The sequence below is a fragment of the Taurulus bubalis genome (assembly GCF_910589615.1).
Source record: "Taurulus bubalis genome assembly, chromosome: 4".
Taxonomy (NCBI): Eukaryota; Metazoa; Chordata; class Actinopteri; order Perciformes; family Cottidae; genus Taurulus; species Taurulus bubalis.
In genome coordinates, this window is record NC_136592.1 from 29227740 (window position 1) to 29298955 (window position 71216).

Genomic DNA, 71216 nt, shown 5'->3' on the forward strand with positions numbered 1-71216 from the left:
GGAAGACATTGAGAAGAGGCATGCATGTATAAAACATCACCATAATCAATCACTGACATAAAAGTAGCAGCAACAAGTCTCTTTTTAACATCAAAGGAAAAGCAAGACTTATTTCTGAAATAGAAACCCAGACTCACCTTCAACTTCTTCACAAGTTGCTGAATGGTTTAAAAGAGAGAGAATCATCAATTAAGAATCCCATGTATTTATATGGCGATACAGACTCAATCACATTGCCCTGAAATGTAATTATAGCTGGAAGGTTCAGTGGCTTTTTCTTTGAGTTTGAAAACATCATCATTATTAGTCATTATCTCTGTGACTTTTGTTTGAAGAGATACTATGCCAACAATAATGTTGTATATATGTTTTTATGGAGCATAATAAATCCTGCTGTTTGGATCTGTTCAGAGTTTGGATCTGAAGCGCTCAGCTTTCCTGGTGATATCCCAGAGCCTTTTCCCCCCGCATGGTTATAATTAACAGCTTGGCTGTAAATAACAGGAACCAAATCATGTTTAAAATGGCCACGGAAAGTCCATAGTGCAAACAGCAAAGTCATCCAACCCCAGTGGGAAAAACAGTCAAGTCCAGCTTATTGTCCATGACCTAGACCAGTGGTTCTCAACCTTTTTTTAGTGGCGTACCCCCTTTCACAGGGGAGACGCCCCCCATTTGAGAACCACTGACTTAAACTATGCTCTACCAGTTACCTCCATCAATCAATTCCATCACATTGCTAAATTGCTATATTTTTCAACATGAACAACTTTATATAATATATTTTGTAACAAATACCTGTCAGGCCACATATAGGTAAAGTGTCATGATAATTTATATGTACTTCATTGGCAATACAGCTGTAAATCTGTATTACAGTCTATTAGTTAGCTGCTCTCCTTTTCTAGCCAAATTGGGAATAGGACTAAGATTTGCAGGCTGTGTTCAAAGTAGGAGGGGAGAGATAATAAAAAAACGGAGTCGCTGACCACTCCCACCATGGAGATACATATAAAAAAGTGTTATGGCTTGAACCTGATCAAGCCCTTCTCACTCGCTTCTGAGGCAGATGGGTGAGCGCTGCTTGGAGGAATTTTATCTCGGCTTTTTTGTCAATCCGTTTATAATATAGGTGGATAAAACATTAAGAATTTGCGTATTTAAGACTGCACAAAGAGGGACACCCTGGAAATGATTTTCCATTTTGAGTAAAAAAAAAAAAAAAACTGCTGTTTTGTTTGACAGAGCAGATTATTAAAATACAGGACAAAACAATGGCTCAAATGGACACAGAGTTTGGTGTGAAGGGCAGCAGCATCATCAGGGAATGGAGTGGACAGGTCCAGCCTGCTCTGGTCGCCACCTTGGTTTTCCTCTTCTGCCTGGAAGCCTGTCTGTGGGTCAGAAACCTCAGGCTGAAGAAAAGACTGCCGGGACCCTTCGCCTGGCCAGTGGTGGGCAACGCCATGCAGCTGGGCCAGATGCCTCACATCACCTTCGCCAAGCTGGCCAAAAAATACGGCAACGTGTACCAGATACGTCTGGGCTGCAGCGACATCGTGGTTCTGAATGGAGACAGGGCGATACGGGAGGCGCTCATACAGCACAGCACTGAGTTTGCAGGCAGACCAAACTTTGTCTCTTTTCAGGCTGTCTCAGGGGGGAAAAGTATGACTTTCAGCAATTACAGCAAACAGTGGAAGATGCACAGGAAAATTGCTCAATCAACGATCAGAGCATTCTCCTCGGCCAACAGCCAGACCAAAAAGGCCTTTGAGCAGCAAATTGTTGCTGAAGCCACAGAGCTAGTTGAGATTTTCCTTAAACTCAGTGCTCACGGACAGTATTTCAACCCGGCTCATGAGCTGACAGTAGCTGCAGCTAACGTGATTTGTGCCTTGTGCTTTGGAAAGCGTTATGGACATGAGGATGTTGAGTTTAGAGCCTTGCTAGAGAGGGTAGATAAGTTTGGAGAGACAGTAGGCGCTGGCAGCTTGGTAGACGTGATGCCATGGCTTCAGTCTTTCCCGAATCCAGTCCGCAGAATGTTCAAGAACTTCAAAGACCTGAATCAAGAGTTCTTTGGGTTTGTCCAGAACAAGGTGGACGAGCACAGAGAGACATTTGATCCAGAGGTAACGAGGGATATGAGCGATGCCATTATTGGCGTGATTGACAATGCTGATAGTGGCAACGGGCTCACCAAAGGCCACACAGAGGGGACGGTGTCCGATCTGATTGGTGCAGGTCTGGATACCGTCTCCACCGCTCTTCACTGGATTATTCTTCTGCTGGCTAAACACCCTGAAATACAAATCAAACTCCATGGGCTCGTTGATAAAGTGGTGGGACGAAACAGGCTACCATCTGTCGAGGACAGAAGCAGCCTGGCACACCTGGACGCCTTCATCTACGAGACCATGCGCTTCACCAGCTTCGTCCCCGTCACCATCCCCCACTCCACCACCTCAGACGTCACCATCGAGGGTCTCCACATCCTCAAAGACACGGTGGTCTTCATCAATCAGTGGTCCGCCAATCACGACCCCTTGAAGTGGAAGGACCCTCATATCTTTGACCCCTCGCGCTTCCTGGATGAAGAGGGCTCCCTAGATAAGGACCTCACCAACTATGTTATGATCTTTTCAGCAGGGAAGAGAAGATGTATCGGGGAACAGATTGCCAAAGTCGAGATATTTTTGTTCTTTGCAATTCTACTCCACCAGTGCAGCTTTGAGAAATGTGCCAATGAGGACCTGTCTTTGAACTGCTCCTATGGTTTAACACTGAAGCCTTTACATTACAAGATTACTGCCAAACTCAGGGAAGAACTACTGGAAGGCGAATAGAACTGTTGTAAAACTGGTTTTCCAATTAAAGAACAGCAATGCAATATAAGGTATGTGTTCTAAAATAAACATCTATGCCGTGAATTAACCTAAAACATGCTAAAGATAAGCTTTCTTACTTGCCAGCATTAAAAATTGTGACGCAGGGACAATATATTTCACTCTGTTTCAAACTTTCTGCCAGTAAATGTATAAAAAGCCAGCACCTTGTAAATGGTATTGGGAAGCCTGTGTGTCATATCTTGACGCAATAGAAATGTTACTCCTCAATTCTGAAAAACTGTGATTTGACTGAAAACCTAAATATATCTGCAATGACTTTTCCACATCACGTACAGAAAAACAGAACAAAATGTAATGAAGTCTTTGCCCTGAACCACAATTCATAATAAACTTTAAGAATGTATTGTTATTTATATGAGGGTATTTAGTGGAGTCGCCCTAAATTGCAATAAACTGGTGGTGCTGAATCAGTTTCACTTCAAGCATTTAGTTTTTCTCGCTGATGGGGAGAAATCATGTGCCAGCTGTGTGGTCTCAGCTAAGCAGTTATTCAGCCAGACACTAATTTATCTTCCTATGTATTGAAGCTTTTTCAGATTTGAATACAAATATAGCATGCAAGCCATCTATATTCATTTTAAATCATGCATAATACTATTGAAATACTCTGAAAGTAACTCATGTCACATATAACATACTGTATGTCAGAAAGCCTCTAATCTAATTGCCGGCTATACTGTCTCCTTCCTTTACTGCATAATGCATCACTGTTCCAGATGATTTATTTGGCATAGCACATTGAATGAATACTACGCTGTGTAGAATCGCTAAATGAGGTTTTCATAATGAACCCAGTGTAATGCAATCTGTATAATGCGCAATAAACATGTTGTACTGATCTCTTACTGAATTGGTCAGATTTCTTTGACACAGAACTACAGCGAGGTCAAAGAGATAATAATAGACCCAGATGTCTGGTCTCAGTGTTGTTGTGAAAGATTAATATGGGAATAGGCCCTGCATGCTCTTGTTCTCCTGGCTGTGACTCAGTGTATCAGTACAGGCAACAGTCAGAAGCCCTAAGGTTCACTCGTCAATATTTAACTGTACTTTTGACTGCTGTCCTTTTGACTGCTGTCCTTTCCCCCCTCTGAACAAACACATTCAGTTCAAGCCAGCAGTGTTATTTCCCATGTATCAATGAACTGAACAGTTTTTAGTTGTCCTTTAGTTTAACTGACATCATAAGCAATAAAAAGTGGGAAATAATTAAGACTAGAGATATAAAACACGGCAATCTTGGCATTAGGGAGCAGGCAAATTAAGTAAGCACTTTGAGTTAACTAAATCAACATAACAACTTATAACACTTGACTTTAAGTGTTTTCTGCTGATGCTACTTGATGAGATGTTATGGAGTATTATTACATTGTTGTATTTCTGCTTTTACTTAAGTAAGATCTGAGCACTTCTTCCACCAATCTTAGCTGTCACACACAAACTCACAAAGCAATGATGACTATTTGTTGTCAATTATGTCATTTTTCATGGCTTCCAAATGCTGCTTGCCAGCCTTCAACCTGACATGACCCCACCTATGTCTGCCATGGTGATTATTACACTTCCCATATATCACCTTCAGGATTTACAATGGCAATCATATGACATCCATCTACACGCCAACACAGTCGACAACCTTCCGAAAATTCTTCCTCCTGACTCACTTTCTTTATTTTGGGGAAACCAAAACCACCCAATTGCTAGTCTACCTGCGTATTTGCAGAAGCAGCTGTGGCTGAGCTCTGAGGGAGGCTTGTTTTCACTGAGGTTAGCACCGAGCCGGCTGAAGACATTCTGTACTGCAACAGGCTCTTTCTCCCTCTCCTTGCTCTGACACAGCGAGGACCCTAGAGGGGAGGAACGGGCCGCCGAAACTCCCCCATTTCCATCACTGCTTCCCAAAACATCCTTGAAATGTGTCCAGTTGAAAGACTCCCTTTCACCACGAGTCACCATCTCTCCGCTCCACGTACCGCCGCAGCCTTCGACCTTCCCGAGTTTCACTCCGTAAAGGAAAACAGAAAAGTGTACAGGCTGAGCTTATTCACGTTCTGCACGTATACGGCGCCACAGAGAGAACTCCCACAAGGTTCTCTCCGCTACCACCAGGCACAGCTCAGCACTTTCTAAAAAGCCCCTTTCTTCTGCTCGAGGTTTCACATGCAAACTGCAGTCACTGTTTGGGAGATGACACAACGTGAGGTAGAATTACTTGGAAGCGGACAAATGCAAATCTCCAGAAAATCTCCTCCCCTTCCATCATCTGCTGCAACACAACAGGACATTGTGTCTGAGCGAGAAGCGGCCTCGTGCTCGTATTCAGCCGGTATTTCCTTTAACGCCGCCCTCAACCCCAACACGCTGACCACAGCTACGTTTCAAATCCAAAATGTTGCAGACAAATAATATGACTGTACATCTGTGTACTCTCAGTTCTGACCCATAGCATCACACATCAAAGCAGCTCATGAATCATTCTACTGCAAAAGAAATTATGGAAGTATCCCAGTAAACATTTTTCTTTCAATAGCCAGAATCAACAGCCTTTGTGAGGGGAGAAGAAGCCAAGGCTTCGTAACTTTTTCCCAGAGAACACATTAGACGGACAAAGGTGACATTTCCAACAAGTCGAATAACCGTCTCTCTTTTGCCCCAGTTTAAAGAAACACCACGAGGGAAATGTCATCTTTTGCCTGACTCTTTAGGCATCCCATCCCTTCCTAACTGAGGCTGCATGTTTAAAGTCATCCTGTCATCAGAGCGCACTGCAATGTGCAAAGAACTCCATTGTATCCAACACACAATGGAAATAACTGTAATTTGCATGCTGATTCAATGTAATATATTCCACAGTAGATGTGTGATGTTCCATTTCATAGCTCAAAAAAATGTTTCCCCTCTTTTGAACCCCCGTGTGGAATTATGTCATCGACATAAACACTGAGCAGGGATTATAATAATGTTCCTGTTGACATTATAATCAACTCATGCCACCTTTAAGTTTGGTATCCTGCTATATACTCTGTGTTTTAGCACATCACTGACATGGAGTGCAACGATTAGTGATCCTTCACTTTGAGTTTTGGAAAAACTCAACCATAATAAATACATGTGAAGTGATCCTTTTCAATACACAATTACCCCACTCATTATTATAGGGCGGGACTGTGAGATGCTTGCTGTTTTGTCCGTGTTTTGGAGCAGTGGCAAGGAGAGGACCTTTGATATAAAACAACACAATGTGCGGTTCCATTCGCCGTATTTCTTTCCATATAACAAACAATTATTTTCAGGAAGCGCAGGAGGAAGTGATCCGTGATGGTCAGCATGCGTACACGGCTAGCATGTGTTTTTGTTCATGATTGGGAGTGTTCATCACGATCTGACACAGTCACTCATATTCACTTTGTTTAAGTGGCCATTTTTGGTTGGTATGGAAACTGAGCAACCCTGTCCGCTATGATTAATGTTAAATGTCAACGTGACTGCCAGCGCAGGAAGCGCTGCAGTGTGATGTACGTAGCGTGTAGCGAGAGAAAAAGGCTACGCCGTTTGTGTCCCTTCTCCACTGAGACATGATGATATGGCGGCTGAGGTCGAGTAATGTTTTCCCATGTTTCCTGTGTGCACTAGACTGCATTAGCACCATTCAGATTCTTCACTGTCTAGACAGCTGCACTTCCTTACTTTATAATCAAGAACAATTTAGCAAATTAGACTCCTGTACTATGTATCCTACAAATAGCTCATGATGTCATTCATCTCATGATACAAATCAGTTGTGGTGGACCTTCAGAGTGGGTATCTGGTAAGCCCCTGTAGGTTCAGCACCTTCAGGAGGCCATTAATCTTGTGCAGTGTCAGAGATAATCTTGTGCAGTGTCAGAGATAGCCGTGTGCGCTCAGACGATAACAAACCACTGGCACCACTCTTGTGTAATCCAGACTGGAAGATCTTTGAGAGACTCATACGTACATGTATCTCTGGGAAGCAGACTTTGTTTTGAAAAGGGAGGAAATAAATCAGATTATTGCTCTGTGTATTTTTTCAAGTAACATGAGAACGTTGGAAACACTCAACAGAGTGATATCCCATGCATGAGTGGGAGAGAGACTTACGATAACAAGAAGACGTGCAGATCAGTGCGACTTTTAGCTTCTTTTTTTTTTTAAAGTAATGATATTGATGCATTTTTTTGTTCAGAACAAAAAAGATTAATAAGAAAATAATCTTGGAAAAGTTGAACTAAAACTTCAAACATTCTCTCTTTCTACAGTGCACTTTCTCACACACAAGCATAAAAAAGGGAATAAAACCATTTAATTCACAAGGTTGTTGACCCTGGGATCAGATGATGTTTCACAGTCACCAATTCACTTCTCTGGTTGTAGGATGAAAACATATTTTCTATGAGAGTAAATGTTGTAAACTTGAGTTTATGGTCTCAATCACTAGTTTCAACTCTTCTTCATGCAGATTTAAGCTCATTTGGTAAATTATCGTCCCATTAAGAGTAAAACAAGACAATAAAGCAAGCTATGCTTCAGGGTGGAGCTACCTTGTGATTGACAGGTCGGTTCAACGTCGCTGTCCGGTCTGCGAGTTGTCTGCGTTTTTGTTTTACAACTTCCACAATGTGTTTTCAGTTCATGAAAGTTAATTGTAACATTTTGGTTGGCAAACCAAATGCCTCATTCAACGTTCAGTTGAACTGAGCTACACCTCCTCGTGTCACATGCAGATAGAACTAGATGGCAACAGCCAAAATGCAGAATTACAACAGACAATAAGTGGTTGATTATAGTCTGAACATCCTGAGTCAATACCAATCCACCAGTCTGTGTCTGTGGTCTGAAACAGTGGCCTTGGCACAATGCAGAGGGTAATCTTCTGAATCCACAATGAATATGGAATATGTTATAATCACTGGTAAGAATAAAAGAAAAACATATTGCCACCATTGACATCGAGGCTAATCGAGATGCGGTGTTTCAGAGACTGAGGAGTCTGGCAGAACGGTCTTTGTGTAATCATCATACGGTGAATGAAGGAAGAGTAATGATGACTCCGTTTTGTACAGTGTTTGTTTGTGAAATTCTAGCTGCCGTATTGGGATATGAAATATCTTGTAACCATCTCCCTGACAAAAAAAAGCCACATGCTCCTATGTCAAACAAGCTACCCATAATTCAACGCTCCACTGCGGCAGAGCTCTTGTCCTTCTATCTTTCTCTTTCACGCCATCCCACTTCAAGCCCTCTTCTTGGCAATGCTTTACGCCAAACCAAAACAATTTAGCAATAAGCTATTTGCGTTCGTAGGGATTCATTTTCATTTGTTTTTACATTTTCCTTTTGTAGTGGGCTCCGATTGCCTGTCAGAGTTTCCCCACTCACAGAGAAGAACGATTTGCTGGAGCTGACCACTCTGCTGAAAATACTTTGCCCTGCTAAGACTTGGATGCTTGAATTATGTTGGCTTATTGTCTGTGTGGGATGTTACATTCCAGTTCCTGTTATCCTAAATGACCATTTCACAGTCTACATTGTGAAAGTCTTTGTTATGTAATAGACACATAACAAAGACTGAGAATTCCCTTTTTTTTTTAAATGACTATGAGGACTCCACATTTCAACTTTTTAGGAATAATTCCGAACCATTTTAGTTTATATGTTTATGCATATGTTTTTGGTTTATATATATATATATATATATATATATATATATATATATATATAGTTTTTTTTACAATGGTCTGATATCTATATATATATATATATACATATATATTTCAGTCAGTCTGTGTGTCTTGTCCAGCTCAGTGAATCTGTTAATCATGTGTATTGATGGGCCAAATAAAGGCTGCAACAACTAATCAATTAAACCGATAATAATCAATTAAAAGAGATTATAACTATTGACCGTCTTGCAATGAGATCACACCAGTTGTGATGCCAAATCGGGCCATAAATGGGGCGTAAGGACAGGGTGGGCAATGGCCCTTTCCCCACTTCCTACCCCCCTGACTTCCGGCACTCTTGCTCAAACCTACCCATCTTCAAACTCTGCCTTCATTTTGATCTCAACTACACACCTTTGAAGTTTCAAGACTGCACGGTTGTGCTGCTATCGCTTTGACAAAATCTGTGCACAGGCACAAAAAAACCTGGCAAAGTACTCAGAACAGCTTCTGTGGTAATTCCCACTAAAGCAGCAAGGTTGCCAAACTCACACACATCTGGCGTGACATACACATTTTCAAGCTCTGTCTCACACTCTCACTATGTCGAGGCAAATCTCACGACAAATCACGCAGTGTCCAGGGATGCGAGCCGGCGGATGAAGTCATCTAGTGTCAAGCGTGTTCCGGATTTCCCAAATATGCTTAAAACTAATTTCCGACTAATTCCTGCAGCATTCTAGAGCAGTGATTCTCAACTAGTGGGACCCGTTTTCAGTGGGTGGTGGGCCTTTGCCTGTGGTTTTATTTTGAAGGGATTTTTTTATGCAGCGGAGTGTCATTATTTTGCCAGCTCTGGTTTCAACTTGTTTTTTTCACTTGTCCATCCATGTTTTCAGCAGCCAGGTTGGGTCAAACCATCCTGATATGGGGGAGATTCTGGGTTTTTAGGATAATTTAATTAAACAGCCTACTGAATATAACATTTACCTACTGATGAGGTAATCACAAGAAAAGTTAATTTTGTATATATGAATCCTTTTGAATTTATTTTGAATTAGTGGAAAAGCTGCTCCTCAGCAAGGTGTTTGTCATAGATTCAGTGAGTGTGTATTCTCAGTTAAAGTTAGGTCATTTCAGTCTTTTTGAAACTACTTCTAGTTGTTGGACTCTTTTGTTTGTGCATGAAAGCTGTTGAGTCAGTTTAAAAATGGCTGAAGATCCTGAATTGCTATGTATGTTGTAATACCTCGTGTCCTGAAGATGCACTTTTGGGTGTTTAATTAAAATGCAGCTAATTGAGAGTAAAAGAGAATAGTTCTCTAGCATCGACACCAGCTGCTGGTTTTGGTTTATCATTGAACTTGTTTTTGTGTTGGCATACATATTCTGTACTATCTCAGGTTCAAACACACCATCTTTTCATAAAATAAATTTGAGAAGTTGAGAATGTTCCTCGATTTGGGTCGCGGCTCGTCATTCAGGGGTCATGGTGGGTCACGGAGCCAGACCACTGTTCTAGAGAGCATGAAAAATAGGCTGTATTTCTGTAAAAAACAGAGCCAAAAACCTTTTCCTCAGCACCTATAACTATGTGTATATATATATAGTTATAGGTGCTGAGAAAAAGGTATATATATATATATATATATATATATATACATATATATATATATATATATATATATATATATATATACTGTATATAATTTGTGATGGAACTCAATTTTACCCGTATGTGTCTACTACAAACCGCAATATTTCAAACATTCAACTATATCAAATAATTAATACATTTATGTAAAATAAAGGAGTTCCATTGTAACAATAAGAATAAAGACTTTAATGCGATGAGAGAACAACACAATTTCGCCAAGTGTTCCGCAAAGACCAAGAAGAACTCACCACTGACTTTTTGGCTGGTAAATAAAGGCTAGATGGCAAGGAATGTCGTCATAAAGTGGAGGCAGTAAGCACAGACAGAAATGCCTACCGTCTGTTTTTTCTCTGTTTTGTGGTGGATCATCTTTGCTATTCTAAAGCCAATACTTGATCAAGTTTGCATGTTAAAACGGACACAAAGCTTCCGAAGAGTGCAGATATATTAACACTAATTGGCTGAAATTAGAGAGGAAAGAACATTTTGCATAACGAAATAATAACACTTTTCTTGTTTCTTTTTGGGACACGCAGGCACAGCTAATACTCGGTTAGACAAGCATCCAACATTTCCTCGAAAACAGATGTCGACAGGATGTCAAATGTGTGGATGAGGGTGAGTCTCCTAGTTTCATCACACTGGCTACAGGCTGCAAACAGGCATCTGATTGGGTGCAGGGGGCCACTCAGGACAGAGCGAGGGGTCCTGGAACACAGCTTGAGCTGGAGCGGAGGTTCGGATCATAAAGAATAACAGAGCGGGGATGAAGGGCGCTTATGGAAATGCTGGGGCTAACACAAGGTTCCGGAGACACCGTTTACTCAGCCTGCCAGCATTAGAGGACTTGGCCGGCGGTTCCTCTCCGAACTGGATCCCACGTAGGGGAAAATGGAGAGGACTCAGAAGCCGATCATGTTCAGAGCGTTTGTGCCGTGGCATCGTATCCACTCAGTGTTCCAGAGAGAAATTAGAAGTCAAATTCATGGCAATAATTCAGATTTTCTGCATAGCGGTACATCATCTCCGGCTCCCACTTGAGAGAACACTAAGTTCACTGGAGTGTAAAGCCATGCAAAGCGACTGATGACAACAAATCCGAGTTACAGCATTAAATCTTTTGTGGGTGATCTCATGGCGTTATGTAAGACAGCGGTGCCCATGCCAGACCCTCGGACAGAGTGCAGGGGAGACATTCAGGTGCATGCCGCTGAGCACGCAGCTCTCTTCTTTGCCTGCCATACTTGGAAATAGTTTTTTGAGCTTGCTCAACTTGTTTACCCCAATAACAATCCCCAAGCCGAGCCTTTTAAAGAGGTAGGGTAGTAGAATGTTTTTTGAAATAACGAAAGCTTTCATGTTTGCAATGAAACAAAACCGTCAATTTAAACAGTTTAAATAACACAACTCTCATGCATCAGTGCAGCAGCTCCTGGTGATTACAACATTCTGTTTAGGCAGAAAAGGAGTTCACACATCTGCAGTGAGCAACCTCTGTCTGAACCGTAGTGGCTGTGGGACCGCTCACATGAGGCTGCTTTCAAATACAATTACATATTTGTGCAAATTACAGCCACTTGCCCAAAACACATTTGACGCTTATTTCTTTAGGTGAAGATAAATGACTTGATTCGGAGTCATAATGAATCTGATGGATGATTAATTATGATTTTCCTCTCATTGCATTAATTGTGAGCTAGAACACAGAAAAGGAGTATGAAAATAAAGAAAGGCATCTGTTGACAGTGAGAATCCTGACACCCAAGCACATTCAGACTGGTCCAAGAAGCAGCTTGGCCAAGAGCGGAAACAATTGACAGGAAGTGTATGATTAAAACTGCTTCACCATGTGAGCGCCTCTTTGCGTACGATGAACGGCGTAGCTCTGTATCCCACCTCTCATCTGGCTGCAAGTGCCGTTTCACTCAGGAGTTGTAAAGCTGGAATTAGAAAACTGCCATTTGATGACTGAAGCGCTGGTATGAATGACAGCCAGTGACTCAGATTTCTGCACACGCATATACTGAAGGTGGCTTTGATTTCGTCAACCAGTGCCTGACCTGTGACTAGGAGACACCGGACAAGAGAGACGCATCCACAACCCCTCATCTCACCCCCCACCACCATCCAAGTGCCAAGCCCCGTCGCACTCGGCAGAGCTGGCGAGACAGGAGTCGGGTTGTCTGCTCTAATTCTCCAAACTAGGATCACATAGCAGAGGAGAACCCATTAAGCGAGTCCTGGACTTTGGCTGACTCCCCAAAAGCATAGGCCCCTCATCACAACCAATCCCCCCCCCCCAACACCCGCCAATTCTTTCTCCGCTTTTACTCCTCCCACGCGCACTCCCACCCCTTGCTGGCTCGGTTGCCAGGAACTAAAGATGTATGGGCCTCTGCAGAGCACCGCCTCCAAGGTAGCACTTCTCTCCTCTGCCAGCAAAAATAAGACATTATCCTCCCTCTCGCCTTCTCTCCCTCCCGTCTCAGCAACACAAGTCCCTCCGCATCACAATGGTCAAAAAGCTGCCAAGAGCTGCAGCCAACAACTACACTCTGCTTTGCCCTTCTTTCTTCCACTCATGGCTCTGAGGGAGATTTACTTTAATTCGCAAGAACATGTATGTCGATAGGTATATAAATATATCATATGTATGTAGACAACTACATTTCGTTGTGCATCCCTGTGTTGCATAATGACAATAAATGACCTTTGAATCCTTGAATCCTGTCCATTTGAGAGGCAGTGTGTGTTCCCTGAGATATGTACATATGTACACAGGAGCCGACCACTAGTTGCATTTATTGTCGTTACATTGGAAATAGGGTATTACATGGGCTGTAGAGTATCTGGGCTTGGCCATATTTAAAAACAGATCACACATGTTAGCGTGCAGATGCACTTGGAGATAGACATGCACACCCAAACTCAGTTGTGGGGACATGTAATTGACTCATGCTAATGCTGTAACCCCAGGCACTAATCGTAACCGTATCAATGACATGCTCTCCAGTAATCCTTACCCTAACTTTAACCCGAGTCTAATTATAACTCTGTTCCAAACCCCTAATCCCTGAATGGCCCCTTTTCAAAATAATGACAAGATGTTCTAATTTTAGAGGTTATATTCTTTTTTTGAGAACGCGATCGCCGCACAGATTGGAAAAGAAGAAAAACTGCACTCCCAAGGACAAATACGGATGTCTTGCAACCATGACAGTTAATCGCCTTTGTCTTTAAATGATTTTAAAAAAAACAACTATAGCCTATAATTAGTTCAGCATCATGTCTTTTTACAGACTTTCACATTCAGTGAGTAATTTTCTAATAAAAGATCTAAAAGCGCTTAGATATCAAATCGGTACCAACAAAGAAGCATGCATGCGTATTTGACATCTGTATTTGTGCTTGTGGTGGGTCACCATTATTGGAGCAGTCCAAATTGAATGTATCAAAGCGTAAATATTCACTGACGTAATGGACACATCTGTATTTTAAGTCCAGTGCAAACATGTGGACATTTGAGTGCAAAGGGACGGCTGCCTGAGTCCTACTGAGTGAACCAGCTGAGAAAACACTACTCGCTACACACTGCGCAACATTAAAAACTTTAAATTCCATCATTTACATCCCATGGCACCCATTTGGTTTGGCCCGGAGCTGACATCACACCTACTCCTCATTTCATAACATACTACAGGGGAAGAGTTTAACATGCAGTCCATCACAGGCTGATTTATGACGAGTCATAAAAAGCAGTACAGATTCTGGTGCAGCGTTTGAGCTTTTGAGTGAGATAAGGAAGGAAAGGTCATCATATCCAATTATATCATTTAAAGCGGATGACATGGGAAAATGCACTGTGGTGCACTACCGCACAGAAGAAATACAGTGATCTATTACCGGCCTAAATTAATAATCCATTCATTCCCAACGTAGGGGACAGTCCCCAACCTGGGGGGTATTCTGCGTACGTGGTTCAACAAAGTCGAGCAAATGTCCTATTATCCATCTTAAATTAGCGAGATGATTGACGTCAGGCTATGTCGGTTTCTCCATGGAAGATCCGTGGAGAAACGGTCTTGTGTACTAATAACACTTTCATATAATTATGAATGCTTTCAACACATCCATAAGTTTCTTAAGCGCTAAATAAACTAAAGCGCGGCATGCAGCGGGTGATAGTCTATGCAGTATGCAAGACGGGCAATGGCCGTGTGGTGTTCAATGTCCGCGGCTCGAGGAGGTCTTGTAAATATATGATTCCTTGTCGGCAGAATCGATAGCCCGCTAACTCAGTTAGCCAACTACGAAGAATAGGGCCCTGAAATGGTTCTGATTTTCTCATAAGTAAATATTGATGTTGCACTTCACAATATATTTATCATAATAATTGATCGAATGACTACCTGCCTGGCATTAAGCACAAAGGAAACAAGCCTAGAAGCATATACGCTGGATGTTTGACCAGTTTGACTAGATGTTGTGCTTTTATGAAAACAAAGAGGCCAGTTCAGGATAGGCATGAGAGCATTATTGTTAGGATACTGTATTTCAGTGGGAGACGAAGTATTCAGACCGCTTACTTACATCGACATAACAATTCCTCACTGTCAAAATACTCTGTTGCAAGTTAACGTCCTGTGTTCAAAATTCTACTTGACTGAAAAATACCACCAGCAAAATGTACTAAGTATCAAAGGTTGAAGTCCTTACAATGCTAGTAACTATGCTAAATGGCCCCTTTCAAAGTATTAAATTACAGAGCCTTCAAGTGACCCGAAATAAAAAAAATCTGGAAAAGATTGGTTATTATTATGTCTTACAGGTTCAAAATTGTAAGATGACAAGATAAAATGTTTTTGGGGACTTCAGAGGCTTTGTGTTTTTTGTTTTGCTGCAGGCAATACATATTCTCATGTGGTACATGTGTCAAATCTATAACAATGCATCATATTTAATAAGTTGATCATGTGTTTTGTATGTAAAGTCAAAATATCTACAGCTTTAAAATAAATGAGTGAAAATCACTACATTTGATTTTGGGATGCAGTAGAGTAGAAAAAAAGAAAAAAATATATATATATACGTATATATATATATATATATATATATATATATATATATATATATATATATATATATATATATATACGTATATATATATATATACACATGTATATATATATATATATATATATATATATATATATATGTATATATACACATGTATATATATATATATATATATATATATATATATATATATATATATATATATATATATATATATATACACACACATATACACCAGTGGCGGGCTTGCTAAGCCTTCTCTGCTGGCCTAAACAGAATCACAAAGTTAAAAAAAAATGTTTTCTCCCTATTAGCTTATCTTCTCATTGCCCAGCTAGATATATATATATATATATATATATATATATATATATATATATATATATATATATATATATATATATATATATATATATGTAGATGTATATAGCTCTTGGTAGTGCACAGCAAATACATTAAGTGGCGATGGGATCCCACTAATGTAACTCCAGCATTACTGTCACAGAACCAGCCATTAATGGTTTAACTCTGTATTCAAATAGAAAATACAGTATCATTTAGTGCTTAGAAGCTCATATAAAACGTTTCACCTGAACCTACATGCAATCATCCCAAAGAGAGCTACACATGCTATTCACTACTAACATGGGTCCCTAGTTTTCATCCCACAATGCATCAGTTGTGGTGACTTGTCCCTACACATACAGGTTGTGTGGTCACACAGTGGCTTTAATAGCATGACAGTAACCATTATCCTGTGGCCTTATTATTAAAAAACATGCAGGATTTGAGGATTTTTAGCTTTTATGAAACATTCAATCATATTCTCTAACTAACACACATGCATCAAGTTCAACTTCAAGATCTCTCCAGACATTGTAAATACAATGAACAAAAGAATGACTCAGTACTACAAACAATGTAGACAACATAGTAACGATAAATACTGTAGACTCAACAACAAATCTAAATTATTTAAAAAATAGGGCTTCAATTGCCTAGGGAGGTATTTTTACAGATTGTTTATTTTTCTTATAGTTCAGTATTTAGACTTGTGTCAATTAAGCCTATTTAGAAAAGATTAGTGGCTAAATGGGAGTGATGTAGTACAGAAGAGCTGGAGAGAGAGCAAAAGCATTTCTGTGAATCACCCAAGTTACCTGCTGACCTTACACAGACCGTAAACAGGGCATTAAGAGGCCAGCGCTCAAAAACACAAGCTCAACAGATTGATTCTCAGTATATATCCATGCCCCTTCCACATGGTTGCGGTACAACGACCAGCCTTCTTGTTGACCTCGGACATCTAGGATAGATTGATCATTATTGGATATTAATGCAGTGTTTTGCGACGTTGTTTCTTTCTTCAGGATGACCTAGAAATGGAGAATTTACCAAAGAGCAGGCGGAAAAGAGAAATCAAAATAACAGCCAGACAAAGCCATGAAAAGAATGCAGAATAAGCAGAGCCGGCACCATCCATAGCTCAACACTATTCTGGGAATTGCACTCATTCATGCAAAAGCAGTGTTAATTTGTCAGCGTGCTAATTAGATGTAAGCAGACCTTGTTGCTCAGCATGCCAACTATAACACACATGGGAAACGGTGCATTCGCACTGAGGAAACGACTGAGCTGGATTGATGGAATTCCATGAAGGCCGAGGACATTTATCACTGGTTGTAGAAACAGCTAAACACAAGAGCAGCTTGATGCGAGCAGAAAGCTGTGCAGCCAAAACAGTTGATTGAGTAGACGTGGGTCTGTGGAATAGGATAGGGAAGTAACTCACTTGAAAGGGTGAAGGAAAGAAACAAATCTTGAGGCATATTCAACTTTGGCAGGTCCTCACCTTGGTAATATAAGAATGGTGAACTCGCAGAAGAAATATGTTTGGTTTTCAAGAATCTGGCAACAAGTCCAACAAAGCCTTTGCTTGCATTTTCTTTGCATTTGGACTGAAATAAAAAAAATGCCTCGGATACCGCTGCATGCCATCGGATGTGGTCAAATAGCTTGCAATGAAAATATTGTGCGTGATTATCTGACATTAGCTTGGGTTGTATAAGGTATTTTGAGGCATAACAAAACAGAACCATATCTTTAGGTAATTGCTTTACCTAAGCCTCACCGATGTGGGAAGGGGGGCAGCAACTCTATTACCCAATTGTGTGGATAAGCTTGTGACATCTCTTTCAGATGAGTGTTGGGAGGAAACAGATAAAGCTTTCCATGTGGCATGTTCTTTTTCTGGCTCTTTCCTTTGCCCGGCTGCCAGAGAACGGAGTTTAATGGAGTGGTACAAGGAAGACGAGGGGGAGTAAACGGAGGAACACTAAACATGCATGAAGGAAAATAGTCCCCCCCCCAGATGACCGTGATGACTGGGGGACAGAACGTGTACGGATCTAGGCGAGCGGCCAAGACAAACGGCCCGTGGGGGCAAAGTGGAAGCCATAGCCAGGAGAGTGGGAGTTCAAATAGAGTATATAGGGATGGGGAGGGGAGGGGGAGTTGGACGGGACAAGGCGAGACAAATGCCATTACAGTGCAAAAATGAAAAAAGCCAGGAGGGAACCTGGGAATTGTAAGAGTGTGTCCTCTGGAGACGGGATCGGGGTCTGGTTGCACAGCCGTACGGAGCCACCTGTTAAATGGTGCTTAACATGCACAAACATGCTGCATACACCAATGCGCTCGCCCTCATGTGAAACCACACCGTACACTGCACAGAGCAAGCAGTGTGTGTACTGCTGCCTGCTCCCCTCACTCTCACACACACACACACACACTCGACAGCCTCCTGGGCGCTGTGTTTTCTGCGCCACGGTATGTTCGGCCAAGTCACACAGCTTGAGCTGCCGGGAGGTCCAGGAGCCCAGAGGGAGATGCTACGTGACAGAGAGCAGGCTGTGTGTGTGAATGTGTGTGTCAGGTTGGAGGAGCAAAAGTGGATTTTTTTTTTGCGAACGCACTCGAGAACGTCCGCGAGTGTTTTCGGCAATTGTGTACAAAATGTGTTAGAAAGGACAAACAGAAAGGCGTGCAATAAGACCGAGGGCACAACATCTGATATCCATATGTTCATTTGGCCAAAACTATTTTAATCAACTTTGTGGCTTGGTGGAGCCGAAGAAATCAAGAATACAACAAGAGGCACACAACATTATACGGCCGGTCACACACGCACACAAACCCACACAGCCTCTCTGTGCTTGTGTGACCGGTCGGATCCACACGTGTGTGTGTATATATATACGCGCTGTGCCTGGCTCCACACAGCAGAGAGGGCATATGAAGATTCATGCTGCATCAATTGCTTGCTCCAAACTCTGAAAATGATTTTCTCACTGTATCTTGAGGAAATGAATCATTAGGCTCTGGCCCAGTTGGGATGTCTCTGACATGGAATAAGAAGCAGCCACTCACCCCGGGCTGGTGTGCGCACCGAGACGAAGGGGAAGATGGGAAGCAGCCCATGAGGGCCGTGACAGGAGGGGGGGGGGATTCAAAATGGGAGGGATGCAAGCATGCGGGGGAATGGAGAGGAGAGCTGGAGGAGAGGAGGGTTGGAATGAAGGAGATAGGGAAGGAGATGGCTCTGTGTCTTTGCACCACAGGAGCACTCGGCACCAAAAAGAATAACGCCTTCTACTTATCTGTCTGAGGTCATCTTGCACACATCTTTGTCAATTGTTTCAGAATCCTGTTTCAGAACTGCAGCACTTGGAGAACTAATGCCAACAGAGTACTTCAGATTCAATCTTTAAATATTTAGCAGGAATGCAGCCGCTGACTGCAATAAGATGGCAGTATAGTTATATATTTGCAATAATAGCTTTTTTTAAAAATTTGTTTTCTCCATTTGTTTTATTGTGTCACTTTGTCACTGATCAATCTTATACACGCTGATTTTACTGTGTATGACATGTCTAAACTCGTTTTTTTATTTTTTACGCATTCCACATACCGACTTCAGATGTTCCACTAAAAGTTGAACATCGGAAGTTCCCTGTTGAATTTTCTGACCTCTCACCTCCGGGATCCCGAGTGTACGGGCGTAGAAGAAATGTGATGTTGAACAGCTGCGCTTCCTAACTAAAGTTATATCCATGTTCGATGAATACACTTGTGATTATGCATAGTTTTCCTTATTATGCTGCAAGTTCAATTTAACAGTGCATTGCAATAGCTTAAAACCACTTGTTGCTATTCAGTACTCAATGCCCTGCGTGCCACTGTGGGTTGTTGTTCTTTTTGTGAGTAACCAACTTTTGATTGATATATTTACTCTTCTAGAAAAATGTAGTATGATGAAGAAATAATAAAACCAAACAGGAAGACAATATGTCAACACACACACATATATGTGTGTGTATATGTCAGCATGGTATACCCAAAACCCGGTGTGTCAGCATGACTATTATTATTATTGTGGTGCTACATACATTTTTCCCTGATGACACACACACACACACACACACACACACACACACACACACACACACACACACACACACACACACACACACACACACACACACACACACACACACACACACACACACACACCAATTCCAGCCACACACTATCGCAGCTGGTAAAAATCAAGTATATGCTTGCAGGGGATTCAAATGTGAAAACAGTTAAACATACTTAATCATCCCTTTTGGAAAGTAATATTATGCTGTTTTGCATAATTCATTAAACTATCTCTCTCAGCCATCTGCCTATAAGTGAAATTATGTGTTTTGATACAGAATGGTGTTTCCATAACCTTTTTAAAGTAGGAGTAATTTTACAGCGCTGGGAAGCAAACTCAAGATGTCCCAACAATCTAATTTACTGCTCTTGACTTTTTGATTAATTGAGTTATAATTCTGCAAAAGCTCCAACCTTGCAACTCCTAACTCCCATCTTCAAGTGTTCATGAGTTGCTGAGCGACACAGGAGAATGCACAGCTCCATCTGGGACATCCCAACATCATAAAGTGACCCACTAACATGAGTGCTGATAGGAGATAAGGAGGATATGATTTATGTGGAATGCAATTTGGTTTAAGATGAAAAGAGGAGTGTTGACGATAACCCAGACTTTTCCTAGAAGCGGTTAGAGGTAGGAGGGAAAACGAAGAACAAGCAAAGATAAGAAAGGGAGGTCTGGATTAGATGTTAAGCCTTATTACTCAACCGCCCACTCAGTTTAAGGGAGATAGAGACAGACGGAGAAATGGAGTGAAAAAGCAAACCTAAATAGCACATTTAATTGTGTGCGTGTGTAGCAGTGTGGGTGTCCATGTCTCCCCCCTGTGACCCCATGCTTTGGTTGAAGCTCATAATAAAGCAGCAAATTATGAATTAGATAAGTGTCAGTGAGATATGGGTCTAGGAACACAGCAACCATCCCGACCACACTCCATTTCAGAATGTGACTTTATGCCCTCAACTCCATCTATCATCTTGTAAATCCATAACATTTCCACTTTCCGATGAGTTACTCACGATAGTCAAGCCCCTCTGAGCATACCTCAAAACCCAGAAATGGCGTTAAATGGCGTCAGATTCCAGATGCGGTCCCTTCAGACCAGAGATGGTAATGTATTTGTTATCTGGCACAACAAGACAATAAAATCACACGGCCAGATGGGAATTTATTGAAGTGGTGTTCTGCATGATTGCGGAACAACGACTTGTTTTTAATATAACTTGTTTTTACTGATATGTCTGGGGTTTGCAGCACTGCACATGATTTATATGCGTCACCTGAACTCCCAATCACTCTAAGCCTGAGCACCCAGCATGCGATGTGAGGGATGCAGGGCACGGAGGATAGCGAGGGAACCCCGTCAGACACATGGTCTCGATCAGAGCCAGGACTACCATGACATCACTGTCACGTAATTGACTCTCATCGGCCGTCGCTCTCTTCCCTCCTTTGTTGTCGGGGCAAGTGAAGGCCACAGCCATTTAAGTTTTCCTCTTTCACGCGAGTATGCTGTTGACCGTGGATGGCGATATCAAAGACGGCTTTGCATCTGGATATTCTGTTCGTACGGTTTTTTCCCGGCCGGATATTTAGCAGACAGTCAGGCATTCTTCATTTCAAGGATCTCTTGATTTATGAATGGAAAATCATGTTAGGGCTTTGAATTAGACAGTGTCATGTCTGCTTCTGTAGCTGACGCACACTGAAGGGTTTAACAGTCCTGATAAATCAAAAGCACTTCAGCCCGCACATTAAGTCCAGTTTAGCATCAGATAGCAAAGTGACCATGGCAACAAGTGTCCACCAGAAGTCCTTCACAGGAAGTGGGCGACAAAAAAGATATGAAAAAATGTTGATATTAACCGCTACGGTAAGCAGCTGCCTGACATATAGCTGAGGAGACCCGCTTCAGCTTGAATGAACTCCTCAGAGCTCCCTGTATGATATAGGGTAACTGCCAGGGCAGCTATTGTGCAGTCTGGCTGTTGTTGTTTCGTGTTAAACAAAGTCAAGCTGTCCCTTCGTTCCTGCCAAGCTCATTGTCGTAGTTGTTTTTCTAGGAGCAGCCATTCATCGCGTAGTGAGGCTGCGGTGATACACTGAGCAGATTACCTCTGCCGGACTTGTTCATAAACAACAACCACATGCTGCAACATATAATAAAAAACATGATAATAACCACAGGCCTGATGGGAATCATGATGTGACTCAGTCCTCGTGGTATGCATCCATGTTGTCATGTCATATCTCTCTCTCTCTCTCTCTCTCTCTCTCTCTTTACAGACATGCTGTGATGGTTGATCAATTGTCAGCTCTATTCAGATTAGGACTTGACGATGCACTGACATGATGTATGCTGATGTCAACATGCCTGTGCAGTAATCATAATACACTTTTTAAACTGAAGTTATTCAAGGCCCCAAGCTTTAACTCCCACTCTATCTGTGTAGATCTCAGTGAACACTGATTAGAGCATAACTAACTCCTCCTCACAGTCACACCACAGACAGAAGCTCTACTGTATATAAAATCATTCTTCAGGAAAATGTGTATTTAACTACTGGAAAATGTAGTACATTTAAACCATAATTGACTGTTTTTTATAAACCTACAAGACTATAAATGTTTACAAGTATCAACATTGTTCACTTAGTTCTCTATTAGTTTTTAGGTAATTTTATGATATTCAAACAAATGTTTAACTTTGGGGGGGGGGAGTTGGCAATAAACACTTTTATGATCTGGTAATAGCAGTAAATAAAACATAATGAACGAGCTGAAAAGTGGTGGTGAGACTGGGGTCTTTAAAAGAGGATGGTTTGGATATTTAGGAAGCCTACGTAAACTGAGGGGAAATAAAACCTAATCACCAGCAGAGTGTGTATATTTGAATCATAAGTTAGGCTGAATGCCTAAACAGGACAAAAAAAAGTTAGAAGTCATATGTTCATAGCCACCAATTTGCTAATAAATCTAAAAAGGAGCATTTGTTCCTTTGGCGTTTTAACTTCCAGGTCAAAATGATTCACATTTAACAAAGAGGATAATTGTTCCGTCTGTTTCTCTCCAACTAAAACATGCAGTGAAAGCTCTGTTGACTAAATGAACATTACTGTGGTCAAACTCACTGGGATGCAGCACAGATGAGGATGAGGAATGCTGAACAACAAACTAGGCTATATGGACATGTTTAAGCCGTCGTAAATCTCTCTTCTGTCCCTCTATTAATTATGCATCATGTTGATTCCTGTTTCCCATATTTCAATCGATCCCAGTTGCAGTTGTCCATAGAGACACGCTCCATGCACAAAATCCATCTTTGAATCGAGCTGATGAGAGGAAAGACGCACTGCAACAACGTGCCGTTCCAAACCTCTGACATTATTCTTAATCGCTGAGAGAAAGTCTCCTGAAACAAACCCTTCCAGTGTGCACAACCACTGAAACCGCATTCTGTTTCTTCTCAACAAAACGTACACCTGGTGACAGCGCCTGACGTGTTTCACAGCGATGCACGTGCAGCGATGTTGGGTTGTGTAATTCCGAGAGCCAGCTGTATCACCTAGCAGTGAGCGCAGCATGAAAAAGCAGAGAGGTGAGCTTAGGTGAAAAGAAGAGACAAAGAGCGGAGAACGTAACCCTGCTAAGGCTGCTGTGTAATATCTCTGCAGCTAGGAGACACTTTATGTAAGCTGCTGGGTGCAATCTGGAAAACAGCAAAGTAAAAGGAGGTCAATGATGTATCTGCTGGCAGAGGAGGGACTGTGGAGCGCCGCAGAGGGGAACTGCACTTCCCAGGCAGTTTCAGACACACAGAAGTATAAAGGCAAAAGTCTCAAGAAGAAACTCACGGCCCAACAAAACAGCGATTCATCACAATTAAGCAGATGTAAACCTATACGGAGTGAAACCCTAACACCCAATCTATCAGAGAGCTGCCTGTTGTCTCTGCTCTCCACCAGTTTAAATCTCTCCGCTGAAGAATGGATTATTACTCCAACACACACCTCCAGTAAATCATCGTATACACACACACACACCACCTGCTGTATAATTCATTCCCATTCAGTCCCCACTAAGCGTTTTAAAGATTGCTTTAGCAGCGCAGCTATCCTGTGCAGGTCTTCAACCACACATTCACAGTGAGTAAATCCGTCAGACACATTTATCACAGAGCGCTTGATGTTGTGTGTGGGATATCTGAGGCCTTGGGATTTACACACTGTGCTGATCTGACAGTGATTTGTGTTTCTATTTGGATTAAATACCACATGTTAAATAGATTTTCCTGTGTGGAATTCAATAATTGTTTTTCACTTTTAATGTATCTTGTTTACGGCTGCAACGTACATTACAGGGTACAATATTTTCATCAATCCTGAGCCTGTTGCAGGATAAGATCTAGGTATTGTTTTTTTAATTATATTATATGAAATAATTTGCAGTATGTACAGTGAATATTGCTTTTTTGTTTATTTTTAAGGCCTCTGCATAGTAGAGCCAGATTAACAGCTGCTATGGTATTTAGTTATTTTACTTTTTATGACTATAGCATAGAGACAAAATACATATTGAACCCCACAAGGTTTTATTTCTTAAGCTGCACACGATTCTTTATACACTAGTAGCTCATTTGACGGAAGCGCCGCGGCAACAGGCCATCACACTTTAACCGAGCAGGCGAAGGCAAAGGCCTCATCAAAAGATCAAGCTGCTTCCTGTGGACCCACTAGGGATGTGATCCACTGTCCCCACAGGTCACAGAGGAGGTGACCCCGCACTTCAATAACTAGCAGCAGATGAGCCGGCGCAGGAAGACACCGCTGGAGTCCAGGAAGTGGCTCGGTATGAACATGTTTGGAGAGAGTGTTCTTTTGGCAAGAGGGGGGTCCCTAGTATATTTTTGGGGCCTTGGCGACGACCCTGCTGCTTTCCTGTTTTCTTTGCTGAAGTAGGTCTCAGGTTAGCGGGGACAGATAAAACAGGGGAAAGCGACATTCCAGAGGAAAACTCCTTTCTATTTTCACACCAGAAAGGATTCAGATGGAAGCTCATTCATCTCTTACTTAGACTACCGAAAGACAAAACAATAACATGTCGACCCCCCCCCCAAAGGGAAAAGCAGTGGGACAGGTTTTATTAATTAAAATGTTCAGTATGTGAAATATGTGGTGGAAATAAATCAAAGGGACAAGCAACACAAACTTGATGACAATTATCTTGGAAGCCAGTAGGTGGCAATCTTCTCAGCAATCCTCACCAAGCACCTGTGTCCCTCTGAGTGAAGGGGCCACAGATTACAGCCTCTAGGTCCTTTAGTAATGACACTGTCATGGCAGACACACTCAACAGTGAACAGTATTCATTCGTTCTCACAATGCAGGGCTGTGTCAAATGTAGCAACAATATATGATCAAATCTAAAATAAACAACATCTTAAATAATGGTAAACCACTTGGGCATGATTATGTGTTGACCATTGATTGTGGGAATGGGCTCTGGTTCGCTTGGATTCATGTCACAACATCCAGCTTTACTCTTCCCACTGAACATGACATGCAAAGCCTTGCTGAATACCCGCCGGGCTCCTCGGGCATCAGTGTGACATTTCCTTCATATTGCTGATTTTATCAAAGTCCTCGCCATTGTTGTTTGCTCTGGGTCTCCGTCTTTCACTATCCCTCCTCAGTCACCAGGCTGATCCAAAATTATTACTGTTGCGCTGAGGCGGAAATTAATAAATCTCTGAGGAGGAAATTAGACTTCCAGTGTGTTGTTTTTTTTTCCCCCTTTGCAACTGTATTGCGTAAACGGAATCCTTGTGAACTTATGGGCAGTGTGAGCAAAATTGCAATGTTTCATAAAATGTATATGCCTTTGCAAAAAGCAAGGCCTGGAATAAAAGGAAAACGCTTCATGCAATTGGCTGTACTCAGCCTTCTGAACCTACTAGACAACATATTTACTGTTTAAGGACAAGGGACCTCTGCACTGAGGGCATATAATTCAGAATAATGAGCACTCTGCACAAAAGGCATTTCCCCCCGGCTGGCCTGCATGCACACTGGCCACCGTTCCTCACGTCAACAAACAAGCGATCGCATCAATTGAGCAAGACTTCAAGCGCTGGAGCGAGCAACGCTGTTGACAGATGCTGCGAGGAGAGCTGCGATTGGTCCGTGGCGGTGGGTGTTTCCGCATTCCGGGAAGGGCTTTTCGTCAGGAGCGCAAAGTGGAGAGAGGACCGCCGCCGCCGCCGCGTCTCCGTGAACAAGCCCCCTCGGTGATCCCCGGAGGAATAGCGGTGCGTCGCCAGCGAGCAGGGATGCCTTACATGTTCGTCAGCACGCAGATCCGACTGGTGTGTATCTTGTATCTGTATAACTGGCTCGTGTTGGGCTTTTTTTTTTTTTTTTAAGAAGAGAAGCGCTCGAGCCGGGGAGATTCAGGGATTTGTTTATTTGCCAGAGCAGCCTCGCGCAAAGCAGTAATCAATCAGCGCTGCCGCTATGCAGCGCGCTGTAATATTCTGCATGCTGGAAACAACACACAGTCAAGTTTGCAATGTTGGTTGTTGTTGTTTTTTGCCATAGTGCCCTCAATCACAAACACATGTCCCTCAGTGGTCGACCTCTTGTTGAGCTGTTCATGTATTTGACTGTACGACCTAATTCTATAGCCTGAGTATCTGATGATCTATTTATAGTCCGTTTAGTTATTAGAGATTATGATGTGCACCTGCCAGTAGTACGCAGCCAGAGCTGCACACATAACATATATTGTTTTACCAAAGCATTCATATCTCAATCAATCTTATTAAGCAAACTATCAGCTGTATAGTTAATGTACTTAATTACTTCTTACAGGAGACTGGTCCGTCGAATGTGGGGGATGAATATTCGGATCCAACCATCATGAATTACCTGGGAGCAAGGAAAACAACCATGCTGGGGAACAATTTGTGAGTATTGCAAACCATTAAGTAAGTGATGCAGGTAACTCGTCAAATGTGGACAATATCTGAAGATGACGAGAAAACGGAGAGATTTGTCGGCATTGTTCGGCTCAGGGCATGAACTGTCTCACAGGATGAAGAAGTTCTATCCTGATTTGATCATTTCTAATGAGACAATGAGAAGTAAACTGTAATGGCACCGCTCTGATGCAGCATCAGCTCCCAGGTGCACTGTGAGTGTGGTCACAACATGTTTCCATATTTAGGCGCTTAACGCTGGTCTTCATTTCATTTTGGCAGTTAACGTGTCCATATTGATAACAGAGATGAGATCAGGTCACATGGAGGGGAAAAAAAAGCCCCATCCACTGTGGTTGAGGAAGGCTGCTGCTTTGCAGATTTAGAATAAACCATTCAAGCTGGTGCAATACAGATCAGGGATGTGTTGTCATTGGCAATCTGATTCAAATGCTGCTGGGAAATGAACCAAGGTGTGGAAGGAAGTGAACAAGCACCAGAACAATTAACAGCATTCTACTTTCCAAGCAAAGTTTACTGAAACACAGAAATCCCACATCTGTGGAAAGTTGAATGACTTTGTGTTTATGCTCATTTAGTTCCGAGTACCATGTGGACGACCCACCTCGCCTGGTGTTGGACAAGCTGGAGAAGATCGGCTTCCGCGTGCTGACGATGACGGGGGTGGGACAGACGTTGGTGTGGTGCCTCCACAAGGAGACGGTGTGATGGAGCGAGTATTGACTGTATCGAAATGCCTCTAGAAGCCTTTGAAAGGATGAATGAACCATGCTGAAGAACTTTGTCAACCTTTGACAGCTACAGAATCAGCCCTTTGTTAAATAAAAATAAAGTACTAAAGTTGAGATTATCCCAGGCGTAAGGTTTCAGATCATTAGGTGACAGGTCACCATTTTTAAGGGAATACCAAACTACATTCCAGGGAACTTTATAAGGTCCTTAGCCCATATTGTTTACTGTTTACTAGCGGTGACAAGGTGGCAGTGTTGAGCGAGGTCCAGTTTAACTGTTAATATATCATTTGCCAGTAAAACGTCAAGGAATATCTCTAAATTCAGCAAAAGACGTACAATACGCCAGATAGACATATTTGTACTTAAAGCACTGTGTAAAGATGTTTTTGAAAGTGTATTATATGCGTATAATTAAATAATCTAATGATGTGGATTGATTGTGTAATTATGAATAGAAGAAAACAATTTGAAATCCTGCTGCAAAAGATATATCCTTCTGATAATCCATTAAACAGACACACACATCACACGTGAAAAAAGGATTAACGTGCTGTTATTGTGAGCCCTCGCAGCTCTGTGGCACCTTACAGGGATGCTGCATGCCCCAAGATGAGGCACTAGCACTGCACGCACACAGAGTGCAGCAGTCAGCCTGTGAGAGCCAAAAAACACTGGGTGGTTTCAGTACCGCCCCAGGTCTGCGAGCACATGTCTGGGGCCAGCCCGGATCACTAACCCACAAACCAGAAACTTTTCCAGCCAGCTTACAGCCAGTCAAACTCTTACCAGCCTCACACATGACTTAGTTACCACAGAGAGCCCATACGCTGTTTGCGTACTGAGGCGTTAAAGGTTCTGACCCGAACACAATAAGGAAAACGGGGCGGAAGACGATACTTTGAAGAGTCCAAGGCTGTGCGGTAATGTAGATGGAACGGAGCGTACAACAGCCTCATCCTCCCATCCGGATTTGCATGCAGCACAAGCCACTGTCGGATCACGGCAGGGTTGGTGGTAATTGTGTTTCCTGTAATTGTATTTCCTCTGTTGTCATTTGGACACAGTTTGTGTGTTCCTGGGCTTTTTGTCTTTTTTTTTCATTGCCAGGATATGAAAAAAGGCTATGCATAAACAAAACCATGTAATGAGGGGATTTTGCAGGAGGAGAGGAGCAGATGTCTCCCACCACACCACGCCGCTCCACAGCTGGACATTGTGTAACAGAACCAGGCAGTGCGCAGGAGTGGTGGAGAGATGGAGGACTGGGTTGGATGGGGCAAAGCTGTCATGTGGCTCCTAAATAACACAATGACAGGGGAAACACAGGCCCACAAACACAGACACAGCATTACGCCACAGTCCCCCTAAGGGACAGGAAAATAAGACTATTTGGAGGGATGGATGTTCCACAAGCAGAAGACCTCGCTACAAAACAAAAAGAGTGACCGCAAACCGTTTGGCACTGTAACGTCTGACTTAATGTGGTTCACACAGCGGTAGCGTGTCACTTCAGAGAGCATAAATAAGCAATAGAGTATCTTCTAGGAATCAGTTACATAAGCCTATTGGAAAACATCTTAGAATAATAGCCCAACTTAGACTAAAAGTGTTTGTTGTTTTTGAAGCAAGAGGCATGTTTTTAAATTGAAGATGATCCATGACATGTGACATTAGGACCAAGGCTGCAGTGAAGTGGATGACATGGAAACACTGAGGTGGGTTTGCCCCAAAAACAAGCAAAACTTTTGCTGTAAAATCCTGTGTGACGGCTAAGTGGAAGTTAATTTACTGCTCACGCGTAGTGGAGCAGTTATCACGAGGTAAAAGTCGTCCAGAAAGCCTTTCAGCTGGTTTTACTGGTTTAACATCCACGTATTCCACAATGTGGAAATTTAATCCAATAAATTACATTTCTGTTTATCGTAGTAAATTGCAGCAAACTAAATATTCAAGTCAACAGACTAAATTTGGAATTGTGAACCAAACATTCAATCTGGAAATAAAATATTGATCAATAATAAGTTGTACAAATATCACTGGCATCCCAATATGGAAACACTAGATAGTGTGCAGTAATGATTCGTCCCTGCAGCCTCAGTATTAGGACTCATACCTCTCTGCCTGCACTGAAGGAGGCATCACTTCTTCTCTACTCTGTATCTCCCTCAGTCATCCTGCGGTCTTAACGAAAAGAAATAACACGCTGATTAACACCACAGATCTTTTTTTTGTTAATAAAATGATTTATTTTACCACACAGTGTATTGCATACAAAATAAATCAATAAACCACATAAGAGGCTTTATGAAACTAAAGCCTGAAACAGGTATTTATTTAAGAGGTGGGTGCTGTGCTATGACCTGGCAGCTTCCTCGTCATCGTCTTGCTGCATCTGTTCTATGAGTTTTTGCCGTTCAGCGGCCTGCCTCATCCTCATCATCACCACGCTCTCGTAGTCGCGCTCATTTGAAATGGCGCCCTGCAGGTGGGAGAGACAGACATACAATGAGAGAGGTTATTATAACATGGAACAACTTAGTTATCAGGAAGCATATCATCTGTTAATAATACAGACACAATAAGGCTGTATTGTAAGTATTTGAGTCCAAGAGTTCAGACTTCTTTCTTTTTTAAAGATTTACAAACAATTGGTACATGACTAGACAAGTTGAGTAGCAGAACATGTTCTACTCATGTCATGTTTTATGGAAAAATATGTTTTACAACTGAATAACTTTGGTCGACAACCAATTGAAGACATCAGCTTGAATTTAAGAGGGCATTTACAATATTCTCAGAGGAACATTAGTGAGCCACTGCACTGGAAGGTAATCCTAGAAAACACCGCTGTATTTTACATCATGACAACATCGACTTGGGCAGCACACGGAGTGAATGACACCGCGGTCACCGTCCACTGTCTGTTTGCTTTCACGACAGGGCTTGTGGGCGCGCGGCGGCGGAGAGGGGGACTCCTACAGATGCCCCCATCTCAGTTACCATCAGCGTCACGGCGGGGTGAACATGTACGAGACAGCAGCCCACAGAACAACTGTGACAGGGTAATTCTGCTGCCTGAGGTCATTAAACCCCAAAATGAGGGCTGGGATTAAGCCTGGCAGTCGCCCTGCCTCTCACTGTGTGTGTGTGTGTGTGTGTGTGTGTGTGTGTGTGTGTGTGTGTGTGTGCCACTGGCTAATGGCTAATTACGCAGAGTGGAAAACAGGCGAGACGTCACACACACACACACACACACACACACACACACACACACACACACACACACACACACACACACACACACACACTCTGTGAGGTCACAAATGCAATACACATCATCTAAAAAGGCATGGAGACACTTTTACTTTTTTTTTTTTATTTGCACCTAGGATGATGCCATAACACACTCTCAGAGACCGTCATACAATTTGAAGCGGAGGGGGGGTCATGTGTCCACAGAGTAAACTATTGCTTTATAGGATTGTATCCAGGAAGTCTGCCGGGCCAAGGAAGTATCTCTTTAACAAGACAGTGAGCGAGAAAGCGAGTGAGTGTGTGAATAAAGGACTGGCCGAGTGACAGCAATCTGAGGAGGAGAGGTTGATTTTTGTCAATGCTGAGCATCTGGAAAACATCACGGGGACTCCAGCATCCATGTGCTAAGAGAAAGAGTTAGCATGAAGGAGGAAGAGAAGAGCGGGTCGGGGAGGGGAAGTTACTCCCCCTCAACCGCTGGATTGAGGAAAGCTGCTATTATCATTCCAGTAATGTGAGCTCAAGCCCTTGTCTGACACGTAACTCTGAAATATCACGCAAACGCCATTAGGTAAATAAACAACTCTTACGTCTTCAAATTAAACACAAGCAAGCAAGCTGGCTATAAAATACTCAAATATATCTCCACTCTACCCTCTTCTGGCCACTACACTGAAGTGCAGTAAGAAATTAGTCTGAACACTCGTGTGTGTGTGTGTGTGTGAGAGAGTGTGAGTGTGTTACAGTAACAATGGGGCCCAGGGTGAGTAAGAGACCACAGAACACAAACAATGGGCCTCCGTACAAAGCCACCGCAGAGGTAGGATGGTAGTAAAATACACACACACACACACACGCACACACACACAAACACACACACACGCTGAGCATTAGCTATTTGACATCAGCACATGGCTAGGCCTCCAACCAGCACACCCCAGCCCAACCTCCGGCCAGTAATTACATCATGAATACCACCAGCGCTGTGAGTCAGGCAGTGTAACACACACACACACACACACACACTCTCTCTCACACTCTTTCCCCACACACAGCAGGAGGCATCTCGCTGCGCAGGTGGCCGCTCTGTTCCCTTGGCACAAGTTGTCAGATCAGTTGCACATTACACCATTCCGCCATGTGTGTTTGTGTGAGATGTGTGTGAGTATGTACGGGTGTGTGCGAGAGTGAATGAAGACGTGAAGAAACAAGTGAGTGTGTGTGTGCAATAGAGAAGGAAGAGTGTCGGCACTACAATCACCATCTCTATGTAATTGAAAAAAAAGAAAAGAACTATTTTCCAGCAAACGATCACAAACAAAAGAGGGTATTTCTTCCCCTAAAAAGTGTGAGAACACAAACAAATATGCAGACACATGTCACGCAGGTCTTAGTAAGAGGCTCCAGTTTAGCTTCAGCGCTCGTTGGCACAGAATCTGCAAATCTCATTGGATCAGATCAAAAAGTGTCCTCTGAACTGAGTTGAGATCTTGTGACTGTTAAGGCCATAGCATATTCTTCTCGATCTCTTTCCGTGCACGACATCCGACATTTTCCTACGCATTTATTCAGGATTTCTACGAAATGTATCGCATACGCATAAAGATGACTACAGCCGACGTCCCTGTCCTTTGTTACTGTGCTCCATTGTTGCGTCTAAATGGAAAAACCACACCACAACTTCATTGCCGGAAAGAGGACACACAAGAAGCAAGAAAAGACTTGATTCTGCCTCAATGCTGATTTTTGATTCCTTTACTAAGCAAAATAATATAAACTCATGATCATTTTGCCGATGTGAGTGAACTGTAGTGATATAATGTCTCCGCTTGGCCAGGAGCATCAACCCTATGCCTGAATACAAACTGTGAATGTAAATGAGCATAAGGGAGAAGCACACACACACACACAGAGAGAGAGAAATATGGCTTGTGCAGCAACCTGATGAAGAAGGAAGCCATCAAAGTATTGAAGCTTCAAGTTAACAACTTACAAGAACATTTGATTTAACGGTGCCTCTTGTCAGATGTTATTACTTCAGCAACTGGAATTACACTGTAGTGACTTTTTAAACATTTTTTGTTGATATTCTTCCGCTCTTTACCGTTTCATGCTTATAGTCTCTTCACCTTGCAGCCTGAGAGGCTACCAATGAGTCTTTGATAGTTGGGTTACTCATTAACGCCCCAGCCATCAGATATCTTTAACTAGACGGACACCGAGCCAACAAGAGACTTTACAGACTGTGCTACCAAGAGAAGAAATGGCTTCTCCTTAACAAGCCTGCTCTGTGGTCCAGGCTGACATGTCTGCCTCTAATGCACTCTGGTAAAGTTAATCAAGGAACTATTCATCCCGAGCGTGTGCGGTGGCGTGTGTTTCTATGTGTGTGTGTCACAGACCTATGGAGTAGGTGATTTATGAGAGGCGAACACTTATTTAGAAATCATTTGTGTGTGTGTGTGTGTGCGTGAGTGTCTGAGGGGGGCGTAGCACTCCTGCTAACTCAAACAAACAGGCAGGGGTACTGCACCATGCAACACTGGAGCCAAGGTGAAATTCCTCTGCAGAGAAAACTCAAGCTTTGTAAATGGTGGTGGATTAATCATCATTCATTATAAGACTCGGCAGACGTAAAACCCTTAAGGTCTCGTCTATTATGCTGCTTTTGTTAGCGAAGGACAAGCACTACACAGATTAAGGCCCAAATCTACTTCCTGTATTCAACCCTTTCAATGCACATGTACTGCAAACATCTGGCTTTTGAATTGAGCTCCAAGACAAGACCTCCTTATATTTAACAATGGAAGGCCAAATAATGTGTGAGTTTTTCTGTCTGAACAGAATGTCTCGGTGAACACATCTAGAGATCACTGACTGTGACAATTATTGTATCTGCAAGCTGCAGAATATACAGCCATCCCTCAAACGACAATGGGAAAAATATGTTCTTTAAAAAAATCTAAACAGAAACCGTAAGATACAAAAGACAACGCTGATTTCTAAACTGTTTCACAGTATCAGGTGCAAAGGAAGGTTCAATGAGAAAGACGATTCCTTTGCATGCTAAGGCCTGCCAGACACTCAAATTGTGTGATCATGCGTTCTCATCAGCTGATCACGTCTCTCCAACAGCGCAGCGATACGCCTACATATCAGCCTATCCTCTTGCTGCGGTCTCTTAAAAAAACTAAAATAAAAAAAGATTCTCTCTCTGCCTTACGTACATCCATGCTGCAGTTACACACTCTCTTCCACCTCCTCCTAACCTTGTTCCTTCCATAATCTGTTATATTAAACGCTTGTATTTTCGATAATTTTCTTTTGCTTCGTCCACGTGTCTCTCCTGATTGAAATGCAGCGCAGTGCCTGAATGAACACTGTGCAGATAGTGGTGGTTGTGTGTCGACTGTGGATTCAGCCAATAACAATCAAAGTGTAAAGTGAAGGAGAAAAAAGGCAGCAGTGGATGTGAGGTACCGTGGAAGTGTGTGTGTGTGTGTGTGTGTGTGTGTGTGTGTGTGTGTGTGTGTGTGTGTGTGTGTGTGTGTGCGTGCGTGTGGTTGTACGTGGTCACGGTATTGGACAAAGAAGAAGCCTGTTGGACGGAGACGGAGAGTGCCTTTGGAAACTGTTAAAGTTAAGGAAACAAACAGTGAAAAGAGAAATGGCAGCAAAGGCCTGAACTCCTGATGCCCTGGCATTTCTCTTTATGATGGATGAGCTCAGGGATCCTAGAATAGGGAGATGTGGGGGTTTGGCCTCTTTAATATCCAACAATACATCGTTGTAAAAGCAAAATGATGTCTTTCACATCCTGGCCTTACGGGAAAAGCCTTCTGATTGCAATAGATTTCCTATTAAAACAAAAGTGGCCGCAGGACTAAGAATGGAGCCTGAACTTTGGAGATGTCAAGAAGAACTCAGGCTTTATGAGGGGAGACGAGATAAGAAAATGAAGTCAAGGTTCCAAACATAAAATTTGAAATGTCTGTGCTTTTCGCATGTTGATGTGTGTTCCCATATATACATGTGTCCTCAACTATTTAATGTGCAGAACAAACAGCGAGCGGGAGGTATCCTGCTTTATACTGTTTATTTTATGTCCCCAGTCTTCAAAGAAATCTAAATATCCCAACCATGGTTTTATAATTACTAATGATTCAGTGTCAGGAGCCAGAGCAGCACATTCCCAGCCATCAGACCGCCCACACTAACTGGAAAGAAATGGGATGTTATGAGTTATGCATGTAAAAAAATGTTTCAATCCTACGAAAACTAAATGGAGAGCTCTAAACATAGAAGACATTTTATAAATCTGTGGACATAACAAAGATCAACATAAGCTCAAGATTTCTCTATTTAAACATTTCTAGAGAGGGAAATTCTGCCTTTATTGAACAGATGACATTTGAGAATGACAGCAGAGGGGACGGCTGCTCAATAGTATGCAGTTTACGTCGCCCAATAGAATTACCCTCAGATAGAAAATTATGATTTATTTTTTTAAGTATAAATAAATTGTCCTTCAAGTCCATTGTAGAACGATGGAGCTCATTTGTAAATGGTGAACAGTGTATGATGCTAGAAGGCCAAAGCAGGCCTCACAACACCTTTATGTCTCAAACGTACATAAATAATCAAGCTGCGTCAGGTTATTATAGTATTACCTCATCAGAAATGTACGTTTCTTCATGAATTATCTAGCCTATTCCCCCCTCAGTGTGTTGGACCTGACCTGGCCTTACTTAGCTGATTAGAGGCTACTGTAAGCGTTGTCATGTGGGAATGAGTCGGCTCTTGGTTTTCAAGGATTTAACACCTGGACTTTGAATGGTGTCAGATCTCTGTCATGAGGCAGCCATGTAACCGAGTGACCGCACTTCCTCTTAACAGCCTGCCAAGTTTCAGTTGAAGTTCATCATCGAGCCGTAAAACCTTTGCAGACAAACAGTCATGACGGTGACTAGGACGATGACAACGCGAACTTGGGATGTTCTCACCAGAATTGCGAAAGCTTATTACAAAGAGTAGCTCCTGAAAACTGCTTTAGAGACAGGGCGGCCCAATCACAAGTCAGGAGTTAACGGTCCAGTCTCATTGTTTGGTTTCAAAGCAAAGTCCTATGTTTGTCGTAATTGAAAAATTCATATAAAAATCAGTTTTGGCTGTACATCTAATCTAAATGCTGGCAGTCCGAGGGCCTCGATAGAGCGGAAGCTGGAGAACACACAACAAAGGGCCAGAAGAGTATCCACCAAAGCCTCAGTTTGGGCTTCTAGCGCCAGTCAAAGCAATATCTGGAAACACTTTTTATCCTACAACAACAAAAACACGCAGCATCCCAGATTTCAGGCCCAGCATAGCTGCATCAAACCACACTGCCCGCTATGGTCAGGCCTTAGAAAAGAAGCTTATACCAAAATCCAGCTCGGGTTTAACGCATCGGCCCAGAGGCTACATGGCATGAGAGCAGAGTGAGCCGAGCCGGGGTCAGACAAAAGGTCTTGTGAGGTCATTCCAATACAGCAGATAATTGTTTTCCAGTATTACGGCAGTGTTGTGGCTGTAGGTGGAAGGAGGAGGGGGGTTTCTACGAAGAGAAATGTTCAAAAATGTTCGGTTTCAGTCTTGAGTAAATGTTATGATAATTTCGTTTGCGTGAGTAATTGTGTCTGGTCTTGCAGACTGCTCTGGCGCGAGTGCAGAGCGGGAGAACAAAAGAGGATCAGGCCCTTTGTTTGTTGGATCAATATGAAAGGACTGGAGGAACAGTGAAAGATACGATTTGTATTTCATTCACATCCGGTATGTTCAAGTTTAATCAACAAGGAGGAGCATTAAGACTCTGAACAAAGGGATCCACAGCACAGACCTCGTTTCTGCTGGAACACAATGTTCATTAGAAGACTGGGATAGCATGTTCATCTTAATATATTCTCTTTAAAAAACAAAAAGGGGAACAGATTCTCTAGAATAATACAAAATTAACTCAAGACAATCAAAAGCACACACAATTATTGCCTTTGAGAGCACAACAAAATGCTTCAACCCTGTCACTTTTAACACAAAATTCCATAGAGCAGAAAAAAAGGTTTGCTGTTCAAACACAGTTTCCATTCCTGTGTTGATATAGCATTCCACAGGCAAAGACAACACGCTGAAGGCGTGAGAAGTGGAAACGCAACCAGTCATCTTTCTTGTGCAACCCAGCGTGCCTGTACATGCATGTCCGTTTGTGAGAGTGTGCTTTGATTGCACAGAAGAGCTATAGGCCTCCAGTCAGGCAGAAGGGCCTGTGGAGTGGGCTCGAACCGGGGCTTTAGACATGCCAACAGCAGGCAGGAAATCAGGAAATCGGCAGAGCACAGAGACAATGACATGGAGATTAGAGTTCGGTTAACCCCTCCTCTGAGGGGCTGACTTGTTTGCCCACTGACTGTGACTTCCTTTTAGATACAAGCACACAATATATGACACACACACACATATATTCAAACTCAGCTTCCTCTCTCGGAAACTGCTCTTGAAATGAGTTGGGTGCCATAGTTTCTCCCACATTTCAATATCACAGGAATTACATCAGCAGCTCCTGTTTTGCACCCACTCTCCTACCAGGTAATGGGTGCAGTCAACCAACCAGCAGGACTTATTTTCACACTAACGACTAAGTGGCCAACATACACCGCAACCAGGATGATATCATCTGATGGCTGGCAACCATTTTAAAAAAGGTGGGATGACTGCAAATGCAAAGTAAGAAAACAAATTGAAGGCAGGCCTCCACCTGGATGTCTTAACACGCTTGTACTCTGACCTCACCTGGCTTATCTTAGGCAAAGAAGACTTTCACAGGAAACACACCTGGAGGGCTGTGCAATGTGAGACGGAGTTTACACTGGGAGAGTGCAAAAAAAAAAAAGACGGATCAAATGTCCCAGGACTGAAAACGCTCACCCTAAGCAACAGCACAGGACAACGGTAAGGTAAGAAACACCGGACGGTTAAATGTTACAATTTAATGTAAAAGTTGACCTGGTTGTGACATTAGAGGAAACTCCTTAACTCGGTCTCTGTCTCAAGGATGTGCAATGTAACCGTTGAACAAGCCCCATCATGTCAGGAAAGAGTTTGTCAGGGTGTGCAGGTAGACACGGCTTAGTTTCCTGACAGAGACGTGGGTGCATGTGTTGGATTCAATCATCCTGTATTTGCTCGGCAGGACAGGTAAGAACTAATCAGTCTTTATCGATCCTATTGTTCTTTTTTTATCCAAATAGAAAAACAACCGCATGAAAAATGAAAAACCTTGTAACCAATTTCTTTTAACTAGTGGTTACATTTTCAGACAAATTCCTCATCTGTCTCCAAGATGGATTGTTTATGGCAGCATTACGGAAGATAATTTAAAAATTGTTTCTTGGCCAATGTGTTTTAATGGGCTTCTTTAATTTCTACTTGGCCATGAAGTGTTTCCTGAACATGATACTCATGGCAGAAATCCTAAGACTCCTCCTCGGCCAAACTGACATGTTTGGAAAGGAATGCTGTTGTGTCCACGCTATCCAATCTCCCGCTGCTACTAAAGTGCCGATAAAACCTTTACGGGCCAACAAAACCTGTTTGCTGTAGTGGCGTACAAATTTACAGAGTGAGTGTTTCAAGTCACGAACACAGATCTAATGTGGGTAAAGCCGTTTGGGAGGCCGTAAAAATCACAGACACTGGACAAGTTATGTAATCGGTATGCCAGAGTTGATTAACTAAGTTCTGTTTTACTCAATAAAATGATTACAGGTCACGGAACGCAAACGTACTCTTGTTTTTTTGGACAAAGTTGGACTTTCATTTGAAGTAGTTTTGTATTCATTTTGACGGAGAAGAAGAATGATTCCTCTTTAGTTTGGCTGGTGGATATGAAATTTGTATAATATGAAATCCCCGGACAACTTAGTTTGAAATGTAATGCCGACAGTGTTATTAATGGGGGGGAAATATTGAACTCTTTTTCCGTATCCAGTCACTGCTTAACTCTCACACTACAGCAAGATAAACTGACTGAATCCCGACTATTTCGATTTTTCACAAAATCAGAAACATGTGTTCCAAAGGCAAATTATTATGATGTCTGACAGAAATGTGAAGAGATCTGAATTGTTGTTGTTTTTGTTACTGGAAGTCTCAAGTAGGCTGCTATACTTCCTTTAGAGGATTGGCTGCAGACCACACCTGCATTTATGGGGGGGAAAAAATGGGATTGGAAAAGTAAATATTTAGAAATGAAAGCTTCAAAGCATTGTTGGAACAGCACCCTGCTGAAAATGTACATTGAATTTAAATAAATCCAAATCAAGGGGAGCAGGCGCAATCTCTAAAAACATTGGCTCCACCGACTGTTTCAGTGCAATACCTACATCTGGTGCTCAATTAGAAGAGCGAGTACAGACCTGCTTAATATTGGAGCGTGGCAGCGTGAGAGACGCCTCGGTTATCAAAAAGGGGTTCATATTGTAGCATCATGGACTTGGTATCCGACTTGGGTTGGCTAAACTATAACTTCTCTTTTCTTGTGTTTGATGCAGATGGAATTATGTTCATAAGCTTCATCACTTCCTGAGGATTCACTGTCGAACAAAGGAGGACACACAAAAGCATACAAAGGCCGAGGATATATAAAAAAGGGACAAATAGAAATATTTGGGCCTCAACAAGATCTGCCAAGATGCCACTTCGAGCATCGATGCACAGAAAGCCATCTTCTCGTTGGCCCAGCAGGAGCACCAAGCGCAGGGAGGTGCTGTCGGTCAACATGATTAGCCTGCCGCTGGCCGATTTCCGCCACATCACACATATTGGCAACGATGCCCACACAGACAGCTTCGGAGACCTGTCCTTCTTAAAGATGGGCCACAATCTGCTTCTGCAGAGCTCCCAGAGCGAGCAGAACCTCTTCCTGGCCTGCTCTCCACCGCCAAAGCCCCCTCGCCTGAACCTCGATGAGGCCGACGGCTCCGAGAGCCCGGACTGGCATGTGCGCCGCCTGCACGGCGCGTCCCAGAGGAGAAAGAAATGCAGCTCTTTGCCGCTGCTGGACAGTGAGGAAGGGGAAGCAGAGATGGAAAAGGAGGATGGGTACCAAAGTGGGAATATTGTTTCTCCCAATCTGGCTCGCAGCTTCGGACGGGGCAGCCTGAATTCAGACAAGGATGAGGACTCCACAGAGACCTGTGACAAAACTGTCACAAAAAAAAAGGAGGAGGACAGTGGCTTTTCATTCAGCCTTGATCTGGGCCCTTCAATCCTGGATGATGTTCTCCAGGTGATGGACAAACGCCAGTAGCCAGGCGTTACAGGAAGGCTTTATTAAACGTTTGGAATATCCACACACCCCTGATTTTGTGAAGTCAATATCCTCTTTGGTTATCGTTGAAATAGATCCGGAGATGTATGATGGTATGATCCCGTTGCTACCATGTATAGACAAACTTGCCTCACCTACGTTTTAATGGAGATAAACTACACTGAAAAGACTGATTCACAGGATGAAAAGTTATGCCTTTTTTATTATTATTTGACTTTAAATCTGACAGCACAGAAACTTAGCTTAACGTTTCATAGAGCACCAGATATTTTGTCTATAGCACACTGTGGTCGACCGCATTTGTAAAAAGTCAACAAGTTCTCGTTTAAAAAAAAAGGTAAACATTAACTGACATTAACACTAAACATAGTCATTGTTCTCCTTAGATTCACCCTTTGTAGTGGTGGGTACACAGTTTAAGTTAATTATTTAATCCAAGATGCACATTTTCACCTTCTTTTACTTCCCTCTTTTGCTATTGAAATTCCCCAAACCACATAGCACGGCACGGCACGGCACGGCACTGAAGACGGCTGTTAAGACTTAAGAGTGTTGTGTTTAAGAAAAGAAAAGCTGCGGCTGGAGTCCAAGGTCCTCGAGCTGTGATGTCTTGGCTCTTGGCGTGCTTGCCAATCTATTGTGTGCAGAGGGCAATTTTTCCTCCGCACGCATCCCAGAGGCCCCACTCAAAGGTAGACCAAGGTACCCCCCATCTCCCATTCCCAACAATGCAGTGAAAACAAACACTTAGCCCTGCTTCCAATAAAAGCCAGCCAGTGGTGGCAGGTTGGGCTGCAGACCAAGCCAGGCCACAAGTCCAAGACCTTAGACGAAAAAAGAAGAAGAAAAAAAAAAAGCCGAAGCAGGCTGTTTTCTTAGCTGCAAATCAGAGTCTGATGCTCTGGTGAGTGGCGCACGAGAAGGAAAGTGGTAAAGGGTAACGTGATACTTCCACATATGCAGGGGGTGTCGAGGGAGGAGGACCAGAGACATCCATTACTGCAGCAAAAGTCCTGATGAGGGTTTAAACACTACCTTCTGACCAAACAGACACCCGACACGTGAAAAAGCGTGCTTGATTCTCACGTACGCTGACAATGCGTGCGTTCATGTACATGCAGTACGTGTGTGTGTGTGTGTGCCAAACTCAGATTTGTGCAGACAAGCTAGGTCCACTTTGCCCAGGTCTAGAGAGGAGTCAGGACAGAACCTCAGTCTGTGCCTTAGTGGGGGGTTGCCAGGAAAGACTGTGGGGCAAACCCAGAAGCAGTCGCATTCCTACATTCCCCACGGGTCAGGCTGCGAAATATAGGAACCACAAGCGTCCCACTTCGAGCAATAGATTTAGAATTCTATGTACGTCCTAAGAGAAACAGCAATGTTTGTGGATACGTCTGCAGGGTATATCCGTTTTGCCATCTCCAATTATGTATCAGATATCACTGGCCATCTTTGTCTTGTATGCTACAACAATAACACATTGTGAAACCTTTTTTTTTTTTTTTTTTTTGCAAAGAAAAATGTACTGTTTTTTTTTATTTTGGGGAAGTAAAGAAAAATATCTTTCACATTCTAAGATTGGTGGTTTTGTGGATAGAACTGCTCTTGTCAACATTTAAATAGAGCTTGTATGAGACTGTTTACACGTCCTGATGGACAGGCGTACGTTTGGCTTTGTCAGAAGCCACTGCGGGGACCGTTAGCTTCGCCGAACAGTTTCTACGGAATGTATAGCCTTGGATTATCCCCCGCAACATGCAGCACAACATTTTTTCAAAGTGGGGAGACGCACAAAACCCAAATTAGACGGACATGACGTGACGTGCAGAATTTCATGTCGAGGCACAAACGCTTTATTACAGTAAACTTGACTTTGGTGAGGCACCAGTATCACAAAGAGGTGACATTCAATAGCTAACCAGGGTGTGTCGGCAATTTGTCAGACATTTTTATACAGGCTACCTTTTCCAGATAAGCAGGGGAGAGAGAGAGAGAGAGAGAGAGAGAGAGAGAGAGAGATATTCAGTCACACAGACTTTACATTGGACAGTGATCTACTAGCTGCTTCATTTATTTTGCAAGAGAAGGAAGAATTGTTCAATGTCAGACAGACACAGTGGAAACAAATGATTGAGCTAATGAGTAGGGGTGAAAAAAGAAGAAGGTATTTCATGTCCTTCAACCATAATTGATAAAGAAATCCACTGACATATGTTATGATATCCTGTACTTATTCATTATAATCTTCAAATATTCACATTTCCTGTCTGCTTTTTCTTCCTGTAGACAAGAGTCCTTGGCTGCTTTGACTCGTCCACACAAGAGCTCTCAGTGTGAAGAATCACATAAACTTAAGCTCAACAAGTGTTCAGCCACATGACTGATGTGAGAAGAAAGAGCCCATAATTGAAGACAAATTATCTTGTCTGCGCAGCACAAGCTGACCGAGTAACTGTGAAGTAACCCCATCACATCTGGTACCACTTCTCTCCCTCCAAAAAAACCTAAACTTGCTGTCATAGAGAATACCAAGAAGCTCTGTCATCTCGCTGAAGAGCAGCTCTTATGAGTTATTTATTTTGTCAGGTACTAACTAAAGAACTAAAAATATTGTTTTGGCAAATAAGTCTGTCTACTGTAATTGTGTCTCCCGGTTCAACCTGATGTTACTGAAATACGCTGCATGGTTCCACACACACACACACACAAAAGGGGATTTTGTGAAAGCGATATTGTTTGAGCGCTCTGCATCGCGTCAGGATGTATTATCAAGCTATAGACGTGAGGGCCAAGCCAACCCAGAACCGCTATCCCCTCTCATGATATGCATGATGAATTGTGCGTAATCATGGAATTCGGACTAAAAACATAATCACACACGACATTTCCTTTCGTGAGAAAATACCAAAACGCGTCTATACAGTTCAAGCTACCCTAAACCCGTGTATCCTTTCTATACTGTCTGGGATTCTGTTCCTTGCGGGTCCCATTTTACAGAAACGATTCGTCACCAAAGACGCCAACCTCATATATTACGAGGTGCGCTGCCCGTCCCTCTTGTTTTACACACGCCCCCCCCACCAGGTTGATGGTCTACCGGCCATCAACCTCATTACTTCTCCTACGCTGCACCAAAACTTTGGAACTCAATTCCTCCTCACATCAGCAAACTGGACTCCATTACCTCAAAACTGCTCTAAAAAGCCATCCTTTAACAAAAAAAAAAAAAAAATATATATATATATATATATATATATATATATATACATATATATATATACACACACACACACACACACATACATATATACATACACACACACACACACACACACACACACACACACACACACACACACACACACTATACTACCATGAGGCTGGGCTATATGGAGAAAATGAAATACCACAATATCTTTGACCAAATACGTCAATATCAATATTGCAGATATTGATATTTGTTTTATGAATAGTTATTAGTAATGTGGCTATAATGACTAAGAGGGTAAAGGCAAATAATAGAACAGTCTGGTAAATTCTGAAAATTATATTACTTTTCTGTAATGCAGCCTTTAAAACCAAAAAGACAACACTTTTGTCATATTACGATATTATGATATCCAAAAGACATAATTAGAATATCAATAGAATACTGATATATTGCCAAGACTTATGCTATTATAGAGGGGTGGGGGATCGATAGGGGAAGATGGCAGGTCAACAGTATAAGTCACTAGAAGTGGTACACATCATCTGAAAGCGGGGAACCCAAAGATTAATTAACACAATTGGGCTCATTGAATCCACATTAGTCTTTCCAGTCAAACCTAATTCAGACAATTCAATGACTGTTTAGGGAACCCAGAATTTAAATACACATACCCCCACCACATTTTTAGAATAAGCAAGAAAAAGAATACTACATGCAAAAAAACTGTATGGGATTAGCATTGGGCATGTGTGTAAAGGGGAGACTCGTGGAACCCATTTTCATTCACATGTCCTGAGGTGAGAGGTCAAGGGCACCCTTCGAAAAATTGCAATACCAGTTTTCATTGCCTAACTTTGGAGCATTACTAAAACTACTAAAACAAACTATGCTCCATTGTTTATTGTACTTTATGTATTGTTAATTGCATTGTATGTTTTATTACTAATCTTAAAGTGATGTAAGGTGACCTCAAGTTGTTTATTACATTGACTCATTATTATTTACTAAATCCATTCAAACCTGGTACACAATATTAATCAGGTACAAATCAATAATAACAACAATATAATGTCCTCATTTTGGATCCGATCTTAGCAAAATACAGAAGCCCGCTGTAACTCTCCCGAAACAGAAGTCTTATCTCCAATCAGAGAGGGGTCTGACCAGGGTCGCCAAAAGCACGGCAGCATACAATGCATCTCTTCCAGACTTAGGGGCTACTTTAGATGAGAGTTCACTTTTTGAGCACTAGCAAACCAGGGAGCTGGAAAAACAATCCCAGAATAGCTGATCTGCTGCATCTGGTTTGTGTCGTGACAAGCCGATGATGACTCTGAGCAGGGCTAGAACGCTCAAATTAAAATCCTTTATGACAGGTCCATGTTAAACAATATGGTATGTTAAACTGCGCAATAAACCATGAATTAAGACACAGGGATTGATGACGGTATTACATCTCTCCAGAGACACACACCTTATGTCTGGCAAAAACAGAATGGTGAGATAGTGATTCCTTAACCAAGACAGTCTGGAAGGTGAGATGTGAATCATTACTCAGACTTTGTGGAATCGGCCACACATGTGAAATCAAATATTGATGCAGCAGCCATTTACAGCTTTCATTAAACACTGCAATTACATGTAGAGTATATGAGCCCTGCGGTGTTTCTGTTCGCACACAGGCCACAATTATACACCACAGAAAAACAAGAGTTTATGTTATGTTTATGCACAAGGACTAATTCAGAATTCACTGAGATGTGCAGAACAATGGTACAATGACTTGGGAAATGACTTCACTTCACATGACCTCAGCACTTCTTTCATAAACATTCCCATTTCCCAATCTGTCACGTTGACAGTTTATTATGTCAAAGGGTAAAAAACCAAACAAAAACACAGTCAATAGATGAAACTAGACCCTTTCCCAAAAGAGGGGACACAATTGAAAGCCCGGAGCATGGGGAGCAATTCCACACGGTCTGGAAGATGGAAGATGTGGCCCTTTCCTATTTTTAAATTGTTTAATTTGTGGTGAGTATAACTAGGTGAATGCAGTGGGGGGGGGGGCCTCATAAATCATGCACAATGTCTCTGGATCCTTCTTAAGGGGAATTTGTCCCCCCAGTAAACTGGAACTGAGGCTGAAGTCATACGTCAGCATCTCTGCGCTCCACTGTAGTGAGACCCTGACTCTCTGAGGACCGTGTTTGGATTGATGAGGTTAAAGAAGCCGCTTGCCCAAGCCGCTCCTATGTGATTGCAGCTGGCTGGTGTGGGGTTGCATTGGGATGGGATAGACAATAGGAGAGGAATCTCATTTTTAGATGTCAGATAGAGTCCGTGGAGAAGGACCTCCAAGGCTCTGGCTTCTTATAACCTCTATTTCTCTTTCTCAAATGCCCCCCCATGTCCAGGCCAGATGTGGAATAACATTACTAATATCGACACTGGTTCACCCATTATGTAATGTGGGGCCTCTTTAGCAAGACGTATTCTCGCTGAGGGCTAATGTGAAAATTACCCGGCCAAAGGTGCTGGACAAAAAAAAGAAAAATGAACCAATCAGCTTTGGATATCTGTAAGGCAAACCGGGTTACCATAATAACATTTAAAGAGATTAGAGTGACAAGTCCCAGTGTGCAGGCTGGGTCTCACATAGCTAGCCTTGACGAGGGGGCCTGAGACACCGCACTGAGTTTAGGGGTGAAACCCAGTTCAGCAGCAGCTCTGGAGACACAAATAAGTAGACGGAGAGAGTCTGCTGAGCTGACATCCCTCACAGGTAAAGATCACAACATTGGAGAAGAGAAATGGACACAGTGGGTAAAAAAAACATGACTTCATACTAATCTAACGGCAACGAAGAAAAACATTGTAGAGACTCAGTGGATTCAGCTGAAATTAGATTTTTCATGAACAGGAAAAGAGTTGAATGTGAGCCGGCAGCAAAATCAATTAAAAACGTTGAGATTGCAGTATGGACTACTGTGATTTTTCCCATCACAAGAGGCAACACTTACACATCAAAGGAAACATGTTTTTCTTAAGTTAGCATTTGGGGTTTGTGCAGCAAAATTTAAATCTAAAAAAATAACTATTTTATATTATGTAATATCAGTCGCAATATATAGACGAAGGCGCCGATCACTTGTCACCGATGGGGACATTTGGTCAGACTCACGTGCCAGGCTACCATTACTGCACACGGCTTCTTCATCTGCGTTGCTATGTGAAGCGCAGCATTCCTGGGGTCTCCCAGGTCAGGCCTGTTAATGATTGGCCGACCAGGGGCTTTGGGCCAGTCCAAGATCAGCGCCTCACCTCTCCAAATCAAATAAACTGAGGTTTATTTAACCAAACGCATTGTTCTAAACCACGCGAGGGTAATGCTCACACCACCGATACAAAAATAAAACCTCACACGGTTTACATACTTCTCTTTGTGGGACAGTGTTTAGGCAATAGTATTGTTGTTGGAAGCTGTGTATTTTGTGTACCATAAGGCAAACATGTATGAGAGAGGGAGAATGCATGGTTATACTGGTACCTGTGAAGATGTGAACTGGCCAGGTTGAGATGCTGGAGCAATAACCTCGGGCTGTCCTTCGAGCCACGAAATCTTCAAGGGGTTTTTACTCAGGCCGATTTCATTTTTAGCTGCCAGCTCCTAAAAACACAAAAAAAGTATATGAGTGGATATTTGGTTATGTTTTTCTATCCGTATTCCATTTGGACAAAAATGAAGAAATTGTGTTCCTTCTTACACCTGGGTATTATTTAAATATGAAAAACACATGTAGACAAGGACAACAGTGGATTGTAACTGGGCCAACTCCCATAGCTAGACTGGGTCCTGGGGATGGACCACAGAACCTGTGCCCAGATCCCTTTAGACTGGCAGACATGTTCTCTGGAGGGAAACCACACGTTGTGGGGAGGAAACCGCAACAAAATAGCACACCATCAAGACAAAGGGCCTGAGGATCCAGACAGTGTGGAACAATGAAGCGGCTCAAGTTCTTCCGTCTGATGGTTCTCATTCGCACAGAGAACTCGACACGACAGAATGACTAAAACATTACTTTAGGTTGCAGAAACCGTCCTGAGGCAGGTGCCATTCTTAGAAATAACTAAACTCAGCAGGTAACTTGGAGGAACGCAAGTGGAAAACAAATGTGGCCGCATGAAAATGTCTGTTTTGAAGAAGATTTTGTATCCTTGAACAAACGGAATGAGGACACTGACCGGGGAACAGTTGGGTACTTACAGCTGCTCTCACAGTTGCAAATTCAACCACAGCGCTTCCTCTCTTCTTACTCGATACGATCACATTCAAAACATCTCCATACTAGGAGTAAGAAAGGGGAGAATAAAAGAAATGGGGAGAGATGCAGAACATTCAAATTAGTATTTCCTTTCACAGTAAAACCCATAAGCATGAAAACACAAAGCATATGCAGAGCGACGAACTGAAAACACGGGTGAATACGAAAGACTTCTGGAATAAAAGTTAGGCTTTAATATGTGTTTGGTTATTAAACCTAATCTCTAATGACAGGGTTTGTGTGTCCGGGACTGAGTTGGTAACACTGCAATGAACATCGTGTACCAAAGTGAAGCAAGAGGCAGTATTGGATTATTTGAGCTATTCCTTGTGCAATTGCATTTGATGAACAGTATTTTTGGATGAAAGCTGAAATTAGACGTGTCTCGAATCCAACTCCCTGCCACCAATCAAAACAGGGAGGAAAGGTTGGCCAAGAAGGGGAGCCGGGCAAAGAGCATCTTAGACGTTCCCGGATCTCTGACCAAGAGATGGAGAGAAGAGGAGGAAGGCTAGAAACAAATCCAAGCGGGGGAGACGAAAACCTGATCCCTATTGAAGGCAGCCATTAGCAGAAGTTTTATTTTTTATTTTCTCAGTGTTTTTTTATTATTTATAACTGAGGCCTTTTGTCTGAAACCTTCCCCCCGCCTAACGCATTGGCTTGTGAGAAAGGAGGAGGATGGCCGTGGCCTTAGAGAATCTCACCCTGTGAACATGGAGCTTTCTGGGAATCGGAAAGTCCAGGAATGCTGATATCTACGAAGGACATTCTGGAGCAAGCCAACAGTGACAAAAGAGACTCTCAAAGGTCTCCGTTTCATAGAATATAAACGTTTTAACATGTTTTTTTTTTCCTCTTAAACGATCATTTATTTTAAGCAGGCCAAAGTACACAACTCTGCACACGTACGTATACACAAGTATACACATAACATACTTTCCCACACTATGCCTATTTTGACTTGCCCAAAACAATCTTTACCTAAAATGTACTCCTTGTGCTTCACAAGTTAAAAAAGGAACAACGCTTCTTGTTTCACAGTGTTTATGATGATACAGCCCTCCTGCCTGGAACCATATTGATTGAGTTCGTGCAAAGGAGCAATTCACACGCCTTTTTCCGGGCCGGCTTGACGTCACTGACACTTGCCCCATCCTCATTTCAGGCCAACCTATGCCCACCGAAAAGCCCTTGTGACGGATCACGGCATAAGGTGGTACTGGGTTGCATGAGAAGAGCACATTTCCTAATGCCTCCCTTGGCACTGCTTAATCACCTGGTAAGAAGGGCACAAACAATGGCGTGCATGGCTTTAAAAGGGCACTACAACATTGCCCTCAGCACTTTCACTGCAACAAAACTTAATGGGCCTTGTTTAAGGGGATGAATAAAACAATCTACAGTGATGTCATGCAGACCTCAAATATGGCCGGACTCTGCAGGCAAGTTCGTTACAGCGTAGCTCTGCTTTGGGACGGCAAGAATAAAGATACGATTTATGGATTTTGTATTGCAATAATAATATTTAACCTTATATATTCAATGTACTGAACATTTAACTGGGAAATCATTCATAGATTAAATACTCTGATGAGAATGTGTTTTTGGTCAATCCAGTTGAATAAATTCCTCAAAATTCCTGGGAAGCAGTCGTGCTCATTAATTTTCAACATGTGCTAATACGGATATAATCAAGAGGTAGTTACCTTGTACTCACATTGTGTGAAAAGACAGGAATTCTAAAGGTGCGTTTTTCTATAACATTGTGGAAGAACGTATTTGATTTTTAGGATGTGTACCTTTTGTAGAAGTGTGAAAAGAATGTCTTGAGAGTAGCCTCCATTCGTCTCATCGTCTTTTTTACACTTCCACTTTAACTAGAATGAGAAAGCAGACAAAAAGTGAGGGCTTTATTAGTCAAGAAGTGCATGATAGTGTCTAATCATTAGAGCGCAGTTGATTAGACTCTGCTGATGAGGAAGCAAAGTATGCCAAGCAACCTTGGCTGTGATGACACACATACTACCATAACCAGCAGGACAGACTGGAGCTATGGGAGGGAGACATTGTTAAACTCTTGGAACATCACCCTGGCACCACCTGTGAGACCTGCAGTCAATTTCCATTCATACCAAAGATGACTGCCGGACAGCGAGAATGGTAAGAATTAACACACAGAGTCCCGGAACAAAGAATACGACCTGCTAAACTATGGCTGCACAGAATAAAGCACAACACCAGACACAACCATGACAATAACAACGTCGGCTAAAGACGACTCTAATGAACAGCCTATGCAAGAGACAACAAGATCATTCATCAAATTATCTTATTTATTTTGAGTCTCAGAGATTTGTTCAACCTAAAAATCAGGTTTACGTTAAAGCAAGGAGAAGCTCGGCTGACAACACACACAGAGGGAGATTGACTTCCTTCTCTGCTCTGGTAGACATTAATTACTCCACTATATCTTTAAATAGAAAATAGTCGTTTGCCGCTTTATTAATGTTCAGATTGTTAAATAATCTCCTGTAATAGCAGATCATTTGGAATCAGGTTAAAGATATATTACTTTCACCAGGCAGGGAAAACATTCTTCTCAATCTGAGTCTAGAAACAACATCAGAAACACATTTAAGGAAAAATTGTATGCAATTAAAAAGCACAAAATGATTATGTAATCTTCGATCGTCAACATGACAGGAGCCAACAGTCTCTGAGATAGATCTATGCACTAATGCATGTCCTTTGACGGGACCCATGATAACGTCAGTCATATTGGCTGCCGTTTGTTTTTCTAACTGAATACACAAATGTCGGGGGAATACACTGTTTTTAAAACCAGATTTAACGTCTAAACACATTAGCTAACATCCCCAGTGTCCGTTAATACGCACAGGCTAGGCAGTTTCCAGGAGGAAATATAATAAGCTCTCTCTTGGCATTGTTACAGGTCTCCCGAGGACGTCCGGCCTACTCTGGAGGAATGGGCGTTATAACAGTGCGCTCAGTGGCGAGACGGCGTATGTGGTCTCCAAATAATGAATTACAAATGTCTTAGGTTCTATCAAAAGCCCTGTTGAGGTTCTACCTTCACTTTTATTCAGTTCCTCTTTTTCCATCTCCCTGTCTTACTCTCAATAAACGGCAAGGCTCATCCTGACTTTTCTGTCTCGTACCCTGAATAGAAGCCCATAGTTGCAAGCCTTACCTTCAATTTAGGGGTCACATTGCTCTTGAAACATCTCTCCGCTCCTGAATCTGATAAAAAAAAAACATGAGAGGGGAATAAGATAGTGAAGTGAAAAGACAAGGAAACAATTGTTTTGTTTAGGAAAGAAATGCAGCACTCAAGATAGCACTCAAGTCAAGCAGATGGTCAGTGATTTTGGGCTGTCATATGGTAAACGTAAGGCCCTTAGTACAGTCTGATGATCCACCGAGTGCCTCTCGAGAACAGACAGAGCACTGATCGAGCGGAGGGCTGAGGAGGCCTGACTGCGTGCAAGTGGAGGAGACTCAAAAGACGTGCTGACTATGCATGAGTAATTGTCCAGCCACAAAAATGGATCCAAGTCCAGGGCCAAGAATCAGTACTTCCCCTAAATACACACACTTCCATAGCCTTATTTTACAAGTCTCTTACTTTTTTTTCATGTGACCGAAATGGAGGCGCTGTAGCTTTAAAGCAAAAGTATTATCAGGCGGTTAAAAGTGTGATGGAAAACTATGTGTGTGTGTGTGTGTGTGTGTGTGTGTGTGTGTATGTGTGTGTGTGTGTGTGTGTGTGTGTGTGTGGTGCTTGGCATTGCTCCGTTACCATGCCCCGTTTTCGTACGGCCAAGAAACTAAAATAGACCTTATCCGAGTGCAAAACATAAATTCAAAAATACATTGAGTTGTTTTTATTGGGTTTTTTTATGTGAACAATATTTGGCAAACAACAGGGAACCTAGTGACTGCCGTGGTTTGATTGACGGTTGGGAAACATAGAGGTTCACTCTCGTTTTGTAAGAGGACTTCACTGGATTTATCCAAGCAGAACAGGACTGCGCTGAACTGGTTTGGTTAACCTGGACCGGAGCAGACTGGGCTCGGTTAAATCTTGGAAGTGTACATACGTCCGTCTCCGGTTTGCTGCTGCTGTGCTTCTCTCTCTCTCTGGATCTGCTCTCTGATGAGCCTCTGCTCCTCCTCAAGCTGCCGGGATCCCTCCTCTCTCAAACGGGCAATCTGGTGGAAACAGATGCATGCAAATCTGTAATGTGCTCAAACAGACATACTAGTTTTGAGTAGCAGCAAATTCATATTTCTTCGTTAAACACTGATGTAATTCATCACCTATATGAGTCTCACATTCTAAGACACCCTGTCTGCTATTGTGTGTTTCCAGGAGAGTGTCCAGACAATCATAAAGGCAATAACCCTTTGAGATGAGAAATAAAATGGAACAGTGCCACCTACTGGTTACCTCTTCACCCCAAGGCATGTGGCCATATTTATATGCATTTATTAGCACATTAAGCACAGGCCATGACTCACCTTGGAAGCGTTTACATCATTTTTATTTATCATTGGCTTTCTAAACAAAGTGCACAAAGTCATGCGATATCACCTAATGGGTTTACTGATAATTGTGATATGGCAGTGAAAGAATAGCCTCTCTCAGATACAGCCTTTGTTCCTGACCCAAGTCTTTGGAAGATTTCAACTACATCAGAAGGGAGTATTTGACGAAAAACAGAATAGAAACACCTGGGTGTGCTTCAGAGTTTCCTGGATGCACTGGACTGCCTTGTTCCCAGTAAACTGCTACAGGCCTGTCGTACAGTGACATACAGAATTTATTTTGAACTTTCGACGTCCGCCCCAGGCAATGTTTGGTGCGTAATCATCTCGCATATGGTTTCTATAAATCCTCTTACCTCTTCTTCAAGTGTTCTTGTGATTTGCACCTCATCCTGGCTCTGAGCTTCTGCTTGTTGCTCTCTGGCCTCCAAGTCTGTCAGAGCAACACACACACGCAAACTCAAGTGTGAAAACAGACAAAACTGTGCAAAACAAATTGATTATTTGCTAAAAGCTGCTCGTTTCATTTCCTGCTAGACAATCTATGCTGTCAAAATATATTAGCCAGTGTTGCGTTAAACCTGGAATATGTTTGACAAAAAACTGATTTAATATAACCTTTTACAATCCCAAGAGAAAAATTGCTGTATAATGAAAACAGAAAATCAATAGGAAAGACACTCACCAAGCTTAACTTTCTTTCTCTTATCATCTAACTTCCTGGTTCTTTCTGCTGCTTGTTTCTTGGCAGCGCAGATCTTGTCATAGGCAGCCTGAAAACAGTATTAGAAACCAGAATGAATCATGTCTCTGTGATTGTGTATCAGCGGTTAAGACTTGTTGAGAGGCCTCAGTGGCCTTACCTTCGCAGCGGCATCAGTTAACACCTCGAGAGCCTGGGACAACTGGTAGAAGAGCTCCACTAGAAAGAAAAGGGACGAGAAAAGCAAAAAGCATGAAAATTCTTCTACATGATGCAAAAAGAAAGTGTTTTCTATGTGCATCAGGAAACAATTTTTTTTTTTTTACACATGGATATGAGTAGCTACAATTAATTATCAATTGTTATCCACAAGAGACACACAAAAAGGTGATGAAGAAAGTGAAGAGAACATTGCATCTAGAGGGGTCTTATGCCAAAAGAGGCATTATGTGCTCAGCATAATATCTTCAAGCGGAAACTTGGACACGGCGCTGAATCAAACTGAGACATTAAATGCGTTAAAAAAGGTGCCGCGAGTATCACGAAAACTGTAATCTCCAATGACACAGACTACATTCCGACACAGACTCTTCCATTAGAGCACCTCGAGGGGCCACTGCTGCAATCACCACACATGACTCCATCCTCCATCTCCCTTGTTGTCATCTCACACACACACACACACACACAGACAGAGCATTATTCTAGACCGGCTTAATCATTGACTGATGGGAGGCCTAACGGACCGATCCTGTTACTCCCTGTGGGGACCGGCAGCGCTCACTAACAGGAGGCTCTGGAGATCGCGCTGCCAGCGGAGGCAGTCAGGTTACCTACACGCATATAATGGGCTGGAATGAAATCCCACTTGGGGGGGGCCTGCCATGCCCACTAGGCAGCTCAAAGTGTCACAACATGGGCGATTGAGGAAATACTGGGAGAGGGGAGGGGGGGGAGTCTTCAGTCAGTGAGGAATCATGACCCCCAAGTCACCTCTAACATGCATACAACCGCCCCCTGAGGAGCAGCAAATCCTGAGACTTGCTCCGCTCTCGTGCGATAGAGAAAGAGTCGGTCCATGTGCGGGTTCAAGTGTTGAGGCCCTCCAAACCACTTCTTTTCCATTTCAGGGAAACCGACCCCCTGCTTTTGAATTATCCCTCTCAACCCACCAAACCAATTTCCCAGTTTTTTTTTTTTCCTTGACATAATCAGGAATTGTCTGAACTCTCCAGAAACCACATAAACCTCACTTGAAAACACGCCTCATAACGAGTCTTTTGTCCAAGGTGCCTATTTTTATTTTTTTTAACCCTCCCGACAAAAAAAAAAAAAAAAAAAAGCTACATTGGGATTTCCTCCTCTAATTGTTGACATGCTGGTTGGCGACAGGCCGCAGAAGGACTCAAGCCAACGACAGAGGGAGTGTGGAAAGGCTGGTGGTGATGGTGGTGTTTTGCCGGTCCCGTCTGGCTAGAAAGCCGGTAGACGAGTCTGGCAGGGTACAACTTGCTGAGAGCGCTAATCTCGAGCATTCATTTATGGTTTTGGAGCTTGATTGGCTCTCAGTCAAGACGATTATCGCTAATTCTTCAGAAAACAATGCAGAAATTGCATGAACAAATAATAAAACTTGTTCTAGTTCTACTGGGAGACAGAGAGGTTGGTGGTGGCTCAGAATGGAGAGATGGTGAAGACAGACAAACACAGATAAGCTCACAAAGAGGCTCACTCACATGCTTTTGGGTTGTCTGGGTTCTTGTCTGGATGGCATGTCAAGGCTTTCTGTCGATAAGCTTTCTTGATCTAGGAGAAAAACAGAAGAACCCCCAGAAATATGGAGAGTGGAAAATGTTGATTAGGACCAAAGAGAACGAATCATCCACTTAAGCACAAAGTTTGGCCATTTGAAAGTTAAATTCTTACTCTCAATACCAATTATATTTCTCCTGTCGTCCTTGGCCCAGAAAACCAAACTCTGAATAAAAAATGATGGTCCCATTGAAATAATGGCACAAATGGTAAGAGTCTGACGTGAAAAAAAGCACTGCGGGTGAAATGTGGTCTGCATTTACATTCTTTTTTTTTGTTTTTACAGATTGTATTGTGTGGATCAAATCAACACCTGAGCTGATCCTCTGCTTCGTGTCCTTTTGACATGTTGTTAATGGACTCTAACCACGCTAACCAAACTCCACAGTGAATTACCCCGCACAAGAATTCCAAACTATTCTCCGGCCCATTGCCAGTGTGCAAGATGAATGTGTCCCGAGTTGCAGCCTAGTACTGGTCCACCTTTAGTCAAACTTACAATAACATGCACAGACAGAGTGCCATTGTCCATAACACATCTGAGAAGGCTGCCATTAATATCTTAGGCAGGTAGCCAAAACTTTTGAGGGGGTTCAGAGAACCAAAGTGGAAAAATTAAACAATACTTTTGAGTATTGTAATGTCATATGAGGTTTTAGTTATAGCTGATTTTTTTAACTCTAGGTCACTGCTTGGAATGCTAACCATTCATTGGTCCTTCTAGGGACCAGTTAATGACAAGGTGGCTTTCATTAGATCTCTGCTCCACTGGAGAAAGGAAAACTTTCCATGGAGACGACCTCAAAAACACACGCTCATATGCATTGCATGCTAAGGAGGACTTGGCGCAAACATCCACTATATATCCAAGCTCGGACACAACCACACACACACAGACACACTGACATACACTTAATCAGCCATGCCAACGTTGTGAATGTTTTCCCATTTTTAGCCACTCCAGTGAGTCTCCAAGACAGTAAACTTAGGCGCATTAGGCTGGACGCCATTGTCCGGGAACAAGAGCTCAGACGTGAACCCTCAGATAGCTCCTAAATGTCACACGTCCTTTCTTCTCGCTCTTGGTCAACATCAAGTTTTTCTTATTACTGCAGTTCCAGTAAATGAGAACTTGGTTCATTTAGAGGGCTTTGAAAGACTGAAAATCACTGTGAGATTTTTCATCCTGCTGCTTGGCACACAGAGCCTTCCTACAGATCAAAACTGACACATGGAGCTGTGGACCCGGTCCAAACACGGAGAGTATGCTTACTGTTGGCCTAAGCTTACTTCCCCTTTTTAGCCTCCATGTCTCTTTCTCCCTTTTCCTTTCTCTGTGCTCGCCATCATACTCTCGTGGCTTTATCCAAATTTCTCCAAAGACTTCTGGTGAGGTAGGTATAAGAAAGGAAATGATAATTCAAGCTGAGGTTTAAATGCATCTTCATCCATGCGTGTACAGGTTTCCAGTTGAAAGAAAGGCTCCATTGCATTCGGAGTAATGGGTTGGTCGTGATAACTGTTGCGCGATTAGTGCTTTCACAACACATAGTAAAAGAGAGTCTGCTTTCAAGGGTCTATACCAGTGTGTTAAACAGTTTTAGTTCTTCGACTACAATTTTAAGTACATTCTTTTGCTGACCATTTCCAAATTCAAGCTATATAGTTCAGGCATGTTTTTTTTTACTAACCCTTCAAGCAGCAATTAGTTTCCATAAACTTCCATATGTTCAATTATAATAAAAATCCACCACAGTGGACACGTCTGCATTATTTCTGTGTCAGTGTTGTCAGTGTGGTAAAGCAGTTAAAGTGCAGATTGATACAAAACGTGTGCACTACATTACCTTGCACAACAATAGTGCAAGTTGCAAGGTGCTTACTGTAATGCATGAAAGAAAAGTTCCAAAAGGGTCAATCCAATGGTTGATCAGAATGGTAGAAAAATACATTAATTTTTCTAAAACACAGCTTGCAGCTGTGAGGCTAGTATGTGCAATTTGAAATAAAAAGGGGCTAAAACATGCAGAATCGCTGCTATAGTCCTTTAAAGCGCTAATGCTGTGTCCTCAGTTCACACACACTCTACTTCTCATGTTCATCATCACCTGAAGCCAGCTGATAAGATAAACACATCTCCACATCTGCTGGAAACATAGCAGATGTTTGACATGGTCAGGACACAAGTCTAGCCAGCTGAGCTGTTTGACAAGTACAACCTGTCATCATGGACGCTGTTCTGGTGGAGAGCAGCGAGGTTGCACGTCATAACCTTTGTCTCGCCGAGTTCAGCGCAGTTAAAGATCTAGTTCATACTTTTCTTCAATCCAGTTAATTATCCAACCTCCTTTTCTCTCCATCTCCTACACCTTTCTTTTCTGTTTCTCTCCCCCTCGCATCCTTCTCCAGCGCCTCCAGTGTAGTTTTGTTAAATAATACATGATTACTTCCATCAATGCCGTAACACGCTAGCCTTAATTGATGCTGGAAGACCCTGGAGCCCTTTGGTCCTACAAACTAGAAGCCAAAGCGGGCCAACTTTTGAAGAGGTTAGCACATGTGTGGATCAGAGCGCTCAGATTGAGTGGCATTTCCTACAGGACTAGTCCATTACTGTCGTTATTATCTTTGTGCAGTTCACCATGACCTTTAGGGTTCCCAAAAGAGGTCCTACTCATGAATCAATTATGAGTAAGAGCGTGTAAAGAAAACCATAAGAACTCCTAGGCTGAACCTAGATGCTGCCCTCTGTCCCCTAATATGAGCATAAATGTCCGTATTTGATTATGTTATGTCATCTATCTCTTTCAATTCCAATTATTCAAGACTGTCAGGTGCCTTTTTTCTTGTCTCCAGACAAACCGAAATGCAGAAATGTCAACTATTTCCCACGCTTAAGTTCGCAGGAGGAGCCAAAAAAAAGAAATCAAGGAAAGACTGATCATGCAGCAGCAGGCTTACAGTAGCCTAATGGTTAGTGCCCAGTGAAAAACAGGCTCTCAGTACCCGCTTGATCCCTGCCTGCCACAGTCGTAACTGCATGCCCACATCTTGTCCTCATTACGCCAATCTTTGGTGCCAATTATAGTTGACAAACTGGGCCCAGTGCAGCCTCAGTACAGCCCCTAGTCTGTGTGGCTGATTAGCTGCCTGATCTGCCATGGGCCCATCCTCCTTAATTACAATGCTCTGCTATTTACGGGACATTATCAGCTGGAGGAAAATAATAATAATAGGCACAGCAGGGAAAAGGAAGAGGAGGAGCGAAGACAGGGCAAAGATGATGTGACCACAAGTAATAAGAACAATTTGATGTAATGAAGAGAAACAGTGAGACACAGTGATGGACTTTCCATGTGTTTGTGAACCTGACGAAACGAACCTCCAGTCAAACTCGGCATTCATTCAGTACGACCGTATATTAACTTTAACAGTTATTTTTTACATCTTGATTCAAGACTCAACCAGTGTATGTTATCATTCTAATGATTTCAACCAAATTGTCACTGAAAAACTAACAAATGTCTGATTCTGGTTATTGTTTACATCGCATGTGTACAGGTGTGTCTGATGTAATATCTGTAGAACTGTGCAACACAGATCAATGCATTGAACATAATTCGGCTTGGCGCCTCTGTCTGATGTTAAAAGACATGAAACATTAGCTGATTTCAGGCTGCATCACTCCTGATGCGCCCCAGTGCAACACAGGATGCAATAGTAAACATACTCTACCTGCCCTGACCAAGCAGACACTCAAAGACGACATCCAGGTATGGAGTTACTGTATGTATTGTACATACAGTAACTCCATACCCCGTCAGGTACACAACAATGTACAAACCACAATGCATTTTGTGTGGTCTTGGTTGTTACCATCGTCCCACCAAGCAATCTGTGGTAGGTACACACACTTAGCAATCATTACCCAAGTCCAGCAGATATGCATGAGAATGACTCTTTAAACGGTGGATAGCCTTCAGCATCAGCTTCCCGCAGCACACGGACAAAGTGAACCCCAGTCATCCATAGTCATTAAATCATAGACTCTGACATGCCAGTTCCTCCAGCATGCATCAGCCAGCCAAGCGCATTAGAAGGTCAACAGCAGTGATAAGAGAAAGCGATGCTAAATAGAACCAGAAGGAGATGCAGAACGTAAATCTCCTACGTCAAGACAATGTTTTACAAGCTGTGGTTGAGCCCACATAAACAGGCTGTGGGATGCGCTTCTTCCCCTAAACAACATGCCTGATAGCGGTGGTGGAGCAGCAGGTAAAATAACTGGGATAAGTAGCCCAACTGATGGCATCTGTCTTCACACACTTGATGACTTGACTCCATGCACACCACACACACGCACACACACACACACACACACACACACACACACACACACACACACTATCGCTCTAGAACATCAACAGACCTCACAGAACCAGCTTTCTGCATTTTGGAGTCTCAATTGTACCCGAGCCATAACCGCTAACTTCCTCCAGGATAATCCTCCAGGGAGGACAGGACTTTGAAATCCAATTAAGAAATTACATTCTTCCCTCATTTTGGCCGTAATTTTAATTTCCCATTGGGCTTGTGGATTCTAGATGCTGGAAACTGTGATGAGAGGGGGTCGTGGGGAAAAGGCAGGAACATTATGGTGAACCACTCTGGACTGGGAAAAGAAATACAGAATAGTTGATGAGTTCAAAAACAATGCAGGAAAAAAAAATTGTCCTGCGCAGAGGTGAGCATACCTGATGATTTGTAAAGATAGCTTGCCCATTGTATGACAGCATTTTCTAGACTTCATCAGATATATTTGTGATCAGATATGTCCGTTTAGTTTTAGATAAAGATCATACCGTACTAAAAAACTAATTAATTTAGGATTCATACTTTTGCCAATTTATTAGAGCTGACATAATTAGTCTATTAATCGATTGGTTGATCAACAGGAAAGTAATTGTCCACAATTGTGATAATCAAAGAAAAATGTCAAACACTCCATATGTCTGGCTTCTCCATTATGATTGTTCGCTGCTGTTTAACATTATTGTAAGTTGAATATCTTTGGGTTCTGGACTATGGGTCACCAAAAACCAGCAATTTGATGACTTATCTGTTGCAAGTGCAACATTCTCACTGGCATTTTTTACTAATAATTTAACATTTCATAAACTAAACTATTTATTATCTATTGGGGGAAATAACTGGCAGGGTACCTGATGATCAAAATTGTTTGCAGCCTTCAAATTTATATTTACAATCACCAAAGGCATTTCACGTCATTCTCGCAAAAGATTAAACTGATGCATGATCGCCACCGTGTGGCCGTTTTGATGTATCACACCTCTGCGATTCAGCCACAAGCCGGTGTTTATGTCTTTTGCTGCATGTGTCTCATTTACTGGACCGAGAATTTCAGTCCTCGTTTTCTTTTGCTGGCATTTCTCCTCACAGAAAAATACTCGTGTCTCGTTAACATGCATGAATAGACAACACACACACACGCGCGCGCAAACACACACACTGCAGCAAGCTCCATGATAGCAAGCTAATACAGCCTCCTTCTTGCAGGCAAACATGTCACACAGTCTCTGTCACAACTGCTGTGACATTTAACGTTAACCTAGCAAACAGTCCGATAGACTGTCTGCTTAAACCGCGTCCTCCAGTCTGCCATGCGCCTGTAAAATAACGACTTTATGTCGGGCTAACTAGCTTAACAGCTAGCTCATTTACACACCTCTTTCGATGTAGCAGTGTTTCCAACGTCGAGTAAACCATACAGATCCAGCTTCAGGATATCTTTGGCCTTTCCAGACATTTCTGCAGACAACGAACGACGATACCAACACAGAAAAATAAGAAATGTGAACGCAATCTAAACGTTTGGCTAATTCTGTGGTTTGTTGTTGTTTTTCCCGGTCAGGAAGCATGCGTTTTACGTCGTCGACCTTTCAACTAAGACGCGCGCGGCACCTTGGGAAATGTAGTTTTGTTCCGTTGTTCCGCTCCGCTGTTTTGTACATGTTGTGAAATGGTTTTACAGTGTGTATTTGAGCCGTATTGTGATCTCAAACATGTGTCTTTATTTCATGTCAACACGCTTTTCACAGCATAATGTGTTTTTGTTTTTAAGGCTGTTACAAATATATATAATTGGAAGTAAACAATGACAGTAAATAATGTATTTGTCTACAATATGTTTTCACGTAAACCCATGCTCAATGCGAACATGTTTGCTCAGGCTCCCTAAACTCTCAAGAGTTGGGACATTTTATATTTGAATGATTAAGGTTAATGCTAAATGTATCCTGTTGTCATGAGTACACAATGCTCTCTGGTGGACACATCGTGAAACAACGACCCTGTCTCTAAAAATGATCTCAAACTCTTTTCAGTATTTTATTGACTACATTTAGTTATTGCAAATCTGCCAACATAAACATCCATTCTTATGCAAAAGTCAATATCAGCTCAGAGCCTGGCAAGGGAGTCAATCAGGTTTCACAGGAGTAATTACACCTTTGTTATAATAGTGGGCTGTTGGGCTCCACCTTTGTTTATTGTGGATTGTGGATTTTCTGGGATCATTTCAGCTTGTCAGCCAACGTGGTGTGCAAACATGTACTCTTGATCACCAGTAAGATGAGGAATGCTTAGTTAAATACCAAAAGAGGGGTGAACTGTTTGGGTTTTCTGGATATGGGACTGTTGTTGTAGTTTAGTGATAAAACAGGTTGGCACTGTGGATCACATTGTGATGCAGTATCAGTATCAGGAACACGCCCTGACATGTCATTCAACAGCTCTGTTTTTCTAAAATATAAATCAATTAAAAGGTTAGAACAAATCTACATTTACAAGCTGTTCCCAGGTTATTAAAAAATATTGCCTTCTCTCAGGATAATAATCTAGACAAGCAGTGTCACAGCCTTCTATTGAGGGAAACTTTGGACAACAACTAATCCTATAATCACTGACACACCTTTATAGAGGTCCGTATGGTAAATGGTGTGACAGCAGGACTAGTAGGTTAAGAGTTTTGGCTGAAAGTAGCATAACAATACATTTACCATAAAGCTGCTTTTCTCTGAGGCAGTGAAACTCGATAAGCTCAATTGCCTCGGTCCACAGGGAGAGTGATAACGAATTCTCAACAAATTATCTAGATCCAAACCAAAGTCACTATTGTCTTTCTGACAGAGACGGTTGTGTAATTCTTGGACACTTGATTCACTGTGGACACTTTAATTGCACTACTGTTTATTGTTATTTCATTTATATTACTTAATTGTTTTACTATGTGTCTCTATTGTGTGCAAGGCTGCTGTAGTCCTGCAATTTTCCCACTGCGGGACTAATAAAGGATTTTTTTATTGTATTTTATCTTATCTAATTCAGATGAATGAGTCAAGCTATAATTATAAACAATAACCACACTATTCCTGTTCATCCCAACTTGCGTATCGTCCTTAAAGACATGCAAACACATTCAAGCAGTTATTAATTTTATGAACTTATTCCAGTGTTTTGAATCACAGGAACGTTTTTCTTTTAAGGCACATTTTGACTCCCACGTCCAAAATTATTAAGAAATTGCTGGATTATTGTCTCGATGCACTGTTAGTACTTTACATGTGACACGTTAGTTTATGCCTTCTTATACCCTACTTATATCAAGTAGTGGATCAAAATGGGCCTATGGGAGATTTGTAATATTATAAACCCCTGGAGCCATGTAAACAAACCATCGAGAAAAGATGTGGCCTCCGTCTGTGTGTCTCCAGATTATGTCTGGATCCTGGATTCTGATTTAAATAATTATGAATAATTAATCATTTGGGATTTAGTTTGAAGTAAAGACATACAATTTCAGTGAAAGAAAGGAGGGCTTCTGGTATAGGTTGAAGATAACTAAGAGCCTGATGTTAGGCTATAATGTTGGAGCATATTTCAGGGCGGTCAGACTCAAACAACAGGAGGGTTGGACATTGTCTCTGCAATTCTCAAACAAATCTGCATTCATTCAGAATGAAACAGAGCCGCTTTGTTACTGCGATGGGCATTTTGTGCTGTCAAGAATCGTGGACTGGCTTAGATTAACGCGGTTTAATGTTCCTCCCGCAGCGACTGCCCGCTTGAGGTCAACCCCAGCTGATGGGATGGGGGTACGGGAGGAGGGCCCACAACCACTGGCTGCATTCTCTCAATCAGCATCAAGTCAGAACACGACAGGCACACCCAGTCCGGAGGTTAGGCAATTCTGCCTATAAAATAAAACGCTGTGCTGAGAATTAATTTATTGAGTGTGCAATAGAAGAAAAAAAAAAGTAACAACAAGTAACACGTCAGTTAACGTTACTTGGCAGTTGCAGTTCAACTGAATTGTGCAAGTTGTGACCGAGCTACAACTGGTATCCAAATACCTCGGTTGGACCCTTTCTATAGGTAACGTACGTTACTCCATTTATAATTTACTTTTTGTTTGTTCGTATTTAATCTTTTTTTTTGTGATTAACTAAGTTAGTTTACTGTTTAAGTAGCCACATCAACTTTAGTAACGTCTGCTGTTCGACGTTAGCTAATTTAAGTGGCAATTTTAACAAAGGAATAGCATGTTTTTGTGGTCTCTGTTTTATGTAAAGCCTTCTTAATTGAAAACTATGTTGAACTGGCTGTTGTTTATTCCGGGGTGCTACTTTATTTTAACGCTACTTCTTGATTTAACATATCGGTTAGAGAGAAAATCGACCAACGCTAATCCGACCGTTAGCCTCGCTAGCATATAACAGCTAGCGTTAGCTACTTTTGTAGCTAGCAGGCTAACTCCAGTTTTCTGAAGTAACGTGAGCTAACGCTCGTTAACGCTGCTCTTTGGTGGGAGTTTTATTGTCAGTCTTTTGAGGTTTGTTCGAGTATACATTATATGTGGCAAATCATACTTTGAGCCCATATTAGAACTGCGTGAAGCTTTTAATATTAAATATATGAATATACACTCAGCCACGCTTAACACTTGTTTTATTCTGGTGGTCTCGACCGGATGTCACAGCGCTGTAATGTCGTCGTCTTGACGCTGTCCGTCTCCCTCTCAAGTGAACGAAAAAGCTCAGGGGCCGTAACGTTTTGAAAACGGTGCCATCCGCATACCACACAGGGCTTGACTTGCCACACAGTGCCCAAATCTCCGGGGCTGCGTGCACATCCTTTTTTTTTGTCAGATTAAAATGTCCGGATGAATGCAAAGCGCTCCCTGATTTGAGACCACAGAGGACGCGGCTCTTCAAGTGTCTTAATATTCATGGGATAAAAGCAGGTAAGGTGTCATAGTTATTTTATAGGTGATCTTTACCGAGGCATTGGGATGTGACACGTGTAGCAGTGAGTGTAATCCTAACCGTCATCGGTGGTTGTCTGCTGTCAGTTAGGTGACTACAGTCCCGTTATGCCCCTTGGTTGGTATGTGGGGAAATAAATCGCAGCGCAAAGTAGTGATGTTGCACCGATAATGTTGCTCCTAAGGTCCGTTTTTTATCATAATGGACCAATGCACATAATGCAGACTGGAATTTGCATTTTGGTCTGACAGGATTGTCGATCCATCTTACCCTCTTTTATTCGGACAGAACGAAGAGGAAAACGGCGGTGAGGAAAACAGCTGTGTTGGCCAAAATCCACTTGAACTGAGTATTCCAGTTTTGAGGCTGTGTGCTCGACCATATGGGCCAAATGCATTTGTCAATGTGCAGATGTTTAACCAATCTGGCAATTGCTGTCTGCAGAGAGTCTGGGAATACAGGAAACTACCACTAAAAAGATACATTTCAACTCCACAGTGTGCTTGTAGACTTTGCAGGCATTTTGGTTACTCCCTTAAACAGCAGAGTGAAAGAGAGACCTTAGGAAGTCAGTAAATGACTCCCAGATGTTCTATGTTGTAATAATCACTTTGTGAGGGCTGTAAGAAAATGTACAACATTGATGAAGCTTGAATAATTACCTATATTTATGCAACATGTGTAACATGTGTTCGTGTACTATGAAATCCACTATCATGTCAGTGCTGAAAAGCTAAAATATAAGTATCCATCGTTTATTTCCCATCTGGAATTTCAGTGGATGGAAACAAAATACAGTGAGAGATACGCGTTTAAAACTGGCCCGTGATATGTATCCCCCCCTAAAGCGATTATCGTATTTACTCATGTATTATTGCTAACTTGCAATGACCATTTGTAGAAGAAAAAAAATTAATCATGCCAGTGAGCTTTGCATGAGAGAAAATAAATCAGCAGAGATAGTTCTGCGTTTTCTGAGGTTTTGGTGCTGTACAGTAGCAGTGGGCTGCTGTGTGGGCGGTTTAACAAGAGGGCAGATGAGTAGGTGTGCAGTGAATCAGCCTGCTATTAGTGGTGCATGTGGGAGACTTGGTAGACAAGGTCGGCGAGTGAAAGTGTCTTATATTTGAGGATGAATAGAATGCACAAAAGAATTTCCAACATGTTTTTTCTGTCGCAGTTGATCTTTGACACGACATGTCACCCGGATGTTTGCTCATAGACAACATTTTCTCGAGTCATCATCCATAGAAACGAAAATGAAGTTTTCCAAAAGAAGAACACAAGCCGCCGCAGCCGCGTGTTTATCTGGCGCCGAGTTTCCTGTCCAGGGAATGTCTTTTCCTTCCTTGTTAGAGTGTTTGTACACACACTGCGTTTCCCTTCAACCGTCTTCGTTATAGCTGCCGCTTTGCAGGACGTGAGTCCATTTAACAACACAAAGTCTTCAGCTTATCGCATCAACTTTTGTTCCTCACACTGAACATGAACGCCAAATGTACTCGAGAATCAAAGTGTTTAACTGGTTTTCTGGCCACAACTCCTGTTTGCCTGAAAGGGGGCAGGGAGCCCTCCATCCATTTTGTGGCCACTGAACACAGCCCTTTGAAGTGTATTGAGAAGGCCTGTTGTAAAACACCATTGTCTGTCTGCTTGCTGCCACGGTAACACTCTCACACTGGCAGCAGGAATAAAACGCTGCAGTCAGAGCCGACAAATGCCTTGCCAGAATATGTGAGAAAAGAAAAGAAAAACCTAATTTTACCTTGATTCCCGGCGAGTGAATAGAAAACCAATTTGTCAAATTGTTCAAAAGGTCATCACTTCTGCAAATTATCTTTTGAAAAGAGAGAAATCCCAAATATAATTTTGCTGTGTAAGTTAACGGAGCTCCTAAAACACGTAGAATTAAAGTGATGCGGCAAAAAAGAAAAGCAGGATTTTTGAGGATAGCCTCATATGTCTCCGTGGTAAAATAGAAGACTTGTAAAGTCCTTCCAGATTGGCTTGACGAATGACCCTTTTACAGAGCATTGTGTTTGTATGTGCTCATCACTCAATGCCTCGTCTGTATATCTTATTTGCCAAGTGTGAAATCAACAACAGGAGACAGAAGGACCACTCAGGCTTTTATTCTGGACCCTCCTAATGTAACAACTCCAGCACTGGGAGAAAGTATTTGTAGACTTTTGGAGAACATTTTCCCCTTTTTTGGCCAGAGCGCCTATCCTGTTGATTTTATTAGATTGTGAGAACGTGTTTTTACTTGTAACTTGCGGGGGAGGCCGGTTGGTAAAAGAGGGGACTGTGCTCTGAAGTTATACCAGAAAAGGACACTTGTGGTAATCAATGTGTGCATTCACGTCAATGTCACACATGTTGGTATATGATGTTTGTGAACTGTTGCTCCTGGACAGTTGTTTCTATGTTTTTGCAATGTTTATATCCCAGACAGCCTGGCTTTACAGAGAGGGTTGACAAGCTGACAACCAGGCTCTTCTCTTTCCAGCAGGATTAGATTGGAATGTTTGGCAGAGCTGGTGGAGACTGGACTGCTGACATAACTTTTAATCATGCACAAAAGTGCAGAGTTGTCATTTCCTATTCTGCTTTCCTTTCTGATGGGGCGTTATTTTGTTCTGCTTCCGCTTGTCTAGATAGCAATGCCAACGTGGTATCCTGGACAGATTCCATGGATATCTTTGCAAAGAGACAGCATCCGCGGTCCAAAACAAACTGAATTCTTTTTTCAGAAAAATGATAGCTGAAGTTTGTCTCTTGTCATCCACACACATTGAAAAAAAACTGTGACCGTTTCCCTTCTGTCCTCCACAGCCATCATGTCAGGGAAGTCAGATGGGAAAAAGAAGTGGGCGGCCGTCAGGGGTCGCCTTGGCTCCTCGCAGGACTCCGACACCCAGCAGGAGGCCAACCTGGAGAACGCCGACCCAGAGCTGTGCATCAGACTGCTGCAAGTTCCCACCGTGGTCAACTACTCGGGGCTGAAGCGCCGCCTGGAGGGCAGCGACCAGACATGGATGATCCAGTTCCTGGAGCTGAGTGGGTTGGATCTCCTCCTGGAGGCCCTGGACCGACTTTCGGGTCGGGGATGCTCTCGCATAGCCGATGCCCTCCTGCAGCTCACGTGTGTCAACTGCGTCAAGGCTGTCATGAACTCCTCTACCGGGATCCACTTCATTATCGAGAACGAGGGCTACATTCGGAAGCTCTCCCAAGGTTGACCATACCCTTTATTTTGGGAAAAATCATCACATCTACCACACGTATTTTTCCATATTTAGATATTTAGGTGTTTAAAGACCTGGATGGGTTGTATACACACACACACACACATATATATATTTATATTATGTAACATTTTGAATTAAATAGGTCCTAACGGTACATGACTCACTGTGCTGAGCTGCATTTTACATTATGTACAGAGATGAATCAGTAAGGGTTGCTTCAGGACATTCCTAAAAATGTAGTATCACAGTGAGTGAATATTGATTTCCCCACCTTCAGACAGACAGACAGCGCACACACACACACACACACACACACACACACACACACACACACACACACACACACACACACACACACACACACACACACACACACACACACACTTATCTACAGTGCAACGCATCATCCTCAGAGAGCAAAGTTCAAGTGGAGTTGTTAAATAAAGCATCTTGCTTGAGTCCACACACAAAGGGGGATGAATAGAGATGGAGGCTTTTGCTTTAAGAGAAACCGATGGAAAATATGAGTTCTTGACCTGTACTGATGTGTGTGATGATGATGCTCCGCAGCTTTGGACACTTCCAACACCATGGTGAAGAAGCAGGTGTTTGAGCTACTTGCCGCCCTCAGCATGTTCTCTGCAGACGGACATCGGCTGGCACTGGATGCGCTGGACCACTACAAGGCAAGAAGATGTAGAAGTTCATTTATTCATTTACTTAGTTATTCGAAAAATTAAGCTGTTGTGGGATTGACCTCACGTGATCCCGCGCTCTGAATGATAAGTACTAACGATGCCCTCTAGTGGTGGGTTGCATGCACAAGCGTTGTAATCTCGTGGAATCACAAATGTTCCTCAATGATGTTGATGACTTACACTGACTTTGATTTCCCCTTCAGGGAGTGAAGACGCAGCAGTATCGCTTCAGCGTGATCATGAATGAGCTGCAGGCCACAGATAACGTCCCTTACATGGTGACACTCCTCAGTGTCATCAACGCCCTCATCTTCGGGAGAGATGACCTCCGGCAGAGAGATAAGATGAGAAAGCAGTTTATCGGTAGGTTCTCCATTCGGCTGCTATTTAACAATTAATTGGAAGTCCGGAGTCCCATCATGAGTAAGGTCACGCTGCGGTAAACTGCAACAGTGTCTCCTCTCTGGGCTGAAAGTGAATGCAGAAGGGAAAGCAGGCCATCAGCAGGAGCTCCATTACAAATATGTCTGTCCCTGATATGTCTAAGAATAGGTCTAATGGCCTTATTCTCACTCACATAACGCCTGAGAACTAAGAAAACCTCACGTGTATGAAGCATTGTGTACTCACGCATTTTACACCAATAACAGTGACTTTCAAAGATTTCAGTTTACAGAACATTTCATCACTCTTGCACTGATTAAATCACATTGACCTAATAGGATATTTAATGATTACTCTTTTTTTTATGTCCCGTGGAGTCTGTCCCAGCATATACTGGACAACAGGGTTACTTACCTTTGACTGAACCCAAAGAGGCGTTAAGCACTGAAGATCACCACCGTCAAGATAGTTTGACAAATATCATAGATGCAGCAGCTATATAAACCCTCTGGGAAAAAAAACATTAAAATGCCACCCACCACCTTGGACCAATCAGCCATTTTGTAAGGCCACTCCTCTTGTGTGATTGCTCACCTGTGACTTCCTGCCAATTTCCTCAAAACTAACATGCCACTGTAGAGAGATTAGTGACACATTCTGGAGATACACTTTCGTAAAATACTGATAATTGAGTGTTTTGATGCTCTTGCAGGGCTCCAGTTACTTGATATTCTGCCGAAGTTAAGGTGAGCCTTCTTTCTGTTCTCATTTGATTTGATCAGTTTCTTAGTCTCTAAAGCAGATTTTATGCAACACATTTAGGTAATTTGAAGTATGAAAATATTGAGAGTAAAATGGCTCTTTTAGAAATCTATGTTGCAGTTTGTATTTATAATCGGGCAATAATTTGAGGCCCTTGTCATTGCTTTAAAAAAATGTAAAATTACCTTTTTATATGTGCTGAAGTGTCCCCACCAGTGATCTGTATGAGTGTCTTGTGCAGGGAGCAGGAGGATGAAGACTTGATTATTCAATGTGAGTCTTTTGAAGAGGCAATGGCTGAAGATGAGGAGGAACTGCTGCGGATCTATGGTGGCATTGACATGGGTGATCACCTGGAGGTTTTCACTACGCTCTTTAACAAGGTGTGAGAGCTCACCGTTTGGCTTTTTTATCAACCTCTTCGAACTAAGATAGCCCAATGAAAAAGAGACAGAATGAATCAGTGTTTTGTTACAGTAAAGAAAATGCCTCTTGACATCTCTCTGATTTAAAACAGTTTTTGAGTTTTTCCGGTGCTGGCACATATTATGACACCTGGCAAACTCACTTAATTTGTGCATATGCATGTGTTCTTGTGTGCAGGTGAGCAGCTCTCCAGTCTCCCTCCAGCTGCTGTCCATCCTGCAGACGTTGTTGGCGCTGGGGCCGGGCCGCTCCGATATCTGGCTGGCTCTGGAGGCCATCACTGGCAGAGCCATACTGCTGGCCCAGGACTGTGAGTCAGCACTGAGGCAGCAATACATTCACTTTAGGGCAAGTCTCCGGAGAGGCTAATGGGTAGCTAATGGCCTCCTCTGGTTTTCATGTGGGAAGGGGAGTGATTATCCAGGAAAAAAGATCATCACAATGAAACGGAGGCAGGGTGGCTGGAAGCGTTTGTTTTAGTGCGAGGAGTTTCAAATGGGGTTCATATGTGTTTGTGTTTTTTATTTATTTTTTTTATTTTTTATTTGTGCTCCAGCTAAGATGGAGTCCTGTGAGAAGATCATGCAGCGGCTGACATTCTCCAAACGCAGGAGCTATGAAGGTCACCATGAAGTGGACGGGAAGCTTGTGAAAGTGGATCAGGCCGTGCAGACTGATCTGCATCATCGAGATGAAGAGAAGTCGGAAAAAAGCGTCACATCCTCTCAGAAGCCACTGTGTGCCCCTCCTCCTCCTCCACCGCCTCCTCCTCCTCTACCCCCTGGTATGATGGGGCTCCAACCTTCTATCCAGTGCCCACCTCCGCCCCCACCACCACCACCTCCTCCTCCTCCACTTGGTGGGTTTGGTGGACCCCCACCACCTCCCCCCTTGCCCGGTGGTCCAGGTATGCCACCCCCTCCACCTCCGCCACCTCTATCAGGGATGGGTGGTGGACCACCCCCACCACCTCCCTTACCTGGCATGCCAGCGCCACCTCCTCCTCCCCCAGGCATGATGGAGGCTCGGAGCAGCCAGGCTCTAGGGTGCGCTGCACCCTCAAAGCTAAACCGATGCCCCACCCTGAGGATGAAAAAGCTCAACTGGCAGAAACTCCGCACTGTTACTGGTGAGTTAATCATTCTTTAACAGCAACTTCACAACTACAACCTGTCATTTACGTATGACGGCAGTAAACACTGGCGACTCATGTATATGCTAAGCCGCTATCCGTCAAGATATTATTCACCCCTTCAGGCCATTTCAGAAATGGAACATTATGGGAAATGTGAGTGAAGACATTGGTAGAAGGCCTCTGTATAGAGAATAGTTGATGGGGATGGAACATTAAACAGGAGGATTCCCCTGAGTTTTGAAAAAGAAAACATCACTGTACAAATGTACTTCAGCCACGGTAGGATGTTGACGCAAAAAGGAGCCACACGAGCTCATGACGGGTTCCTCTCTTCCTGCGCTCTCACAGATGGTGACTCCATGTGGTCCTCGGCTCAGAAAGAGCCGCCTCCTCGGGAGCTGGACTACAGCAGTATCGAGCAGCTGTTCTGTCTC

General features: G+C 42.6%; 5 protein-coding genes across 5 annotated transcripts in view; 4 read left to right on the top strand and 1 right to left on the bottom strand.

The window, feature by feature from the left end:
- Positions 1-1268: 1268 nt before the first annotated feature.
- On the top strand, positions 1269-2849 carry LOC306735426 (cytochrome P450 1B1-like; the record flags this gene model as incomplete). The annotated part of the gene is made up of 1 exon (XM_079216893.1): positions 1269-2849. Exon 1 carries the CDS (start codon positions 1275-1277, stop codon positions 2847-2849), a length of 1575 nt encoding a protein of 524 aa, XP_079073019.1. The 5' UTR covers positions 1269-1274.
- A 23178-nt stretch (positions 2850-26027) lies between these two features.
- gchfr (GTP cyclohydrolase I feedback regulator) lies at positions 26028-27973 on the top strand. The gene is made up of 3 exons (XM_079216556.1): positions 26028-26173; positions 26679-26773; positions 27385-27973. The coding sequence occupies exons 1-3, from the start codon at positions 26138-26140 to the stop codon at positions 27512-27514; spliced, it is 261 nt and encodes an 86-aa protein (XP_079072682.1). The 5' UTR covers positions 26028-26137; the 3' UTR covers positions 27515-27973.
- A 1846-nt stretch (positions 27974-29819) lies between these two features.
- Positions 29820-60679, bottom strand: dnajc17 (DnaJ (Hsp40) homolog, subfamily C, member 17). The gene is made up of 11 exons (XM_079216672.1): positions 60529-60679; positions 54707-54776; positions 53131-53189; positions 52953-53040; positions 52624-52700; positions 51820-51931; positions 50910-50959; positions 49498-49575; positions 47638-47718; positions 46918-47037; positions 29820-30019 (listed from the first exon to the last, which is right to left on the bottom strand). The coding sequence occupies exons 1-11, from the start codon at positions 60607-60609 to the stop codon at positions 29894-29896; spliced, it is 942 nt and encodes a 313-aa protein (XP_079072798.1). The 5' UTR covers positions 60610-60679; the 3' UTR covers positions 29820-29893.
- On the top strand, positions 39387-42644 carry LOC306735223 (cdc42 effector protein 3). The gene has a single exon (XM_079216674.1). The coding sequence runs from the start codon at positions 39518-39520 to the stop codon at positions 40133-40135; it is 618 nt and encodes a 205-aa protein (XP_079072800.1). The 5' UTR covers positions 39387-39517; the 3' UTR covers positions 40136-42644.
- Positions 60680-66966: 6287 nt separating the features above from the next.
- LOC306735795 (inverted formin-2) overlaps positions 66967-71216 on the top strand; it is a gene marked incomplete at its 5' end in the record, with an annotated part of 9991 nt that continues 5741 nt past the window's right edge. Inside the window, 8 exons of the mRNA XM_079217353.1 lie at positions 66967-67363; positions 67948-68063; positions 68279-68438; positions 69172-69205; positions 69463-69604; positions 69825-69957; positions 70204-70776; positions 71131-71216. The exon at positions 71131-71216 is cut by the window's right edge and continues 60 nt beyond it. Coding sequence (XP_079073479.1) covers positions 66967-67363; positions 67948-68063; positions 68279-68438; positions 69172-69205; positions 69463-69604; positions 69825-69957; positions 70204-70776; positions 71131-71216 — 1641 coding nt within the window. The remainder of the gene's footprint in view (positions 67364-67947; positions 68064-68278; positions 68439-69171; positions 69206-69462; positions 69605-69824; positions 69958-70203; positions 70777-71130) is intronic.

Coding starts and splice junctions, on each gene's coding strand:
- gchfr (XM_079216556.1), top strand. CDS start 26,138: ATGCCTTACATGTTCGTCAGCACGCAGATCCGACTG. Junction 26,174..26,678: donor TCAGCACGCAGATCCGACTG/GTGTGTATCTTG, acceptor TACTTCTTACAG/GAGACTGGTCCGTCGAATGT. Junction 26,774..27,384: donor ACCATGCTGGGGAACAATTT/GTGAGTATTGCA, acceptor ATGCTCATTTAG/TTCCGAGTACCATGTGGACG.
- LOC306735223 (XM_079216674.1), top strand. CDS start 39,518: ATGCCACTTCGAGCATCGATGCACAGAAAGCCATCTTCTCGTTGGCCC.
- dnajc17 (XM_079216672.1), bottom strand. CDS start 60,609: ATGTCTGGAAAGGCCAAAGATATCCTGAAGCTGGATCTGTATGGTTTA. Junction 49,576..50,909: donor ATGTGACCCCTAAATTGAAG/GTAAGGCTTGCA, acceptor TTCTCATTCTAG/TTAAAGTGGAAGTGTAAAAA. Junction 47,038..47,637: donor TTGCAACTGTGAGAGCAGCT/GTAAGTACCCAA, acceptor TTGTGTTTTTAG/GAGCTGGCAGCTAAAAATGA.